The sequence below is a fragment of the Helianthus annuus genome, chromosome 5 (assembly GCF_002127325.2).
Source record: "Helianthus annuus cultivar XRQ/B chromosome 5, HanXRQr2.0-SUNRISE, whole genome shotgun sequence".
Classification (NCBI taxonomy): Eukaryota; Viridiplantae; Streptophyta; class Magnoliopsida; order Asterales; family Asteraceae; genus Helianthus; species Helianthus annuus.
Genome location: NC_035437.2, coordinates 156377656 through 156449744, shown reverse-complemented (window position 1 = coordinate 156449744; position 72089 = coordinate 156377656). Strand labels below are relative to the sequence as shown.

Genomic DNA, 72089 nt, shown 5'->3' with positions numbered 1-72089 from the left:
AAACTACGAATTCCACATTTCTAGCCCGTTCAGCGCATCACTAAAGGAACATGGGCGGCTTTGTCTAGGCAATGCATAATGGCGACTTGGGCTTGCTATCGCAATAATCCACATTACAACGAATCCGAATTATCCAAATAGAAAAATGCTTAACGATTTTTTTCCTGCTGTCGCAATAATCGCAACAAACATGGTCAACGAATGGAATTTCTCGGTCAGCGCATGGAAAAAAATCCGAATCACCGCATTAGGCTATGCGCTATGGTGATGGTCCTCCTTTGGAGAATGATCCGCCACGTAGGCGCCACGTATATCAGGTGTGAGGATGGGGCAAAGAGGATGGAGGTGAGGAAATGGAGGGATGAACCTAATATATATATATATATATATATATATATATATATATATATATATATATATATAAGTTGTATATATAGGTGTGTGTGAGAGGGGGAGGACCGTCCTTGGCGTCGAGAACCCGACGTTGGCGACGATGGAGGAATGGCGACGGAGGGCTCGAAATGGAGAGGGGCGGCGTCTCAAGGTCGACGTTGCTGGACGTTCCCGTACAGCCTTACAATTCATGAAACTTGGAATTTTTTTTTCTCGTGAAACCTGGAATGGATTTTATATAACTTTCAACTCTTTGGCAATTCTAGTCCCTCGTCTTCAGTTAACTTATCATAATTAATACAACTTTCATTAATGTGCAATTTTTGTTCCCTCATCACTATTCCAAACTCCTGGTTCTTTGTTTCTTAATCGTTTAAGCTCATTTTTAATCATTTTTCACTGAGATCTGTAATAATATAAAATAATAAATAAACAATAAAACCTAATAAAAACGACACTAATCTGAAACAAAATTATACAACGGATAAAAACATGTGTTTTGCAACACATCATCAGGGAAAGTTGGGTCAATCTCTAATCACGTTCACGTAATAGAGAATAGGTCGTAGAACATATAGTATTTAATTCCTGCAAAGAATTTCAGTCGTATCACAAGTTTCTATTATGTCGTTTCTTAGTTTCAATCAATGAAAAGAGTCGATCATCAATTTTGATCAAAAGAATCTTTCAGTAACATTAATTGTTTTGCAAGATGTGATGTAGAGTACTTATTAGTTTTAGTGTGTTGAATGTTTTCCCATATTTTAGGATGAATCATTGAAGAACATATTCACATATTTGCATGTATTATAGATGATCCTTCTACCACAACATGTTCTTGACATTTTTGGCCAGTAAAACAACAAGATCAACAAGTAAAACATAAACATGGATTCCTTCACATAAAAGTGTCCTCCATGGATGTTTTCTTGAATGTTTTGAAGCATTCCTAAGTTCTTTCATTACTCAGAAGGTTGATGATACTTCAATCAAGTATGGATATCTTAGAAAAGATGAAGAGACGATGAAGTTTACTTTGAAAGCTTTGAGAGTGTTTTAGAAAGTTGTTTAAAGATTGTTTGATGTTGTGGGGTGAAATGGTGGGGTGGGGGTTCGGTTATAGAGAGAAGTCAAGAGGGGAGAGAGAGAGAGTGAAGGGCGTGGTGTGTGTGGTTTGTGTGATGATGGTATGTGGGTACCTGACTTGATATTGTAAGATGTACTAGTGTAAGTAAACACACGGGGCTAATACCCATGTGTTTTTAAAGCTTAAGTGATCTTACCCTAATAAACTAACACCTAAAGACTCCACCAAAACTGTTATTTTGGACTAAATTACACAAATCAACTTTTATGTTATATCTAAACTGCATTTTATACCTTTCACTATGAAATCGGCTAAACCCAACCTTTACCTTCATGTTTTGTTACATTTACAACCTTTAGAACTAACGTCGTCTAAAAACTCAGTTAAGCTACCTCACATGCTTTGCATGTGAGGGTATCATGGTCTTTTCACCAACCTTTTCTAACATAAAGGTTGATTTATGAAATTTTGTCTCACTATTATTAACTATTATTATTATTATTATTATTATTATAAAAATAATTTTCACAATGTAGAAAAGACTAATAATGGTTTTAGAAAACATTATTTAAATAATAAAAAATGTTATTATTTATTAATTACACGCCAACGTTTAAAAAAATGTTTTAAAAAATCCTTAATTCTTGTTTTACAAAATAACCAAATCCTTGTCCAACAAATAATAAAAAATGTTATTATTTATTAGTTATTATATCGATATAAAAATATGTTCGTAAAAAAATGAAAAAGTAGAGTTGTTAGGCCCTAAAGTGTGAGACTGACGCATCAAATTAACACAACGGGATATGGTTACGAACTGGGTCTTACCGGGTTAGTTATATTAGGTTTTGGACCTTTATAGGTCACTTGGGCCAAGCTTTAGGCCATGTGGGCCAAGCAGGCCCAAGGGGAGCCCATGTGGGAAGTGGGCTTGTCTATGTATATAAACAAGTTTTTAACTTGTTTTAGGGTTGAACTTCTTGGAGCCTCAGTTACACAATTCTAGAGAATCAGAGAAGGGGAGGCGATTTGTATTGGTGTACTCATACCAGACGTTTTTGCTTGTTCAAGTAATCGAAACGTGTGTGAGTTAAAAGTGATTTTGGTGTTCTTGTTATTTATCATTTTCAGTTTATCTTGAATCATCTTGTGATTGGATTCCGCACTCTCACAAGATTAGGTTTGATATCATTGAAAGTTCCGTTTTAGAAAAGCTTTGCGTTTTTTCATTGGTTTTAGAAACACGTTTTGGTTCTTGAAAAGCTTTGCGTTTGTTTTTGGCAGCGTTCCAATCCCCATCAGAAGGTTTAACCTTGGGATTCACATTCTTCATTGCCTTAGGTGATGATACCTTCATCGGCTTAGAATGATATTTATCCTTTGGTGTAACCCTCTGATTTTGCACATGATAGGGTATATAGGGACGATTTGTGTTTCGAGCGATATGACCCGTAATGCCACCGTTGTAGCAAGTTTGTCTTTTCATCGGAAAGACATTTTGAGCAGCTTGATTTGCTCTAGCAGGTCCTGAAGGACAAACCTGATTTTTTTCATTGGATGTGAAGTTAAGTAGCAGCAGGACGAATCACATTCTCTATAGGGTGATTTTAACAGCAGAGCCAAACTTTCAGCAGAAATCACAGGTGGAACAGTAGTAGCAGCAGTAACAGCTTCAGCTTCAGGAGGAAGCTATTCATCTTCTCCAGAATCACACATAATCTCAATGCCTTCATCGTCAGAATCAAGTGTTAAAAAATCTGTCTCAGGCTCATCTTCAACACCCCTCTGAACATCATGTTCTTCAGCAACAATAGCATTTGCAGGCGCATCATTCACTTGAACAGGTTGCATTATCACTGGATTAGCAACGACATCTTCAGTCTCTGCAAATTGACCAAATTTCTCTAACGGAATTAATCCTTCAAACTTCTTTTCAGTACCCTTCTTTGGAGTGAGAGCACCAAAACAAGCTGGACCCATAGGCTTCAATTCCAATGTGTTTCTAGATCTCTCCAACTCTGGATAACGAGCATTAGAAATCATTTGCAAAAACCTTGGATACATGAGAAATTTGTCCTTTCTGACTCCTAACACATTTCTCTTCATAGCTTCCAAAACATACTTTGAATAATTGAAAGGCTCGTTTGTTATCACACAGGCAAGTGCAGCAGACTGTGTACTGTTCAACTGATCAGTGCCTCCCCTGTTCTCTGTTATACACAAAAGAAACATGTGCAACAAAATTCGCCAATAAGGATGCACAAACTTCTTAACCAAAGGTGGATACTTCCCTTCATAACTCAGTCTAGGCAATATCGCTTCAACTGTGCCAGTGGGAAGCTCAATCGAATCTGTTTCTTGATCATTGAACTGTAAAACTTCTCGAATCATCTGCTCTGTCACAGTGACAACCTTCTTTTGAACTTCAGAGACAATAACTCCCTTTCCTTCAACAACTTCAATTTTCGCATTCTTCCAAAACTCTTGAATAAGACTTTCATAGATAATTGGATTTTCTCGTAGTGCGTGAACTATACGACAGCTGTTGAGACCTTTCATCAATGAAGTATACATCCTCTAGTGTTTCCCCTGATGCAGGTGTGTCAACTCCAAAACAACCAGTTTCGTTTGGTGATACAGAAGAAGAGAAACATGATGAAGGGAGCTCGCGAAATCATACATCGGTGGTACAGAAGAACTCAGAAAAGGCACATGGAACACAAGCAAAGCAATCAAAGCAATCTAAACCCATCAGATTAGCTACTGCTGCTGGATCTCAGAATCTCCATACATTGAAACGACAGACATGTTTCAATTGTGGAATTCCTGGTCACATTGCCAGAAATTGTGTTCAACTCCCAAGGGCATCGTACAAGAGGAAGTTTGTGCAAGATCAGAAGGTCAAGTCTAACCGATATCGTTGTTCCGAGTCAATGACGACTGAAAAGACTAAGACAATGAAAAACAACTATCGCAAGACTAAACCTTTTGATCAGGATTGGAATGCAGCCAAACGCAAAAATCAAAATCAACAAAATGATTTTCGAAGAAATCAACATAATGCTTTTGGTAACTACAATTCTAACTGGTCAAACAAGCATTGGAAACCTAAAGCTAAGGCCACGCAATCCAATCCGTCTCATACATGTTATCGAAATTCTGCCATTAGAAATACTTCGAAGTTTTTAAATAAAGACAATTTAGTGTGGCAGAGAGTGACGTACATTGACGCACAAGGAAAACCCAGATCCACTATGGGCTGGGTTCCTAAATCTAACCAATCCCGCTAATCGTGCAGGAACAGCTGTGGAGGACTACCGTGCGCCTCTGGTACATGGATAGTGGCTGTTCCGGGCACATGACAGGAGACTTATCCCAACTAGTGAATGTCAAAGAATTTAATGGTGAATATGTCTCATTTGCGGGAGGAGAATCAGGCAGAATAACATTGAAAGGAACCGTACGAAATGGCGTTTTAAGCTTCGAGAATGTTAACTATGTTCCAGAACTGAAACACAATCTGTTGAGCATTTCTCAGATTTGTGATCGAGGAAATTCAGTTCACTTTACAAAGAAAAGATGTCATGTTCTTAAACCTGGGATTGTCATTCCAGAAGATTGGTTCTTAATGTCAGCAGAGAGACGAGGAAATGCATATGTGATTGATATGAACAAGAAACCATGTGAAGAAGTTACTTGCCTATTCTCGAAGACTTCAGAACATGATGGTCTACTGTGGCATCGTCGCCTTGGGCATGTGAACATGAAGAATTTGAACCGTCTGGCTAAAGGTCAACTAGTACGTGATCTTCCAATAAAAGATTTCATGTTGGTTGAAAAGTGTGTTGCTTGTGCAAAAGGAAAAGCTCATCGAAAACCTCATAAGGCAAAACCTGCACCCTCGACGAAAGCCGTGCTTGAATTACTTCACATGGATCTTTTTGGTCCAGTGAATGTGTTGAGCATTGGCAAGAAAGCTTATTGTCTTGTAATCGTCGATGATTACTCTCGCTACACCTGGGTGTATTTTCTCAGTCACAAAAATGAAACTGCAGTCTTAGTGAAACAATTCATCACTCTGGCTGAAAATTAAGCGAGTGCCAAGGTGAAGGTTATTCGATCTGATAATGGGACAGAATTCAAGAACGCTACTTTGGACACATTCTGCACAGAAAAAAGGAATTGATCGTCAATATAGTGCACCACGAACTCCTCAACAAAATGGAGTAGCTGAAAGAAGAAATCGTACTCTTATCAAGGCTGCACGAACTACGCTGGCTGACTCGAAGCTTCCTAGTTTCTTTTGGGCCGAAGCTGTTAGCACGGCTTGTTACGTCCAGAATCATGCTTTAGTAAATAAACGTCATATGAAAACTCCTTATGAGATTCTGGAAGGACGTAAACCTTCGGTTTCACACTTTCGTATCTTTGGATGTCCTTGTGTATTATTACTCATGGACTCTAATGGAAAGTTTGAGGTCAAAGGGGACGAATGTTTCTTTGTTGGATATGCTAAAGGCTCCGCCTATAGGGTATACAACAAAGTAACTAAAAAGGTCGTCGAGTCGTGCAACATTGAGTGGCTTGAAGAAAACGCTACGGATGCTAGAGTCGGACCAGATTGGTTATACGACTATTCTGAATTGTTTAAGTCATTTAACAATTTTTCAAGTGATTTTTCAGATGCAGGTGTGTCTATTCCAAAACAACCATTGTCTTTTGAGGACACTGAAGAAGAACAGACAGAAGGAAGCGTCAGACATCATACCATTGATCCGCTAGGAATGGTGTTTACACAGCATCCTACGCCTCAGCAAACGTCCCATCAATCCCCTGAAGGTGCTTCCACTGGTGGTTCTGCATCTAATGGTTCCGGATCTGCACTATTTCCTGAATCCATTCCTGAAGATTGCATTGTCACCACTCCATTCGTTCATAATACTGCAGCATCTAATGAGGGGGAGTCTAGCAACACCACCACTGAAGACGAGACCGTACCTGACCTGGCAATACCTACAAGTGTCCAGCGAAATCACCCTATAGAGAATATGATTGGTCCTGTAAATGCAGGAGTTTTAACCAGGATCTTTCAATGATATCAAACCTAATCTTGTGAGAGTGCGGAATCCAATCACAAGATGATTCAAGATAAACTGAAAATGATAAATAACAAGAACACCAAAATCACTTTTAACTCACACACGTTTCGATTACTTGAACAAGCAAAAACGTCTGGTATGAGTACACCACTACAAATCACCTCCCCTTCTCTGATTCTCTAGAATTGTGTAACTGAGGCTCCAAGAAGTTCAACCCTAAAACAAGTTAAAAACTTGTTTATATACATAGACAAGCCCACTTTCCACATGGGCTCCCCTTGGGCCTGCTTGGCCCACATGGCCTAAAGCTTGGCCCAAGTGACCTATAAAGGTCCAAAACCTAATATAACTAACCCGGTAAGACCCAGTTTGTAACCATATCCCGTTGTGTTAATTTGATGCGTCAGTCTCACACTTTAAGGCCTAACAATCTCCCCCTAGACTGATGCCATCAAATTGTCTTCATAACATGAATTCTGGAACGTCTTCAATGTCGTCTATGGTTATCGCTATGTTGCAGATGTTGTGGAAGTTTTTGACTTCGGAACTCTCAACACTAGGTCTCTTTCTTCAGATCTTGTGGTTAGCTTCATACTAGGATCACGATCAACATCTTCTTGAAAGTCTTTGTTAAAAAGAATGTGAGAGGAGGATTCTCAGCAGCTCTTTTCTTCTTCAGTATTTTTCTTTCAAGTAGGTTCACAGGTACTTCTTCAAATGTACTTTCATTGTCAGACGGCGTTTCGTATCCAGTTCTTCTGACTCAGGTACATCTTGTAGTTTTGATACTTTAGGCTTCTTCAGCAACTAACAGCATCTCAGTCTTCATCAACCCCTGTTCTTGATTGAAATCAAGTTCTGCACATGCTCACAAACTCATAAGCAAACATTTCTTATGCAACAGGGAGAGTACCATATGAACACTAAGTACATCCAAGTACTTGTACTTGGATTTCACAGTTTAAATTCTTTCAACATTTGATGATCAGTCAAATCTTCAAGAACGGTTATATTTTTTTACTTTTAAGAAAACAAATAAACACTCTATTTTTGGATTTTTGAATTTTTTTATTTTTAATTTTTAAGAACTAAAAACAAATAAAAATCAAAATATAAACAACTACCATAATATACAATTACAATTGCAATGGGATCAAAATTCGTTCTCAGGCAGACTAAGGAACACTTTTCAGTATGAGCCTAATTAAACTGGTCTATGCGATTGCCAATATGTTTGTCCACTTAAACTTTAACGCTCAACTTTCAATTTTTCAACTTCGTGATATGCTTAAGGTAATATTATACTATTATACCTGTGTGTCCCATTCCAAGGCATACCCCCGCGATCAAGGTAAGCACAACGATTCATCGTAGCAGGTGAGTATACTGATGTCATCCTTTTTGATTTACAACGTTAGACCATTGGTGACGGGTCAGTACTTTCGTACAGCAGAGCGACCAATGATTTTGTCCAACGAGGGCAAGGCAAATACCCTTTTGGTACGAATTTGGCTCTTCGAGCATTGGGAATTTTCTCATTTTGAGATTTTATTCCTTAGGGTTTTTGTCCTCTTGGGATCTTTTAAGATATCTTGACTGTGTCTAGGTCTGCATATAATCTGTTTTATCATGTTTTGATTTCTTAACAATGAACACCCAAATAAATACTAATCAAATCCCGGAAATATAAACAGCACACTCTATCATGCAAGTATCTTCCCTACCACATATTTCATAAGTCCAATCCAGATTTCTGAAATCTTAACTGGGAATAGGTTGAGAAGAGAACAGAATAGATCTTTTGCAGAGATGGTATAATATACAGATCAAATGAGTTTTTCTCAGTTTGATATAGGTTTCTTGGGTTTCTTTTGGGCACTTGAGAACCTCCTTCGGGTGTATTAGATCTATAGCGCGACAACGTACAGCTTGGTCAGCATGTATCTGGATGCAGCAGAAGCTGTTGTTGCCTAGCACCTCCAGGTCAGCATATATCTAGATGCAGCAGAGGAGGTACACGACTTTTTTCAGAGAAGATTTCAGAATCAGATCAAAATTGTGTGTATCGGGACAACATACAGACATTCAAATAGAAATGAGCTAATTCCAAGTGACTTTCTTTCCTGGGGTCATGTACAATTTTAGTTCTGAACAGAAGGACTGCCAAGATATCCCCGGATGATTCAACAATATAAAGACCCGAAACCTCAGATGTTGGCTATCTATCAACGCAAGATTTAAGACCATAAAATCATACGTCGTTGGTATGTTACCCACATGGTACATAGTTCATTATGTTTTTATCACTTAGTATCTTTTATCATTTTGAGCGTCAAGCCTATCGACATATCGCAGTAGATCCTAGTCTTTTCAGCTATGGAACCTTACATGTGTTAGTCAAACCCTTTAACACGAACATTTATTTCACTTCCCATATTGAAGGGGTATGGTCCCAGATCTTGCGTCAACATCGACCGCGAGTGACCATTACCCTTACCAAAACCCCCACTAGCTAACAACCTACTTGTGCCCATGCGAGAACGCGTCGGCACAAGGGTTGAATCCAATCTATCTAGTAACGAAGGAGGACTTACATGGAACATGAGAACGGTAGAGTGATGCGACATAGCATCACATCTGGTGTATGAAAACGGAAGTATTCACAGCGATGCGGCCTCGCACCGCATCCAGCGAACACTTCTATTAATACAAAGAAAGCCTTACCTTAGGCACAGAAGGAGATGAACGTAACGGTGCGGTTGACACCGCTCCATACGGGCATTTTCGTCACGACAAGGGATGCAGGCAAGACGACGATGCGGCTAGCACCGCATCTCGCGTATTCCTTGATCACAAGTAGGAGACGCGGTAACTTCAGATGTTACCGCACGTAGCGATGCGGCTTGCACCGCATCCTATGCATTCAACAAGTGGGACTGACACCACAGTGCAAGTGGCACCAATGGCAGTTTCCTGTCAGAGCTACGTAAGCAATGGACTGACGTGGCGCAACCTCCATAACCGACAAGCCTGACACACCTGCAAAGGTGCAGCACGTCGTCAGTCCATCCATCATCATCCTCCTTCACTCCTCGGCTATAAATACCAACCCCAAACCAGGTTTGAGGTATCTCTTCACAACTCTCTCACTACTACTACTATCTTACTTTGCTTCCCAAGCAAACTACTGATTCTCACGCCGGAGAGTGGTAACAAGGAGCACCCCCCACCCCATCCTCCTTGTTACGAGTCACGGCTTGTTTCCTTGTGCAGGAGATCAACCACCGGTGATCCAGCCAGCGATCCTCGAGAGGAAGGGATTAACCCTTCTTGACGAGACCAGTGTGTTAACCCTGCCCGGTTAACCTTTGTTTCATCATTGGCGCCCACCGCTACTCTTAGCATTTTCTAAACCATCCTTTTTCCTCTCTCACGATCATGACTGATCACTAAAACAACATTGCGGATAACCAAAATCCTCCAATCCCATCTCCGGTAGGGGTCAATGCCTCGACCTCCCAACCCGGACACATCGGCACGTCCACACAAAGGAGTCCCTCCTTTATGTTTGGACATGACTTATCACAGTTCCCATATGTGATCCCACCAGGCATGACCGTTCATACCTGGTACGAGCAGCAGGCAGCCACGCTGACCGCAGCATACAACCGCGCTCGTACTGAAGCGAATATACGAGCTGGGCTTCCCCCAGCACCGCACACCCCTATTGAGCGTATTTTACAATACGACGGCAGGATACATTCACGCCCGACTTCAAGAAGCCGACGTGAAGAACGGGGATCGTCTTACTGTTCGGTCCACACCCTCAACGAGGACGATTCCTCATACGGGTCCCACACCAGAGGACCGGTACATACCCGCCTTGGCCCCCATGGCGAGGACAGGAGGCGATCAGCCTCCCGACGCGGCCCAGGCATTCAGAGCCGATTGGGCCCGCAACCATACACCGAAGGGTACGGTCATACCGACCCTGACGACCATAGCTACCGCGGTGATTCGCATGACACCAGCAGCAGACCGGGAGGACGCAACTATGTTCCTCCCAGTCACCCCCGCAACACATACCTTAGGGCGGCAAAGCGCCCTGCGAACGAGCCATACAGGCCAAAGGCAGCGGCCGAAAATTCCAAGTTCGGCACGCGGATTGCCAACGCCCATGTCACCACGACAAAGTTCCCATTCAACGTTGGGAAATACAGTGGTTCGACCGACCCGGACGACCACATGAACATCTTCATGGGCGCGGGCATCAACGGCCAGTGGGATGAACCCACTTGGTGTAATTTTTTCCCCCAGACCCTTACGGGCCTGGCCAGGGCATGGTTCGATTCTTTGCCAGTGGGATCACTGGATTCATTCGAGGACATGCGTACCAAGTTCCTCGCCCATTTTTGCCAGCAGCGACGCCACGAACGAGATTCGTTGGACGTCATGAACATCTGGCGAAGGGACGACGAATCGCTCGAAGCATTCGTCGTCCGATATAATAAAGAGTGCGTGGAGATAGGTGACGTGGCAGACCAGATGGCACGAAACCACTTCATCCGGGCCGTCAAAGACAGAGAGATGATCATGACCATCTCTGGCAAGGAGGGCTTGCCCAAAAAATGGGAAGATGTCATGACCGCGGTCAAGACATACGCCCAGACACAGCGGTCACTTGAACCGCATGTGACAAAGGCAAAGCCCCAAGCCGAAACATCCCAACAAGGGTCCAAGCGTCAAAATAAACGCTACCGGGACGTTGGAAATCGCGATATTTCCAAACCGTATTTCCCGCGAACCAACACATTCGACCCAAAGAACTACAATCCCGCCCGAGACAGTCGGGCGTCAAAAAAAGATTCTCGGGACCGCAACTGGACCGAGATCACCATGTCGCCAAGTGAGGTCCTCCTTGCGGACCCACAGTTCTTGCGACCGGCCCAACCAATGAAGTTCAAGAAAAATCAGGACCTCACACTCTACTGTGAGTACCACAAGGACTCGGGCCACACCACCAACAACTGCATCAGTCTCCGACTGGAGATTGAGCGCGCCTTAAAGGAGGGGAAACTGCAACACCTTTTGCCAGGTGGGCAAAAACCCACCAAGCGCATTACCCCTCATGGCGAAGGTACCTCCTCCGGGAAGAGAACCATGCACGTGGCTTCCACCCACATGATCCACGGAGGCAAGGGCAGGCCGCGCAAAGCGGCGAGAAGGCCGGAATGTGACTGGAAAGACGAGCAAGTCGTCTTTCCAAAAGTCCGAGGCGGACCGCGCGATAGGCGCGCCGTCGTCATTTCAGGCCAACTGGCACACTACTGCACCGAGCGTCTATTCATCGACCCGGGCAGTACATCTGATATAATCTACGAACAATGCTTCAACCAGTTCGACCAGGAGGACAAAGATCGGTTGCAAGCAGTAGATTACCCGTTAACCGGGTTCGCAGGGGAAACTGTCTTTCCCCTAGGCCAGATTACTTTCCCTGTGCGTCTTTCCAGCGGAAACCGCACAAGGACAGAAGAGGTAAACTTCATGGTTTTACCTCACACCTCCAGATATGACGTACTCCTCGGGAGAGAATCCCAAGGAGATTTCAATATGATCACATCCGTCCCCCACTCTGCGGTTGGTTTCCCAACCGAATCGGGGATCGCGATAATCTATGCCCGTAGGGACGTCATGATGTCGGACGAAGTACGTCCGACCAAAGTCGCAAGGCCCACTCCCAACGACCAACCAGAAAAATGGGTTCTCAACGCGAGATACCCAGAACAAAAGGTCACGTTGGGTCACGCCTTATCCCCGACCACAAAAGCGCAACTGAAGCAGCTTCTCTTCAGTAACCAGGACATCTTCGCGTGGACACCCGCAGACATGACCGGGGTCCCACGGGATATTGCGCAACATCACTTAAATACCTTGCCAGGTATTAAGCCAGTGATCCAAGGCCAACGCCACCTTGGGTCAGCTAAAAATCAGGCGATGCAAGAGCAGATCGAAGAACTGCTCTCCGCAGGCATCCTGCGGGAAGTCAAATACCAGACGTGGTTATCCAACCCAGTCATGGTAGAAAAACCGTCCGGGGGCTGGCGCATGTGCGTCGATTACAAAGACCTTAACAAAGTCTGCCCCAAGGATTGTTACGCGCTTCCAGAAATCGACGAAAAAGTCGATAATCTCGCACCATTCAGATGGAAGTGTTTCCTCGATTGCTACACAGGGTACCATCAAGTACAAATGGCAATCGAGGATGAAGACAAAACGGCATTCCGGACTCCCACAGGAAATTACTGCTACACAAAAATGTCGTTTGGGTTGCGCAACGCGGGCTCAACCTACCAAAAGTTGATGAACGACACTTTCCGCGGCCAAATAAGCAAAAGTGTCGAAATCTACATGGACGACCTGGTCGTCATGAGCATGGAAGAGGATACCATACTCACAGATATTGAAAGAACATTCCAAACTCTGCGCAGCGTTAACATAAAGCTCAATCCAGGAAAATGCTCGTTTGGAATGGAAGAAGGCAAATTCCTTGGGTTCATCGTCACTAAAGATGGATTCAAGGTAAACCCGGAGAAAGTCCAGGCGATCGAGCGCATGCCATCGCCTTCATCGATGAAGGATATGCAACGGCTAGCCGGCAGGCTAGCGGCACTTAACAGATTCTTAGCTAACCACGCAGCTAAGTCTTATCCGTTCATCAAGACCCTGCGGAGCTGTTCAAAGAAAGAACAATTCCAGTGGACCGCAGAGGCTGAACAGGCTTTTCGGGAAATGAAGGAGTGTTTGATACAACTCCCAACTCTAACTGCACCACGCAAAGATGAGCCACTCATATTATACCTATCCGCCGCGGATAACGCGGTGGGTGCAGTATTAATAGTGGAGCGAAAGGGGGTTCAAACACCCATCTATTACATCAGCAAGATGCTAAACGACCCAGAGACGAGATACTCAATAATGGAGAAATTGGTGCTAGCATTAGTGCACGCTTCAAGACGGTTGCGACGCTACTTCGTAAACCACGTCATCACAGTGCTAACCAATTACAGGATCGGCCCGATCCTATCCAAACCCGACATCTCTGGGAGATTAGCGAAATGGGCAATCGAGCTGGGCGCGCACACGATACACTATAAACCGCGCCCCGCGATTAAAGGCCAGATCTTAGCTGATTTCGCCGCCGAAGTACCGGTGAATCGCATCCAAGAATGCGAAGAAGCACAAACTCCTGCACCAACGCCACCCTCCTCAGAAACATGGGCGCTATTTACCGATGGGGCCTCCAACGAGGAAGGTGCAGGTGCAGGTCTGCGACTCGTCAGCCCTGACGGCCAAGAGCTTACATATGCAATCTGCCTCGACTTCAAAAGCACAAACAACGAGGCAGAATATGAGGCCCTGTTAGCAGGGCTACGTTTAGCAGTTAAAATCGGCGTGCAACATCTGGAAGCACACGTCGACTCTTTGTTAGTTGCAGGCCAAGTACGCGGCGACTATGCCGCAAAAGGAGATATCATGATCCTCTACCTCGAACAAGCCTTGCAACTAAAATCCAAATTCGCTTCGTTTAATATTCGCCATATTAATCGAAGCGAAAACAAGTCCGCAGATGCACTATCGAAACTTGCATCTACCAGCTTCCAACACTTGGCAAAGGAGATACGCATCGAAATCCTGCAAAATCCTTCGGTACCCCTGCGCCAAGTCAACGTCATTCAATACGGTTCAACATCATGGATGACACCTATTATCGCATATCTACAGTCAGGTGTGACTCCCGAAAGCAAATCAGAAGCACGCAAACTACAATACAAAGCGTGCCATTATCAAATGGGAGACGGTATCTTATACCGCAAATCATACCTCGGGCCACTACTACGATGCGTCAACCCCCAGGATGCCACATACCTCATTCGAGAGATACACGAGGGCATATGTGGCATACATGCTGGACCACGCATGGTAGTGGCCAAAATCATGAATGCCGGGTATTACTGGCCCGGCATGCACCTGGACGCCGTCAAAGAGTTGCGCAAGTGCATCGACTGTCAACGTCATGCTCCAAAAACCTTGCGGCCAAAAAACAACTTAGTCCCCGTCACAACCGCATGGCCCTTTCAGAAATGGGCAATTGACGTTGTGGGACCTTTCCCTGACGCTCCAGGTGCGGTTAAATTTATCATAGTAGCGGTTGATTACTTCACAAAATGGGTGGAAGCAAAACCGCTCGCCTCAACCACTGCTATGATAACAAGGAAGTTCATTTGGGAACACATCATCTGCCGTTTCGGTTTACCAATGTGCATTGTCACCGATAACGGCACCAACTTCGCTGCCGACGAATTCCAAAAATGGCTAAAAGAACTACATATTGAGCACATATTCTCATCAGTTGCACACCCGCAAGGGAACGGCCAAGTCGAGAGTATCAATAAAAGCCTAGTCGAAGGGATCAAGGCACGGTTGGGAACGGCCCGGCGTGGCTGGGTCGATGAACTCCCAAGTATCTTATGGGCTCACCGTACAAGCCCAAAAACAAGCAATGGGGAAACACCCTTCAGCCTAGTCTACGGTTTAGAAGCGGTGATCCCCGCAGAAGTAGGTCTCCCCTCTCCTAGAATGTTGGCTATTGAAAAACTAGACAACAACATGGAACGCAGAATCGATTTGGACCTCTTGGAAGAAAGGCGCGAAAACGCTGCCATCAACGAGGCCAAATATAAATCCAAACTTGAAAAGTACTACAACGCGCGCGTCCGCGTTTGTACTTTCAACCCAGGAGACTACGTCCTACGCGACAATGAGGCATCTAATGCCGAGCGCCCAGGCAAACTCGCCCCCAAGTGGGAAGGACCCTACCTCATCAAAGAGGTCTTAGGGAAAGGCGCGTACAAACTACAAACACCAGAAGGCGAACTTATCGCACGCACATGGAATGCACAACAGCTTCGACGCTGTTATATGTAAGCCATGTTCTTACATTTCTCTATGTAACCTATCGGGCCGCAGGCCATTTGCAAATAAATAAATAAGCAAGTTTATACATTATTGTTTGTTATTACTATTACAAATGCGTGTTCCACTTTGCGGTATCCCAAAAACAGATTGGTAAAATCTTCATTCGCGATACCCATACAAAGTGGTATCCACACACAAATATTGTAATAGGCCAGCAGAAGGCAAAAAGACTTGCATATTTATCCGGCCGGATAAACAAGTTTTTGTCAACACTTAACACAATTCCTGAGCCCAAAAAGGCAAACAATGGAATTGACGCGGACTCATACGACAAAGGTATGGAGTACACTTGACCCCATTCACAAATGGGTAGAGTTCCGGACATAAGCTTTTACAAAGTTTACACAATTCCTGAGCCCAAAAAGGCAAACAATGGAATTGACGCGGACTCATACGACAAAGGTATGGAGTACACTTGACCCCATTCACAAATGGGTAGAGTTTCGGACATAAGCTTTTACAAAGTTTACACAATTCTAAAACCCTAACGCGGTAAATAACGGAATTGACGCGGACTCATACGACAAAGGTATGGAGTACACTTGACCCCATTCACAAATGGGTAGAGTTCCGGACATAATCTTTTACAAAGTTTACACAATTCTAAAACCCTAACGCGGTAAATAAAAGAATTGACGCGGACTCATACGACAAAGGTATGGAGTACACTTAACCCCATTCAGAAATGGGTAGAGTTCCGGACATATAAGCTTTTACAAAGTTTACACAATTCTAAAACCCTAACGCGGTAAATAACAGAATTGACGCGTACTCATACAACAAAAGTATGGAGTATACTTGACCCCGTTCATAAATGGGTAAAGTTACGCATACATACGTTCAGACATGCAAGAATTAAAAACACTTGTACAAATTGAACAAAAAATTTTATATTCAAAAAATTCAAACACCCACACGGTGCTTAATGGATTTACATAAAGTTCCTAATATATACAAGAGGAACACAAAAAGGGGGCACACTTGCCAACCTAAACCCTATTTCGTACCGCTGGTACCAGCGTCGTCCCCAGCACCACCAGCGGGATCCTCCTCTTCCGCGTCGGCATAGAGCATCCGCAGCCGATCTACATAATCCGCAGCCTCTAAACAGTCGTCCAATTTCTCCACACAGGAGAGAGGCGTATCATAAAAGGAGGCTACGGCCGCGTTCAGGCGACCTTCGGTATCCACATCACGGAACTCGGATCGCTTATCAGTATAACCGCCTGCGGATAATACATTGATATGCCCAATGCAGCGGTTATAACCAGCTTTAAAGCCAGCATCGCGCGCACGTTCCTTAACCAGGTCCAAACCAGATGCGGTCTCAGGGGCATTCATGATAGCCTCAACAATCTGCAATAAAAGGATCATAAGTCTCGGATATTAGTCCAAGCAAATCTAAAGAAAAGGGATACTTACACGCGCGATACCGTGAGCCCGCAACCACTCACGGTCAGCCTCCAGCTGGTTAAAAGAGGACACCAAGGCATCCTTGGCCTCAGCAGCGACGTCAGCCCGTTTCTCCGCAACAGACACGCGGGCAGTAAGGTCTGTAACCGCGACCTCCCGGGCCTGAACCTCAGCCTGTCAAAAAATAGTAAACAGTTTACACGATAAACATTTACGAAACAAGGAAGAAAGTAACACAGTTAAAGAAACATACCTGCAGGCTGGCAACAACTTTGTCCAAACGAATGCGCTCCGCATTCGCCTCTTCAAGAGCCTTAGAAGCACGGCTCTCCCTCTCTTCAGCCTCCCAAGGGCTTTCGCGGCACGAGCCCCGGCTTCTTTGGCCTCTTCAAGCGCCTTCAGGGCGTCGGCCTTCGCCTGCAGCGCTTTAACAGAAACGGCCTCAGCCGCAGCTTTCTCCTGGCTCAAGGTAGCGTTCGCTGCCTTGGCATTTGTCAACTCCTGCCGAGCATGAAACAGAATGTCATTCTGCTTAGCCCAAGATGCATTCCACTTCTTGCGCTCATTGGACATTTTTTCATTCCAACTCTTGCGCTCATCAGCAAGAAGTTTAGCAAGGGTACGCACCTGTTTCAGCTGGGCAGTGGTAGCCCATTCAGAAGTCTGCTTCTGCTTCTCAAAAGCAGCCTTGTCCTTCTCGAGCTGCTCCGCACCCGCGCGCGCAGCCTGGACCAACTTTTCCGCTTCCGCCCGCATACGAGCAGCCTCCTCCTCGCGGCGACCCAGCACTTTATAATCTTCCAAAATGGCATTTGCCACAATGGAAGTCCCTACCAGCATTGTTGAGAGCTGGTTTATACGCAGCTCTCGGGGTGCGGCACGGGCACGCTCGACTTCAAAAGGGGTGCCCAGACCACCCAGAATCTCCTTGCATGCCGTAGGGTCATTAGAAATATCGTCCCCCTGCATAACAGTCCAGGGGGGTCGGTGATACATCATACTGCGACCCTGGGAGTATGTGCGGTAATAATACTCCAACTGAGTCTCCCCAGGCTGAATTGGAGGCCCATCATAACCCGCACCACCAGCATCAGCACCGGTAACCTTCACACCAGCAGAAGAGCTCTGCGGCTCATTAGCAGTCTTCTGCGCCTCCGCATCAGACTTCTGCTTACCAGTATCTGAAAACCTCAAGTCCAATCCATCACCCTCATTAGGAGAGATCAGATTGTCTGAGGAATCCACGGTGTCGAATATCCGGTCAACAGTCGTTTCCACCGTTTTCTCCAAGGGGGGATCGCGAACCGGCCCAACAAAAGGGGCCGTAGGCTCCTTGGGCACGACAGTCTCCTTCGATACCCCCGCACCCGCAGCAGCGGTATGCAGAGGAGACGAAGGGAAGTCAAAGAAGGAATACCCTGCATCTCGGGATTCTGCAACACAAAGAGCATCAATGATTATTCCCACCTATTGTAAATACAAAACAAAGAAAAGGGATATACTTACCAGCAGCAACTGCAAGTTTCTTTTGCGCCGGAGCAACTCTCTTGGTCTGCAGTCTCCGACGTTTCGGTTCACCACCACCAGCAGCCTTCTGCTCTGGTCCTCTTTTCTCACCAACAACGGGGGGAACCACAGCAGTTCCACCCGCAGCCGCACCACTACCTATAACACCCAAACCCTCAAGGGTGTCAGATACTACCACGTAATCGGTATATCCCCGGTAACAAGATCGATAGGTACCTGCGGCTTCAGAAACTGAAGAAGGGGCAACTGAGCCTTCAGCACTCCCCTTGCCACGACCCCGCACGGTTTTCTTCACCGTTTTCTTCTCCACGGTCTTTTTTGGGACGCGTTTCTCAAACTTCCCCAAATCCGCAAGGATACCTGGATTGACACAATCAACAAAACCAGTCAAAACGATAAACTGCACAAACTAATGCCACATACGACATACCTCTTGCGTCTCCCGGAACCGGGGCATCCAGCACCGCACGCGACGGTACGCGGAAGTTGCTAAGAATTTCAAGGTTGAAGCCTTTCTTCAGCTCAACCGCAATCAGTTCAACCTGGCCCTCGAAATCGGGCTCAAACATTCTCCACAAGCCAACCGCATAGGCTGATACATGCATGCAGGTTACTACAAGGCTTAGGAAGTAAGGAAAATAACAAAGTGTAAAGAGCTTACCACCACCCTTTTCCCGCAAAACGGGCCTTTCCTTCCTATCTGGTCTCGAGAGCATCATCCGCAATATCCACAGTTGATCGTTATCCAACTTCTTGAGTTCAATAGGTCGCAGCCTAGAGAACCAGTCCACGGTCTTTGCGGTAGCAACAGGAATATCTTCATCAGAAACTCCAACGTTGACATTCCTGAAAGACATGGTAGCATAGACCGCACAGGCTTTCACATAGAAGAACCTCTTCTTCCAGCCTGTCACACCCTTAGGGGGCGTCATCAACTTCAAGCTCCCATGCCGTTGAGTAAACGAAAAACCGGTGTTCACCGTCAACTGGTAGAACCGCCGGAAATTTTCCACTGTAATGGGCAAGCCATGGGCACGGAATGTGTATTCAAAGTTCCTAATTCGGAACATTCCGAAAGGACTAAGTTGGGAGATATGGAGATGATAATACTCCAATACCTCCGCAACAAACACCGTCACCGGCAACCTAAGGTTGCCGTCGGTGAAAAAATCAGCCCACAAGGTTATATAACCGGCCGGAGCATCGGCACCGGTGTCCCCCACTTGTGGGTAGGTAGCATCCCAATCTTTGGCCATCTGCACAGTGGCCATCAGGAGTTTAAAACCACCCTTTGACCACTTCAACACCGGTAACCCACCACCGGGAACGTCAACGTCATCATCTTCGTCTTCATCAGCCGATACTACCGGCTGTTCAGGGTTTTCACCCTCCACATTGTGTGGATTTGATGGTTCAGCCATCAGAAAATATCAGAGATATGAAGGAACGCGAGTAGAAAAACCAAAACCCTCACTGGAACTTCAAGGAATTTCGTCGGAGAAGACAAAGAACAAGTTTTCTCTCACCGGCAAATTTTTGAAATTTCAAACAAGTGAGGGGAAACCACGAACGGTTTCCCCTTATATACCCATCGCAATTAATGCGGAGGGAGAAAACAAATCATCACGTTCAAAAAGAGCGAATCGTATGACACCACGTGTCGCGCGCCGTTTCCGCTGACGGGTATCACGCGCGCGTGGCCGCCCACGCGCCTGACACAAGAGACGTTTACACTCTTCGCTACAGTGCATTTAATGCCTCGGGCAGTGCAAACGTCCTTTCATTTCAGCACATGCCAGGGAGATCTCACCAACTTCCACCAACTCACACGTGAGATCAGCCACGTATGCAACAAAAAGCGACTACATTATCCAATTATAAGCGGCATGCGGTTTCTCTGGTATACCGCACCATAACCCATACCGCATGTCGTTTTTTAACATACCCCTAAAAATAGGTAAAAATATATATCTCTACACTAAGGGGGTATAATACATATCCGCACTACCCACGAGCACACGTGGAATATGCGGACATGACACACACGAGCCCGTTCAGATGTGTCAGATGCTCAGAACCAGCGTTGTCCGTTGGACTGAACCGCATCTCAGACACAGGGAAACCGCATTGCCTTCATTCTCTTCAAGCTTCAAATCCCTCCTGTCCGGTTCACAACCGCAGAGGGTACATGAACACCTTCTTTAACAAAAGGAAGGAAGGGAATGCACGCGAACGCACATCAGCAACCCTGTCTCCTGAACCTTCAAGAGCTACATCCGAGCCACACCCGCTTCGAGCAAATCTGGTAATGCAAAACCACAGACACTCACGAGGAGCTACGGACATAACCATAGCTTCCGCAGAGTGATTGCTACGGAAGAGCCAAGCTCACTCCACATCACCGAGCAATGCTACTGCAAGGCAAACTCGGTATTGGAGCGGGAAGGTAAGTGGCTCCAAAACGAACGCAGATAAGCGCTCTAAACGAGCCCTCGTCGAACAACAAGCGTCCGAACAGCGGTAACAAGTCTGCTTATGACTTTGTTTGCCCGCCTATGGGCCGCATAGAATAAACAATGGTGGGCATACCCTTGCCTATGACTATGTTTATTTACCCATAGTACGAATATACATTGTTCGACCAAACATGGCCAACAATAACGCAACGAGGTAACCGCAAAGAACGTGCGGTTACTAGAGAGCTATGACGACAAACACGAAAACCCAACAAAAAAGGGATCGTCGTCTCATAGCTAGATGCTGAACATAGAGCTTGAGCAAAGCACTTACAAGCATCAACAACTTTTGATCCCAGTCTCAAAGATTGGTCCAAAAGTTTCTTTTCTTCTTCATGCACCAATTCAACAATTGGTATGAAGAAAAGACCACCTTTAAAGGATGGGAAACCTCTACATACCTTCAAACCACCATCTCAGAGGTTGGTTCGAAGTTTGTGCAGCATTACTAACAAGGTCTCCAAGAGACCTTCGGCACAACAACAGGTGGCAAGCCACCTGGTGACATAAATCGGCTGAGAATCTCGCATCAGACGAAGATTCCTTCACCAATACGGAAGAGGCGTCAGATGACCCTTCCAGACCTCCAGCTTGATTTACATACAGAAAAGACCACACATGGTCTAGGATCTTCTCCAGACTCCAAACTACCTTCCAAACACCATAGTCCAGTACTCCTCCCACATACAACTTGTATGTGGCAGCAACACTAGACTGGGGGGACTTGAAGGGGTATGGTCCCAGATCTCGCGTCAACATCGACCGCGAGTGACCATTACCCTTACCAAAACCCCCACTAGCTAACAACCTACTTGTGCCCATGAGAGAACGCGTCGGCACAAGGGTTGAATCCAATCTATCTAGTAACGAAGGAGGACTTACATGGAACATGAGAACGGTAGAGTGATGCGACATAGCATCACATCTGATGTATGAAAACGAAAGTATTCACAGCGATGCGGCCTCGCACCGCATCCAGCGAACACTTCTATTAATACAAAGAAAGCCTTACCTTAGGCACAGACGGAGATGAACGTAACGGTGCGGTTGACACCGCTCCATACGGGCATTTTCGTCACGACAAGGGATGCAGGCAAGACGACGATGCGGCTAGCACCGCATCTCGCGTATTCCTTGATCACAAGTAGGAGACGCGGTAACTTCAGATGTTACCGCACGTAGCGATGCGGCTTGCACCGCATCCTATGCATTCAACAAGTGGGACTGACACCACAGTGCAAGTGGCACCAATGGCAGTTTCCTGTCAGAGCTACGTAAGCAATGGACTGACGTGGCGCAACCTCCATAACCGACAAGCCTGACACACCTGCAAAGGTGCAGCACGTCGTCAGTCCATCCATCATCATCCTCCTTCACTCCTCGGCTATAAATACCAACCCCAAACCAGGTTTGAGGTATCTCTTCACAACTCTCTCACTACTACTACTATCTTACTTTGCTTCCCAAGCAAACTACTGATTCTCACGCCGGAGAGTGGTAACAAGGAGCACCCCCCACCCCATCCTCCTTGTTACGAGTCACGGCTTGTTTCCTTGTGCAGGAGATCAACCACCGGTGATCCAGCCAGCGATCCTCGAGAGGAAGGGATTAACCCTTCTTGACGAGACCAGTGTGTTAACCCTGCCCGGTTAACCATTGTTTCATCACATATCATGCAATTTTTTTTTTTTTTGGCTTTTTCATTTTTCTAATGTTTTTTTTATTTTTCTCATTTTCTCCCCCTAAAACAATACATGTTTACAGCAAACTCTTTTTGTATTTTTCTTTTCTGAGTTTTCTCCTCCTAAACTCTATATCTATCTATATGTTCATCTCCCCCCCTAAATTTGTGCATAAATCTTGTATTTTTGCGCAAATTTACCATTTACTAGAGAAAGGACACTTTATGTACAAAGTTATAAACTAAGAAAAAGAGAGAAAAATATTTTTGCTTAACCGTTCTGTCATCAGATTGAAGACTAATCAAATTCAAATCAAAGTACTGAATTTAAACGGTACCTTTTGCTGATCTTATCTTACTTCTCTAATCTTCTCCAAAGGAAACATATCATCTGTAAAAAAAAAAAAAATTGAACTTTTTGCAACAGTGAAATGTTACCCGTTTTATCTCTGGAACAACCGCTATCAACATTCCAGATATTGTCAACAGCTCCTCCTTAGTTGTTCCTGAAAAGTAAGGAGATTAGTAAGACATGGGTACCCAGGCCATCGTGGTCCTGGGTTTACCTGAAGCATCAAAATAAGACACTTCTTTTAAACACAAGTCCCCTTTCGTCTCAAGGATTGGAGATGTTGCCATTTTGCATTTGGGTTTCCAAATTTGTTTCGGCTTAACAAATGTGTTTGTTGCCTTCGGTTGAGCAACTATAGCTGTTTCAAGTTTGTTGGTTTTAGAAACACGTTTTTGTTCCTGAAAAGCTTTGCGTTTGTTTTTGGCAGCGTTCCAATCCCCATCAGAAGGTTTAACCTTGGGATTCACATTCTTCATTGCCTTAGGTGATGATACCTTCATCGGCTTAGAATGATATTTATCCTTTGGTGTAACCCTCTGATTTTGCACATGATAGGGTATATAGGGACGATTTGTGCAGTTTCGAGCGATATGACCCGCAATGCCATAGTTGTAGCAAGTTTGTCTTTTCATCGTAAAGACATTTTGAGCAGCTTGATTTGCTCTAGCAGGTCCTGAAGGACAAACCAGTTTTTTTTTCATTGGATGTGAAGTTAAGTAGCAGCAGAGCCAAACTTTCAGGTCCTAAAATAAAAATTTCACTTAGTATCAGAGCCTAACGCTTCGTCTTCATGTGCAGATAAAGTATCTGAAGTAAAGTATCGAGATGTTCCTGGGAGTGAACCAGTTGTTCATTCTAATATTTCGGAAAATTATTTTGAACAAACTGAATCTGATATTGCTTTTGGTAGAACTTTGTTTGAGTCGTTTTGCGCTTATGTGTCGTCAAGTGAGCCTGATGTTTGGGGCAAAACTGATGTTGTTCGTGTTGAATCTTTGAACAATAATTGTGGTGATGATTGCTTATCAGTTAATGCGTGTGATTGTAATATTTCTAATGTTTCAGTTGATAACAGTGTTACAGGTGAGGTCCCTCAGAATACATTTAGTGAAACCACTGAAACTCCTTCTCAAGAAAATCAAGAATATCCTGGTTCTTCTTCCGAATCGGTCTCAGTGGAAGTCCCTAATGTTGAATCTAGTGGGACCCCATTGGAAACCGTGACTGAAAGCATACCTCAAGTAGATTCACATGATACATGTGTTGACGAAACATGTGTTGATGAAATTTCAACTTGTTCCAAAATTGAAACTGAATCTGAACCAAATTTTGAAAAAGAAGATGTGGTCACTATAAATGAACAGTCACTAGAAAATGTTTCTGAAAAAGAAGTTAAAACAGAAACTGAATCGTCTTCTAAAGGTCAAATGGTCCGTGATCTACCAATCAAAGACTTCATGTTGGTAGAAGAGTGTGTTGCTTACTCAAAAGGAAAGGCTCATCGAAAGCCTCATAAGTCCAAGTCTACACCTTCGACAAAAGTCGTGCTTGAATTACTACACATTGATCTTTATGGTCCTGTAAATGTGGTGAGCATTGACAAGAAGGCGTATTATCTTGTGATCGTAGATGACTACTCTCGTTACACATGGGTATACTTTCTTAGTCACAAGAACGAGGCTGCGAGTTTGATCAAACAATTTGTCACTCTAGTTGAAAATCAAGCTACTACAAGGGTGAAAGCAATTCGATCAGACAATGGGACAGAATTCAAGAATATCACCTTAGATACATTCTGTGTAGAAAAGGGAATCGAACGACAGTACAGCGCACCATGAACTCCACAACAAAATGGAGTGGCTAAGAGACGAAATCGTACTCTTATAGAGGCGGCACAAACCATGCTGGCCGACTCGAAGCTTCCTAGTTTCTTCTGGGCCGAAGCAGTTAGCACGGCTTGTTACATCCAGAATCATGCTTTAGTAAACAAATGTCATATGAAAACTCCTTACGAGATTCTGGAAGGACGTAAACCCTCGGTCTCACACTTCCGTAAATTTGGTTGCCCGTGTGTCTTGTTGCTCATGGACACTAATGGGAAGTTTGAGGTCAAAGGGGACGAATGTTTCTTTATTGGATACGCAAAAGGATCCTCCTATAGAGTGTACAATAAAGTAACCAAGAAAATCGTTGAGTCATGCAACATTGAATGGCTCGAAGAAAATACTACGGACGCTAGAGTTGTTCCAGATTGGCTATATGATTATGCTGATTTGTTCAAATCCTTTAACATTATGTCTAGTGTTTCCCCTGATGCATTTGTGTCAACTCCAAAACAACCAGTTTCGTTTGGTGATACAGAAGAAGAGAAACATGATGAAGGGAGCTCGCGAAATCATACATCTGTGGTACAGAAGAACTCAGAAAAGGCACATGGAACACAAGCAAAGCAATCAAAGCAATCTAAACCCATCAGATTAGCTACTGCTGCTGGATCTCAGAATCTCCATACATTAAACCACAGACATGTTTCAACTGTGGAATTCCTGGACACATTGCTAGAAATTGTGTTCATCGTCCAAAAGTGCAACAAAAAGTCAACACTCATTCTTGTGCTGGTGTTTGTGAGCCGGTTCACAACACGCAAAAGGAGACAAAACGATCAGATCAAAGTCGGGGGTATACGAAGTCTGCTTATCAAGGACAATCACGATCTCATAAGGCTCGTGACAAGGTGATTGAAAGCTCCAATAAGGGAGAAAAGATGAAGAATGGTGCTCAAAGCAACAAGACTTCTACAACCAGCAAATACAAGCACCCAAACTCGTCTTCGTCTGAAAGTGAAGTACAGGCGCATCCAATGAAAAAAAACTGGTTTGTCCTTCAGGACCTGCTAGAGCAAATCAAGCTGCTCAAAATGTCTTTCCGATGAAAAGACAAACTTGCTACAACTGCGGAATTGCGGGTCATATCGCTCGAAACTGCACAAATCGTCCCTATATACCCTATCATGTGCAAAATCAGAGGGTTACACCAAAGGATAAATATCATTCTAAGCCGATGAAGGTATCATCACCTAAGGCAATGAAGAATGTGAATCCCAAGGTTAAACCTTCTGATGGGGATTGGAACGCTGCCAAAAACAAACGCAAAGCTTTTCAGGAACAAAAACGTGTTTCTAAAACCAACAAACTTGAAACAGCTAAAGTTGCTCAACCGAAGGCAACAAACACGTTTGTTAAGCCGAAACAAATTTGGAAACCCAAATGCAAAATGGCAACATCTCCAATCCTTGAGACGAAAGGGGACTTGTGTTTAAAAGAAGTGTCTTATTTTGATGCTTCATGTAAACCCAGGACCACGATGGCCTGGGTACCCATGTCTTACTAATCTCCTTACTTTTCAGGAACAACTAAGGAGGAGCTGTTGACAATCTCTGGAATGTTGATAGCGGTTGTTCCAGAGATAAAACGGGTAACATTTCACTGTTGCAAAAAGTTCAAATTTTTTTTACAGATGATATGTTTCCTTTGGAGGAGATTAGAGAAGTAAGATAAGATCAGCAAAAGGTACCGTTTAAATTCAGTACTTTGATTTGAATTTGATTAGTCTTCAATCTGATGACAGAACGGTTAAGCAAAAATATTTTTCTCTCTTTTTCTTAGTTTATAACTTTGTACATAAAGTGTCCTTTCTCTAGTAAATGGTAAATTTGCGCATAAATACAAGATTATGCACAAATTTAGGGGGGAGAGGAACATATAGATAGATATAGAGTTTAGGAGGAGAAAACTCAGAAAAGAAAAATACAAAAAGAGTTTGTTGTAAACATGTATTGTTTTAGGGGGAGAAAATGAGAAAAATACAAAAACATTAGAAAAATGAAAAAGCCAAAAAGAAAAATTGCAAGATATGGGAAGTGAAATAAATGTTCGTGTTAAAGGGTTTGACTAACACATGTAAGGTGCCATAGCTGAAAAGACTAGGATCTACTGCGATATGTCGATAGGCTTGACGCTCAAAATGATAAAAGATACTAAGTGATATAAACATAATGAACTATGTACCATGTGGGTAACATACCAACGGCGTATGATTTTATGGTCTTAAATCTTGCGTTGATAGATAGCCAACATCTGAGGTTTCGGGTCTTTATATTGTTGAATCATCCGGGGATATCTTGGCAGTCCTTCTGTTCAGAGCTAAAATTGTACATGACCCCAGGAAAGAAAGTCACTTGGAATTAGCTCATTTCTATTTGAATGTCTGTATGTTGTCCCGATACACACAATTTTGATCTGATTCTGAAATCTTCTCTGAAAAAAGTCGTGTACCTCCTCTGCTGCATCCAGATATATGCTGACCTGGAGGTGCTAGGCAACGACAGCTTCTGCTACATCCAGATACATGCTGACCTAGTTGTACGTTGTCGCGCTATAGATCTAATACACCCGAAAGAGGCCCTCAAGTGCCCAAAAGAAACCCAAGAAACCTATATCAAACTGAGAAAAACTCATTTGATCTGTATATTATACCATCTCTGCAAAAGATCTATTCTGTTCTCTTCTCAACCTATTCCTAGTTAAGATTTCAGAAATCTGGATTGGACTTGTGAAATATGTGGTAGGGAAGATACTTGCATGATAGAATGTGCTGTTTATATTTCCGGGATTTGGTTAGTATTTATTTGGGTGTTCATTGTTAAGAAATCAAAACATGATAAAACAGATTATATGCAGACCTAGACACAGTCAAGATATCTTAACAGATCCCAAGAGGACAAAAACCCTAAGGAATAAAATCTCAAAATGAGAAAATTCCCAATGCTCAAAGAGCCAAATTCGTACCAAAAGGGTATTTGCCTTGCCCTCGTTGGACAAAATCATTGGTCGCTCTGCTGTACGAAAGTACTGACCTGTCACCAATGGTCTAACGTTGTAAATCAAAAAGGATGACATCAGTATACTCACCTGCTACAATGAATCGTTGTGCTTACCTTGATCGCGAGGGTATGCCTTGGAATGGGACACACAGGTATAATAGTATAATATTACCTTAAGCATATCACGAAGTTGAAAAATTGAAAGTTGAGCGTTAAAGTTTAAGTGGACAAACATATTGGCAATCGCATAGACCAGTTTAATTAGGCTCGTACTGAAAAGTGTTCCTTAGTCTGCCTGAGAATGAATTTTGATCCCATTGCAATTGTAATTGTATATTATGGTAGTTGTTTATATTTTTATTTTTATTTGTTTTTAGTTCTTAAAAATTAAAAATAAAAAAAATTCAAAAATTCAGAAATACAAAAATAGTGTCTTGCTTTTCTATAAAACCAAAAATCCAAAAATAGAGTGTTTATTTGTTTTCTTAAAAGTAAAAAAATATAACCGTTCTTGAAGATTTGACTGATCATCAAATGTTGAAAGAATTTAAACTGTGAAATCCAAGTACAAGTACTTGGATGTACCTAGTGTTCATATGGTACTCTCCCTGTTGCATAAGAAATGTTTGCTTATGAGTTTGTGAGCATGTGCAGAACTTGATTTCAATCAAGAACAGGGGTTGATGAAGACTGAGATGCTGTTAGTTGCTGAAGAAGCCTAAAGTATCAAAACAACAAGATGTACCTGAGTCAGAAGAACCGGATACGAAACGCCGTCTGACAATGAAAGTACATTTGAAGAAGTACGTGTGAACCTACTTGAAAGAAAAAGACTGAAGAAGAAAAGAGCTGCTGAGAATCCTCCTCTCACATTCTTTTTAACAAAGACTTTCAAGAAGATGCTGATCGTGATCCTAGTATGAAGCTAACCACAAGATCTAAAGAAAGAGACCCAGTGCTGAGAGTTCCGAAGTCAAAAACTTCCACAACATCTGCAGCATAGCGATAACCATAGACGACGTTGAAGACGTTCCAGAATTCATGTTATGAAGACAATTTGATGGCATCAGTCTAGGGGGAGATTGTTAGGCCCTAAAGTGTGAGACTGACGCATCAAATTAACACAACGGGATATGGTTACAAACTGGGTCTTACCGGGTTAGTTATATTAGGTTATGGACCTTTATAGGTCACTTGGGCCAAGCTTTAGGCCATGTGGGCCAAGCAGGCCCAAGGGGAGCCCATGTGGGAAGTGGGCTTGTCTATGTATATAAACAAGTTTTTAACTTGTTTTAGGGTTGAACTTCTTGGAGCCTCAGTTACACAATTCTAGAGAATCAGAGAAGGGGAGGCGATTTGTAGTGGTGTACTCATACCAGACGTTTTTGCTTGTTCAAGTAATCGAAACGTGTGTGAGCTAAAAGTGATTTTGGTGTTCTTGTTATTTATCATTTTCAGTTTATCTTGAATCATCTTGTGATTGGATTTCGCACTCTCACAAGATTAGGTTTGATATCATTGAAAGATCCTGGTTAAAACTCCTGCATTTACAGGACCAATCACATTCTCTATAGGGTGATTTCGCTGGACACTTGTAGGTATTGCCAGGTCAGGTACGGTCTCGTCTTCAGTGGTGGTGTTGCTAGACTCCCCCTCATTAGATGCTGCAGTTTTATGAACGAATGGAGTGGTGACAATGCAATCTTCAGGAATGGATTCAGGAAATAGTGCAGATCCGGAACCATTAGATGCAGAACCATTAGTGGAAGCACCTTCAGGGGATTGGTGGGACGTTTGCTGAGGTGTAGGATGCTGTGTAAACACCATTCCTGGCGGATCAATGGTATGATGTCTGACGCTTCCTTCTGTCTGTTCTTCTTTAGTGTCCTCAAAAGACAATGGTTGTTTTGGAATAGACACACCTGCATCTGAAAAATCACTTGACAAAATGTTAAATGACTTAAAACAATTCAGAATAGTCGTATAACCAATCTGGTCCGACTCTAGCATCCGTAGCGTTTTCTTCAAGCCACTCAATGTTGCACGACTCGACGACCTTTTTAGTTACTTTGTTGTATACCCTATAGGCCGAGCCTTAAGCATATCCAACAAAGAAACATTCGTCCCCTTTGACCTCAAACTTTCCATTAGAGTCCATGAGTAATAATACACAAGGACATCCAAAGATACGAAAGTGTGAAACCGAAGGTTTACGTCCTTCCAGAATCTCATAAGGAGTTTTCATATGACGTTTATTTACTAAAGCATGATTCTGGACGTAACAAGCCGTGCTAACAGCTTCGGCCCAAAAGAAACTAGGAAGCTTCGAGTCAGCCAGCGTAGTTCGTGCAGCCTCGATAAGAGTACGATTTCTTCTTTTAGCTACTCCATTTTGTTGAGGAGTTCGTGGTGCACTATATTGACGATCAATTCCTTTTTCTGTGCAGAATGTGACCAAAGTAGCGTTCTTGAATTCTGTCCCATTATCAGATCGAATAACCTTCACCTTGGCACTCGCTTGATTTTCAGCCAGAGTGATGAATTGTTTCACTAAGACTGCAGTTTCATTTCTGTGACTGAGAAAATACACCCAGGTGTAGCGAGAGTAATCATCGACGATTACAAGACAATAAGCTTTCTTGCCAATGCTCAACACATTCACTGGACCAAAAAGATCCATGTGAAGTAATTCAAGCACGACTTTCGTCGAGGGTGCAGGTTTTGCCTTATGAGGTTTTCGATGAGCTTTTCCTTTTGCACAAGCAACACACTTTTCAACCAACATGAAATCTTTTATTGGAAGATCACGTACTAGTTGACCTCAGTTAAGCTACCTCACATGCTTTGCATGTGAGGGTATCATGGTCTTTTCACCAACCTTTTATAACATAAAGGTTGGTTTATGAAATTTTGTCTCACTATTATTAACTATTATTATTATTATTATTATTATTATTATTATTATTATTATTATTATAAAAAATAATTTTCACAAACTGTTTGTAAAAAAGACTAATAATGGTTTTAGAAAACATTATTTAAATAATAAAAAAAATTTATTATTTATTAATTACACGCCAACGTTTAAAAAAAACGTTTTAAAAAATCCTTAATTCTTGTTTTACAAAATAACCAAATCCTTGTCCAACAAATAATAAAAAATGTTATTATTTATTAGTTATTATATTGATATAAAAATATGTTCGTAAAAAAAATGAAAAAGTAGAGTTGTTAGGCCCTAAAGTGTGAGACTGACGCATCAAATTAACACAACGGGATATGGTTACGAACTGGGTCTTACCGGGTTAGTTATATTAGGTTTTGGACCTTTATAGGTCACTTGGGCCAAGCTTTAGGCCATGTGGGCCAAGCAGGCCCAACGGGAGCCCATGTGGGAAGTGGGCTTGTCTATGTATATAAACAAGTTTTTAACTTGTTTTAGGGTTGAACTTCTTGGAGCTTCAGTTACACAATTCTAGAGAATCAGAGAAGGGGAGGCGATTTGTAGTGGTGTACTCGTACCAGACGTTTTTGCTTGTTCAAGTAATCGAAACGTGTGTGAGTTAAAAGTGATTTTGGTGTTCTTGTTATTTATCATTTTCAGTTTATCTTGAATCATCTTGTGATTGGATTCCGCACTCTCACAAGATTAGGTTTGATATCATTGAAAGATCCGGTAATACGGGACTTACAAGAGTTAACTGCCATTTTCGTCCCTGTGGTTTGGTCACTTTGGCCATTTCAGTCCATTTTTCAAAAATGCGCCATTTTCCTCCCCGACGTTCTGGAAAGGTGTCATTTCAGTCCAAAAATCATAACCCAGTTAAGTCGGTTTGTAAATAAGGACTGATTTTGTAAATTTGTAACATAATGGACCATTTAAGTGAAATGTATAAATATTAATATAATTATAAAATATATAATATATATATAATGTATACATATATATATACAGATCAGACGAGAGAGGGAGAGGGTGAACCGGAGCCGGAACCGGAGCTCCGGTGGTCACCACCGCCGCCGCCGGAACCACCATCAACGTCATCATCGTCATCATCTGTTATCATCATCATCAATCATCATCGACCTTCATCATCATCATCGCGATCTTCATCATCAGACCTACATTCTCACCTTACCTGCATACTCACCACCGCCGCCGCCGCCTGCAACTCACCGGACTTTCATCATTAGACCTTCATCATCATCATCGCGATCTTCATCATCATCATCAGACCTTCATCACCACTGCCGCCTGCAACTCACCGGAAAAACGACACCCCCACCGTCGCCGGTTCTCTCTCCCGCCTCCTTCTCTCTCTCTCTCGTCGTTATCTCTCTCTCTCTCTCCGACTTTCTCCCTCTCTCGTCTGATGACGATGATGATGATGATGACGTTGATGGTGGTGGTTCCGGCGGCGGCGGCGATGGTGACCACCGGAGCTCCGGTTCTGGCTCCGGTTCACCCTCTCCCTCTCTCGTCTGATCTGTATATATATATATATATGTATACATTATATATATATATATATATATATATATATATTATATATTTTATAATTATATTAATATTTATACATTTTACTTAAATGGTCCTTTATGTTATAAATTTACACAATCAGTCCTTATTAACAAACCGACTTAACTGGGTTATGATTTTTGGACTGAAATGGCACCTTTCCAGAACGTCGGGGAGGAAAATGGCGCATTTTTTGAAAAATGGACTGAAATGGCCAAAGTGACCAAACCACAGGGACGAAAATGACAGTTAACTCGAAAAAGTATAGCATATTTATATTCCTTAAAATTAATAGCTATCGAATATCGATCCAATCAACAAAATTATTTATGGTTATTTTTCTCTCTTTTTTGCTTAAATATAGATTTTACCGAAAACCAAATTGTTACCAAGTTAGTTTGTTTTCTGACGTAAATTACATAGCAAAACATAGTTGTTGTCAACCATCACTAGTGCTCTAGTGGTGGCCACGGGTATTTAAGTTCCACCTATGGTGGCCCTGGGTGAATTTTCCTCTACAGTTCTCAAGTTCGAGTCTGGGTGATATAGTTTTCTCATTGAGTGGTTTAAACTGGGGATCTATTGTGCGAGGGGGCTCTCTAGCGCGGACCCGATTAAGACAACGTATGCTAGACCTACCGACATTCGCGAATAATTCACGCCTTTCAAAAAAACATAGTTGGTGTCTATTTATTTCGCTAAATCCTTTTCGGATGAAACCAATAAATAACATAAACATTATTATTGTTTTTTTTTTTGTTGAAACCGAGAAACTTTAAAACACATTTTGATTAATTTATGAAATTTACTCTGTGTGTAGAAAGATGAACACCCACCTTGATTGGTTCACCAGAGATTCGGGTTCGCAAGTATAAAACTAGTTTTGTAGAAACAAGAATTAAGGATTTTCTAAAAATAAATTTTTAAACGTTGCATTGTAAATTTGTAATTTGTAATTAATAAATAATAACATTATTTTTATTTGTTGGACAAGGATTTGGTTATTTGGTAAAACAAGAATTAAGGATTTTATAAAAACATTTTTTAAACTTTTTAGTGTAATTAATAAATAATAACATTTTTTATTATTTAAAAAAATGTTTTCTAAAATCATTATTAGTATTTTTACAAAAAAGTTATTTTTTATAATAATAAGAGATAATAATAATAATAATAATAATAATAATAATAATAATAACAATAATAGTGAATAATAATGAGACAAAATTTCACAAATCAACCTTTATGTTATAAAAGGCTGTTGAAAAGACCATGATACCCTCACATGCAAAAGCTTAACTGAGTTTTTAGACGACGTTAGTTCTAAAGGTTATAAATGTAATAAAACATGAAGGTAAAGGTTGGGTTTGGCCGATTTCATAGTGAAAGGTATAAAGTGCAGTTTAGGTATAACATAAAGGTTGATTTGTGTAATTTTGTCTTTATTTTGTGTAGTTAGTGTATTTATACATTATACATACATGGTATATTCATAAGGATAGTATTTTTTTTTTTTGCCTTTTTAATCATGTATACTCACAAATTAATGTATTGTTTATTTTTATTACATTGTTTACTAATTTTTCCATCCCATAACATATTGTTAATCAAAATATATATCTTTATAGTCCATACAAGTTATAAAATTAAGTTAGGGTTTTGATGTTTTGTGATCCGTAGATCACCATTGTTTATCATTTTAACTTGTTTGTTGATTGTTTTAATTTGAATTAGACCTAATATGTTTGTTGGCGATAGTATCCTCTACCGGACATACTATAATTGTATCTCGTCATGCATATGTAACACATTGTGCATTACTATTCACAATTCGATTTTGAGTAAAATTTATATGAGACGTATATAAAAATAAGCACGTCGCAACGACATACTTGAAGTTTTATAAACCATTGTATTTAAAGGTTTTATTAGAAAAACAATGTGTGTATATAACTCTATTATTTGTATTGTATGTTTTTATTTTTTATATTATCGTGTTTATCTATTGTATGTGTGATATTTTTGCTTCATTTATCTAGATTAGCGGGGGCAAAAGTGATGGGTTGGGTAGGTTTGGGTCATGGGTTAAGATGGGTATAGGTTAGGATGGGTTTGGGTTAGGATGAGTTGTTAAGAAAAAGGTTAGGATGAGATGAGTATGGGTTAGGATGTGTTTGGGTAAATATGGGTTTATTAAAGGTTAAGATGAGTTTGGGTAAATATTGGTTCGACTTTCGATGATGGCAGATATGATAGTTAGAACTGACATAATCGTTTAACATAAATTTGCAAGTGTTAAAATAAAAAGTGATTTGGTCGAACATGACGGCTAAATCAATCAAAACAAATACATAAACTAAGAACTTACGAAAAGCAAAAATTGATTGTCCTCAATTTAACTAAAAAAATCCTAATTGCTTTGTTGCAATCCTCTTCATCGGTCATAAGTGTCTCCCCAAGGCCCAGGGCCTCTTTAAATCACCATTTTGTTAACCAAACTGATTAGCCCACTTTATTATGGCCCATCCAAATCTTGCCATTTTTCCTCCCATTTGATTTATATAATCCCACTAAGCCAACTAGCCAAGCCACAAAACCCATATGAGTTCTTGTAATTTTTAAGTTGCATCCGAAACTATTTATTGATTCAACAAATCAAATTATGTAATTTCTAATTCAGCCCAATTCAAATTAGGATATTAGCCCACCAACTAGTTAAATGTATAACTAGTTTAATTAGACATCAATTAATTGTGAACATCATTTTAGCATATTTTATTGTTGAATCAACCGTTTTAACTCGTTTTCATCATTATCGATCATTGACATAGTCGTGGCAACTGGATAGGCTCGATTATACATGATCGTATAGAGCTTTTTTTATATATATTTATGAATCAATATAAATATTTCCGAAATCCATTGTCTTCCCTGGCAATCGCTTCGTACCTATGAATCAATATAGGATTTGGATATGATAAATGCATGATATTTAGTGAAAATTAATAGTTAGATTGTAAAAAAAATATGTAACTAACGCATACAATAGTGGATCCATATGCCACTTCAACCAAATAAAAATTCCACAAGTTCCTTCACGATAATTCCTAACTAGTTAAGAGTTACCTCAATATAGTTTATGTTCAAAGTACTATCAATATTAGTAAAAGTCGTTCATATTACAACTTAATTAATTTTGATGAGGTGTTATTGATGATATAATATAAATAGGGGTAAATGTGTAAGTAGTAGTATAATTGTTACTGGTGTTATTAGTAAACGAATTGAAATGAATAGTGATTTTAATATTATAATAATATATAGTCTTTTAATACTTTTATTATTTTTAATATTATAATATAATAATAGTTATTTTCTTTACTTTTTAACTTTAAGTCTTTTTATAATATCAGGGGTTGGGATAAGCTTGGTGTCAACCGGTAACTGTTATCGAAAATACCGGTACGGTCCTGCTTGGTATCAGTACATGAAGGTAAAAACCGGCACTAATACAGAAAACACCAAAAGTTGGTGCCGAATTGATATTGGAAATCTTTTGGTTCGGGAAATTCAGTGCTGCTACCCGGTACCATTTTCTCATCCCCGATCACGGTTACCGTACGAACAACGGTATCGTACAAATTTTTTTTGTTGATTTTCTTCGACTTTTAATTTTTTCTTTTTTTAGTTTCAGGGGTAGGGATAAGCTCGGTGCCAACCGATACAGAATCGGTACTGATACCGAAAATACCGGTTACGGGACCGGTATATGAAGGTAAAAAACGGTAGTGAACCGCTACCAGGAACGCCAAAAGTCGGTACCGAATTGGTACTTAAGATCTTTCGGTTCGGCAAATTTGGTATCGGTACCCAGAACAATTTGCTCATCTCTGATACGCGCAAAATGCAACATATAAATTATATCAAATGTGGCATAAACCTAACCCTTTTTTAGTACTAATGTTGGAAAAAATGTGTTTTTGTCTTCTTTTTTTATTTTCAGAATTAAATGAGCTCAAATTAACAAAAGAAGCAAAAAAGACAGCAAAATCTAACATAAATACAAGAAAAGGAACAAAAGTGGAATGCCCGACCCCTCAACAGCATCTTCCCAAGCAAAAACAAGGACACAGAAGACTGAACACACCCCGTGCTCAGCGAGCACGGGGCCGTGCCCAAGAAGCAGCAGAAAAGACAAACCTATAGAAGCTTCTATTGCCCACCATGGGGCCGTGCCCAGCGGACACAGGGGCGGGGTCAAAGTACTGCAGGCGCATTTATTGTAATTACGAATTACAATTAATGAAGAGAGAAAGTGTCAGACGGACACGGGGCCGTGCCCAGGCTTCTGTTCAACCTATAAATAGAAGTGCTTGGAGCCATTTCAACTCATCCCTTGGCACACCACCTCTCTCACACTTCACCCACCACCATCACAACACCATCATCCACCACCATCATCCATTCTCCATCATAGAGTGTGTGAGTCGTCTCGGGATCCAAGATTGATCGTAAGAGTTCTTGACAATCAAGGCCATGTTTGCCTAAGTCTCTTACATCACTTGGTGAAGACAAGTGTCTAGTGTAATACTTTTTATTTTTAATCTTTTGCACCTTTTATTTGGTTTTATATTAATGACTTTAATAACTAGTTTCTTATGTTGAAGGTGATTCTTCCTTATCGTTTGTCCGTGGTGTCTTGACGTTATTTTACTGTCTATATAAAATAAAAGATTTTCACCATTCATATATCCACGGTCTATATGGAGGTATGTTGGCTACCTGGTCGGGGGTTAAGGGAACGGTTTGGTAAGAGTCTTGCGCTTGTTCAGCGTTTAGAGGTCCTGCAAGGGACCTGGGTCAAATTTAGTAGGATCTCCTTCAATACCCAAAGGTATTGGATGGCGGGGGTCCAAACTCTTTGACCCCCTCATAAGTTAAACTACTATTAATACTATAACCCGGCTACTTAGGAATGTATCCCTGCTGACTCAGACTACTTAGTCGAGGGTAACGTCACCTTCAAAAGAGGGGCCTACCATAATTTGCATTAATAACTTAATTAATTATCTTTCAATAATCCGACCCTTTAGGATTGTATCCTTGCTGACTCAAACTAATGGGTTGAGGGTAACGTCACCTTCAAAAGATGGGCCTACTACAATAACTAAGATAATCTCTTACACAGGTGCAAAAGTACGAAAATAATCAAAGGTTACACCATACACGAGTCGGATCCAAGTGATTCATCTTGTCTATCTGTTTTTATTTTTATTTTTATTTTCAGCATTTTAGTTAGTTTTATTTTCTTAGTTTAAAATCTTTTTCTAACATTTTGATTTGATTAGACATTGAGGATAAACCGGTACTAAAAGCTCTTGTGTACTTGGACGACCTCGGTATCTTACCAACACTATACTACGTCCACGATGGGTACACTTGCCCATATGTGTGTTTACTGTTAGTAAATATCGTGTTTTATAAATTTAAAACTTGGCTAAAAGTGTAAAAAGGGCTTAAAATATACATCAAAATTATAACACACTTCAAGCACATCAAATTTTTGGCGCCGTTGCCGGGGACACAAGGATTTTAAGAAAGTTAGGAATCAACGGCCTAATCATTTTTTTTTATTTTCTTTTTAATTTTTAGGATTTTCTTAATTTTTCAGCTTCTGCAGAGCTCAGCACGGGCCGTGCCTGGTCGGACACGGGCCGTGCCCAGCAGTGTTACTGGCAGTTTTTCCAAGTTACAGAAGGCTGACCACGGGGCCGTGTCGGTGCAACATGGGGGCCGTGTCCAACTCTCCAGTAACAGGGATCCGGAAAACAATCACTGTAACTCCGACCACGGGCCGTGTTCACCGAGCACGGGGACATGGTGAACCTTCTGACCAACATTCTTTTCTGTTTTTGTTGCAGGGCTTGGAACCAGACGCCACCTATACGTAGTGTATGAGCTCCAGTTCTAATAAAGACATAAAAGAACCTCTAGAAGAATCCGAACGCTTTCTCAGAAAAAGACTAAAAGCTAAAAACCAAGAGAAGGTTTCGGGGAACCCACTTCCAATGGCGGACCAACGTACCCTCATGGATTATCTACGACCCACCGTAGGTAATCTCGGCGCCGCTATCAATGCACCGAATGTTGAAGCCAATAACTTCGAACTTCGGCCGCATTTGATACAGATGCTTCAAAAGTCTGCAACCTTCCATGGGCTTGCGGACGAGGATCCCCATCTACATATTACTAATTTCTTAGAAATATGTGATACCTTTCGGATCAATGGAGCATCAAATGACGCCATCCGCCTCCGAATGTTTCCTTTTTCACTAAAAGACCGAGCAAAGGCTTGGTTTAACGCCCTCCCAGCTGGATCGGTAAACACCTGGGATGAACTAGCCCAAAAACTTCTATATAAGTATTTCCCTCCCGCTAAAACAGCTAAATTAATGACTGAAATTAATACCTATTCACAAGAGGACGGGGAATCCTTATATGAAACTTGGGAAAGGTTCAAGGAGCTATTTCGAAAGTGTCCTCATCACGGTCTTGCGATATGGCAACAAGTATCCACTTTCTATAATGGGTTGTTGCCACACATAAGACAAACACTTGACTCTAGCTCCGGGGGACTTTTAGGTAATCACCGCCCGCATGAAATATATAATCAAATTGAGGAAATTGCTCAAACCAATTTTCAGTGGCACACTCCCCGAGGCAATAAATCTATTGCCCCGGGCGCCCATAAGGTTGATGAAAGCACCTCTTTACAAGCCCAAATCGAGGCCCTTTCTTCTAAAATTAAAAAGTTAGAAATGACAAAAACAGTCTCGGTTATGGCCTGTGAAGGATGTGGTGGGCCACATGAAAATTGGAGTTGTATGAAAGAAACAGATGATCAAACAGAATCGGTAAACTACATTGATAATAGACCTAGGCCGTCGGGTCCTCCAACAGGCACCTACAACCAAGGATGGCGAAACCACCCTAACCTTGGTTGGAGAGAACCCGACAATAGTAGTAACCAACAAAATCAACGAACAAACTTTCAACAAACAAGAAATGAGTCACAAAATTTCCCTCAACAACAAGGTGGACGAGAAAGGCTTGAAGATACTATATCTCGCCTTATCTCCGACACTGAAAAGAAAAACTCGGATAGGTTTCTACAATTAGAATCAAATTTTAGAAATCAACAAGCTAGTATACAAAACATCGAAAAACAAATAAATCAACTAGCCCAAAATTTCTCCGAGAGACCGCAAGGCGCGTTACCAAGTAATACCGAAACAAACCCAAAGGCGCAAGTTCATCTCATCACCTTACGGAACCTTACCGTGGGTCCCGCGGAAGGGCCACCGCCTACTGAGGAGATCACATCACCGCCCCATCAAAAGAAGGTTACTCCTCCACCACCAGAGCCCACCAAGGCTCCTCCGGTTCCGTACCCCGGTAGGTTAATCCGTCAAAAGACCAATGAGCAATTCGCAAAATTCGAAAGTCTACTAAAACAATTGCATGTCAACATTCCTTTCATTGACGTCCTAACCTAAATGCCTAAATACTCTAAGTTTGTGAGGGACTTCCTCACTCATAAAAGGAAAATTGAAACATTGCAATTAGTTAACTTAGGCGAAGAATGCTCCGCCCTCGTACTCAACAAACTCCCCCAAAAGAAAATTGATCCCAGAAGCTTCACAATTCCTTGCTCGATCGGGGACTCCCCCGTTCGTAATGCACTAGCCGACCTTGGGGCTAGCATTAACCTCATGCCCACATCAATGTTCAAAAGACTTGGCCTAAGAAAAACGAGTCCTACAAAAATGAGTATACAACTTGCTGATCGATCCGTCAAATTCCCGCAAGGTGTCATTGAAAATCTACTAGTCAAGGTCGACAATTTCGTCTACCCGGACGACTTTGTCATACTTGATATGGAAAAAGACACCGAAGTCCCCCTCATACTAGGGAGACCATTTCTCGCCATCGCACAAGCAGTGGTGGACATGAATGATGGAACACTCACTTTAAAATATGGGGATAATGAAGTAAAGTTCGGGGTTGGGAAGAGAATAGAGGACGATGACCCGGTCAATTACATGAAGGTTATTGATTCGAGTTTGGATGATGCTCTCCGACGGTGCAACATAATGCAAAACATCCCGCTCGGAAAACATATAACCTCGCCTTGGGTCTAGCCAAGGACCCTTATAAACGTGGCGCACCACGGAGGCATTCCGCGGAACTATCCTTAGTTTAGTTTAATCTTTTAGTTTTAATTTGCAGGAATAAAACACACTCGGGATGGTCAAGGATAACAAGGGAAACGAGAAACACGGCTCCATGCACGAAAACAGGGCCATCCGACAACAAGTTCTTCATTACAGTAAGCTCAGCACGGGCCGTGTCCAGCCAACACGGTCCCGTGCTGAACATCCTGCAGAAAAATGCCCAGTTCAGGTAACTGGACACGGGCCGTGTTCACTGAACACGCCCCCGTGTCCAGGCTTCTGTTTCTTTTCTTTAATTTTTGTTACTGGCACCTGAACACGGAGCCGTGTCCAGACTACCAGTAACATAAAATTTTGCTTTTAACACCATTCTACACATTCAATCAACCTAAAAACTTATTTTTGGGACACATTGAGGACAATGTGTAATTTAAGTGTGGGGGGGGGGATGCTAAAACCTTGAATTTTGCAAGTCCTAATAACAAGCCTTACACAAAACTCTATTGGAACCGCTAATCACCCCAAATTTTTTCAAAAAAAAATTCAATTTTTTTTACTTGTCTAAGTTTAAGTTGGGAATTCTAATTCTAACAAGGTTATATTTTTACAAATTTACAACCGATAGTGTCGTGATAAAAAGAACCAACATAAGAAAATTATGAAACGGCATGACAAGCTTAGTTAAAATTTGATTATATATACTTGATCACGTAAAAACCCATTTCCACAAAAGTGAGTTTTGAACCTTTATAGAGCATACAAATATACATCTTTAAACTAAATGCTCATTTTTCGTTTCTTGTGTGAATAGCCGCTTGGTTCTTACGACTCTAGAACTTGCCACGATAATTCATTCCCGGTCCTTACCAACTTAAACCCAAGTAAGTAAATGATGGAAGCATTAGGACTAACCCTTTTTCTTTCAACACCATTATTTTCATTTTTCTTTTCACCTACCCAAAAATTTCCCCTAGTTAACCCCTTTGAGCCTAAACCTTTTCATTTCTTAACCCAAAACCCTTTTACCCACCAAAACTCCTTTTTCATTTTTAACCCCTTATTTTAGTAACAAAGCTTGGTTTTCGTGTGACTCTTCCTAAAAAAAAAAATTGAATGATGATGAAGTTGGAAATAAACAAACAAAGCTCCTCAAACAAAAGCTTGTTTGAATAAATACTTCATTAAAAATAAAAAGTCACAAAAACGAAATGTTTTACGAAAACCAACGCTTTTTACGCCTTTCGCCCTTTTCAACTAACCACTAACCCAACCACCCACCTTTAGCCCAAGCCTAACCCTTCACCCAAAAAGTCCTCTTGATATTTACAAAGGTATAAAGTTAAAAAGGAGGAGGATTGATTGCTTGGATAGCTTATGGTAGAAATAAGTTTCATGCCGCTCTCGAGTGATTCACTAAAAATACACCTTCGGCCGAGTGTGAGTGATTTCCCCCGTGAGGTATGTGAACTTGTATATAAATGGAATTTTAAAAAGGAATGTTGTGCCTTAATAAATAATTTATCTTATGAAATGTTTTTAATAAATCATGACGAATAGGATTGTAAATAAATAAAAATAAAACCTAAACGATCTTGGAAAATCTCGACACTCTATGACAAGCCCAAAAAACCTTCTCTTCTACCCATTCCATTTGGGAGTGAATAAAGAGTTTTGCTTGAGGACAAGCAAAGATTCAAGTGTGGGGGTATTTGATACGCGCAAAATGCAACATATAAATTATATCAAATGTGGCATAAAACTAACCTTTTTTTAGTACTAATGTTGGAAAAAGTGTGTTTTTGTCTTCCTTTTGTATTTTCAGGATTAAATAAGCTCAAATTAACAAAAGAAGCAAAAAGACAGCAAAATCGAACATAAATACAAGAAAAGGAACAAAAGTGGAATGCCCGACCCCTCAACAGCATCTTCCCAAGCAAAAACAAGGACATAGAAGACTGAACACGCCCCGTGCTCAGCGAGCACGGGGTCGTGCCCAAGAAGCAGCAGAAAAGACAAACCTATAGAAGCTTCTATTTCCCACCATGGGGCCGTGCTCAGCGGACACGGGGGCGTGGTCAGAGTACTGCAGGCGCATTTATTGTAATTGCGAATTACAATTAATGAAGAGAGAGAGTGTCAGACGGACACGGGGCCGTGCCCAGGCTTCTGTTCAGCCTATAAATAGGAGTGCTTGGAGCCATTTCAACTTATTCCTTGGCACACCACCTCTCTCACACTTCACCCACCACCATCACAACACCATCATCCACCACCATCATCCATTCTCCATCATAGAGTGTGTGAGTCGTCTCGGGATCCAAGATTGATCGTAAGAGTTCTTGACAATCAAGGCCATGTTTGCCTAAGTCTCTTACATCACTTGGTGAAGACAAGTGTCTAGTGTAATACTTTTTATTTTTAATCTTTTGCACCTTTTATTTGGTTTTATATTAATGACTTTAATAACTAGTTTCTTATGTTGAAGGTGATTCTTCCTTATCGTTTGTCCGTGGTGTCTTGACGTTATTTTACTGTCTATATAAAATAAAAGATTTTCACCATTCATATATCCACGGTCTATATGGAGGTATGTTGGCTACCTGGTCGGGGGTTAAGGGAACGGTTTGGTAAGAGTCTTGCGCTTGTTCAGCGTTTAGAGGTCCTACAAGGGACCTGGGTCAAATTTAGTAGGATCTCCTTCAATACCCAAAGGTATTGGATGGCGGGGGTCCAAACTCTTTGACCCCCTCATAAGTTTACCTACTATTAATACTATAACCCGGCTACTTAGGACTGTATCCCTGCTGACTCAGACTACTTAGTCGAGGGTAACGTCACCTTCAAAAGAGGGGCCTACCATAATTTGCATTAATAACTTAATTAATTATCTTTCAATAATCCGACCCTTTAGGATTGTATCCTTGCTGACTCAAACTAATGGGTTGAGGGTAACGTCACCTTCAAAAGATGGGCCTACTACAATAACTAAGATAATCTCTTACACATGTGCAAAAGTACGAAAATAATCAAAGGTTACACCATACACGAGTCGGATCCAAGTGATTCATCTTGTCTATCTGTTTTTGTTTTTATTTTTATTTTCAGCATTTTAATTAGTTTTATTTTCTTAGTTTAAAATCTTTTTCTAACATTTTGATTTGATTAGACGTTGAGGATAAACCGGTACTAAAAGCTCTTGTGTACTTGGACGACCTCGGTATCTTACCAACACTATACTACGTCCACGATGGGTGCACTTGCCCATATGTGTGTTTAGTGTTAGTAAATATCGTGTTTTATAAATTTAAAACTTGGCTAAAAGTGTAAAAAGGGCTTAAAATATACATCCAAATTATAACACACTTCACGCACATCAATCTCTGACCACGAGTTTCATACGAACAACGTCGTTACCATACAACTTTTTTGTTTGATTTTCTTTCGGTTATCTTTTAATGTTTTTTTCTATATTTTCTTTTTATTCTTGTTAGCAGTTCCGTTCGCAACACGCTCGTAGTGAATTTAAAACACATGTAAACACAGACAAAATAAAAAAAAATTCGCCGCAACGTGGCGAACTAATTTAAACCTAGTTTGATTCATTCATGAAACTACAAAATAAAAAATAAAATATATAAATCGTTCATATCGATTTGTTAAATGAGTTACTTTTAGTAAGATATAACTTTTTCTGTGAAGAAGTGTTAACCTAAACTTTGATGCTACTAAATGCATCTCTTGAATCTCACAAACTTTGATGTGGGTCACACCATTTTCCCTCTCCCATATCCACGTATCCTTGTCATTGGACAATCTCACCCTATTTATAACGTTTTGACATTCCTGCCATTCCTTAAGCTCAACAATAGATCTGGGTTGTCTAACCCAACTCCCAGAAAAGCCTCCCATACCTTGATCCTTATCAATCCTGTCTACGATCCTGCAAGATTTACACGATTCCAAAGAAAACAGATGTGGCCATCTTTCCATGAAAGGAAGGTCGCCCATCCATGTGTCAATCCAAAACCGAATATCCATCCCATTCCCCACCTTACCCGATATTAACCGATTAATACCTTTCCCATTAATTTTCTTTTTAGAAATCATTTTCACTATGTTATTCCAACACCCCGCATATTTACCGTTAAGCGGAAGAAAGCTTCTTTGGTTGTTTTTACTGTGGCGCGCTTCCACCACTTTTCTCCACAAGTTACGGTTTTCGACCCTATACCTCCACCCCCACTTAAATAGGAGGGCCTCATTAACATCTTTAAGTCTGTTAATACCTAAACCCCCTTCTTTCTAGGTTTATGATGTTAAAAAGACAAGTTCTCCCTCATTTAAGTAAGTAATTATCTTGAATTAGATAACTACTGTTGTTTATGTCTCAGGTGCGGTTTGGCGGCCTAAAGTGGAGAAAAATGCAGCTTTGGAAGGTTTGAAGATGAACGGGTCGTTTGCGGAACAAAAGAAGAAACAAGGCACACATTTCAGGGGTCCACCGTAAATTACGGTGCCACCGTAATTTATGGTGGCCCTGAAACATCAACATTGGCCACCGTAACTCAGTCTATCCAGACTGTAACACTTTGAACATCACCGTAAATTACGGTGATACCATAATTTACGGTGGACGCTGCGGAAAAAATGTAACTGCCTCATTTAATCAGTTTTGATGGTGTCTTTTGGGATATTCTCATCATTGGACGATTTGGGAACTTGCTAGGGGCGAATTTGGCTGTTCTTGCTTACTTCTAAACAATTTCTAACATTCAGTTTGTGATTTTGATTCGTATGAACATTAATCCTTTTGTTATGATGTTTGTTCAAGCCATGAGTGGCTAAACTTTTGGTGATCATCCTAGATGTAAGGTTTACTTTTGAAACACTATGTTTGTGCTTGAATTTCTAGAACAATGACTTTGAATGTTTGTTTAAGTTATTGTGGTGTTTGAATGTTTGTTTGTAAGGTGTTGAATTTTGTTTGATCATAATCTAAAACCATACGTTCTTGGTGCCGTTGGCAATCGAGATATCATGGGAGGGATTAGGGTTGGATAATTGCCAATTGATCATCGGGTAACAACCTCGCATTTTATAATCCGAGTACTTAGTTCCCTTTTATCACAAATAGATAATCAAACACGAATCATGTCTATGTGATTCTTTCTAGTTGGGCATAAACATTAGTGTGGATTAAAACCTGAAGTCTAGGATGGTCGCTTGTTCCTAATTTGTTTACAAACTACAATCTTTGATTTGCAATTTACTTAGTTAAAATTAGTTCCCAAATCCAAAACAACCAACTCTTGAATTTTAATTTCTGCATTGTAGGTTAATTTTAGTTTAAGTGCAAAGCTATAAAATCACACATTTTCCACATACTCCCTGAGTTCGATACCCACTTACCACTAGCTAATTAGTTGTTATTGGGATTAAATTTGCGTGTACCTACGACAGCTCGTCAAATTTTGGCGCCGTTGCCGGGGAGTAGTGCGCAACGTGCGTTAGTTTAATAGTTTTGTTTTGTTATTTTTGGGTTTACGCTGGTTGTGTTTAGTGTGCAGGTACTTCAGGTGTATGCATACTAGGGGCTCTCACGGGTCATCACCGCTATCGTTTGATCCGGAAATTGAAAGAACGCTAAGGCAAAACAGAGTTTTAGTACGAGAAAACAAGATCATTGGTTCACCCACTTCACCCATCAAACCGAGAAACATCATGGCTGATTCACAAATTCCACCTACAACGGGTCAAACGACCTCATCCTTTATACCTACTTCCACCCAACCATCACCAAACACCACGTTACCTAATACCACTGTCGAATTCACACCAACCAATGTTACTCAACCGATCACTACCCAAGTCGAACCCGCCATTACCTTTAACCCTTCTACCACAATCCCACCATTATCCCACTTCTTTTCCCCAACTACGGGTTAATCATCATCTAACTTCACAATTGCACCAAATTTAACTATTGTGCATGCTATGCCCTCTTTTAGACCACAACACCAATCGGGTTTTCAGTACTCGACTCTCCCATTTGGGAAATCTTCGGGAATTCAAGGAGATGGGTATGATGAAGGATATGAGGAGTTTGAAGGTTTTGATGAAGAAGGGTATGCTTATGGGGTTGATGGAAATCAAGGAGAATTCGGATACATGCAAGGTCAAATGCAAGTAATGCCAAGTGTTGGTGGAGTACAACAACAACAACAACTCATACCACAACACATTCAGCCAAGACCACAAGGGCCACAAATGCAACGCCCTACAACATTGCAACAAGTTCGACCGCAACATGTACAACCACAATTCCAAAGACCAATTCAACGCCCACAGATGCCACAACAACAGTTTCAACAACCAATTGCACCGCAAGGGCATGTACCAAGGCCAATGGGTCCTATTCCTCCAAGGGGTAGGTTCGGTGTACCAAGGAGGCATCTTAGAGAAAATGTGAGGGGCATTGAAGTGCATTTTAGGCCGGTAATCACTCATAATCCTTCACCGGTAGTCATTCCTCACAATGATCAAGGGAGGACATTTGAAGTGAGGACTAACTCATTGCAAAGCTTGCCAAAATATTAGGTTTTAGCAACGGATGAGCCTTACTTTCATTTGGAGGCTTATGACTCGATTTGCAACACTCTTGGGAGTCAAGGATTCTCAGCCGATGATATTAAATTGGTACTATTCCAATTTTCTTTGGAAGACAAGGCGAAAAAGTGGTTCTACACATTACCTTCAGCATCTATATATACATGGGGGGAAATGCAACGAACCTTTTTGGATGAATTTTACACTGCTCAAAAGACGAATGATGCTAGAAAAGGGTTGAGGAGTTTCCAACAACAACATGGTGAAATGTTTCATGAGGCTTTTGAGCGTTTCAATATGATGATCAAAAATTGCCCTCACCATGGAATTGAATTGTGGGAATTAATGAATGCTTCTCACGAGGGGTTGAGTGCTGAAGATGCTCGTGATTTAATGTCTATCACCGGTGGGACTTTTGGTACAAATTACGAGAATGATGATTGGGAGTTTTTGGAGAGCATGGCAACTACATCAAAAAGAAAAGCTCAAGCATCGAGGAGAGCACGACCGGCCATTGCCCGACCTCAGGTGCACGCAATAGATGACGGTAATGTTCAAACCACTAACCAAATTTATGATGTTTGTGCATTGTGTAATGAAATAGGTCATGCGGCTGAAAATTGCCAAGGAATGGTGGAAGGGCAATATGAAGAAGTTCATGCCGTTCAAGGTCAAGGAGGGGGTGGTAGAAATTATAACAACATGAATTCTAATACTTACCACCCCGGGTTGAGGAACACCCAAATTTTCGGTACGGGAACCCCTCAAATCAATCTAACCCGAATTTTCAAGGTAGCCAAGGTAACTTTGGTTCGCGTCAACCTTATAACAATCAAAGTGGGTATAGAGGTGGAAACAATCAAGGCTATCAAAGGCAGTACCAAACGGGTCAAGAACAAGGGGGGTCGTCGGGTGGAAATGAAATGATGGATATGTTGAAGAGTATGCAAGCGGAAATGCAAAAGAGAAACCAACTTGACGAAGTCCGAATGCAAAAAGATGAAGTGCGTGACAAGACCATCCAATCACTAACAACCCAAATGGGTCAATTGGCAACCGATGTGGCGGAATTGAAGAAGGGAAAAGGTCAACTTCCTAGCGACACCAAGGTAAATCCTTCACATGGTTCGTCACGAGGTAATGTTAATATTAATCATGTTAGTGTCTTGAGAAGTGGAAAAGAATTTAAAGCCAATTTGTCACCCGAATTGGTTGAGGGGGTGGTTGAGGATATCACGGGTATTGAAAGTGATGATGAAGTTTCACCGGTAAAACCAAAAGAATCAAATGTTAACAAACCGGGTTTGGGTGAAAATGAAAGAAATGAAAAAGTTGAGGGTGAACCGAGTCAAGTCCCGTTTCCATCGGCGTTACTTGACCCGGGAAAGAAAAACTTTATTGCATCGAGAGGTCCCCGAAAAGAAGAAATGTGGGACATGTTTAAACAAGTGAAAATAAATCTTTCACTCCTTGATGCAATAAAACAAGTACCCGCCTATGCAAAATTTTTAAAAGAGTTATGTACACAAAAAAGGCAAAACAAGAAGAAAGTGCCTAAGCGGGTGGACTTAACCGGGCAAGTGAGTGCGGTTTTGAATGGGGAGCTTCCTCCTAGGCTCCAATATCCGGGCACGCCACTAATTAACATTCAAGTGGGTAATTTTCAAATGGCAAAGGCGTTGCTAGATCTTGGAGCCGGGGTTAGCATTTTACCGGGGGGTTTATATGACAAATATGATTTTGGTCCGTTAGCAAGGGTAGAGACAACGGTTGTTTTGGCCAATTTGTCTCATAAGTTACCCCGAGGGATGGTCCAAAATGTAATTGTTAAAATTGATGAGTTTTATTACCCGGTTGACTTTCTAGTTTTAGACTACTCATCTGCGGACCCAAAACAACAACAAAATGTAATTTTGGGTCGGCCATTTTTAAGCACCGCACATGCTGTCATTGATTGTAGATTTGGTACAGTTGATATGACTTTTGGAAATCGAAAAATGCGTTTGAATGTTTTCACTAACAATTCTAATGCTAATGGTGTTGATGAGTGTTTCATGGCAGATATAGTTGAAGGATGCAACCCGCATGAGTATGATGAGGATGGTATGGAAGTTTGTTTGTGTGATTTTTCTGAACAGGTACATGCTTATGCACTCCGGGTTGAAGAAGAGAAGCAAGATGTTATGGCCTTGAGGGAAGGTCGGCCGCCATGGACTCACCAATTTGAAAATTTGCCGGCGGAAATAAACTCGGGGACTAAACCATCATTGGAAGAGCCGCCAAGGTTGGAGCTCAAAGACTTGCCGAGCCACTTGAAATATGTGTTTTTAGGGGATAATGACACTTCTCCGGTCATTATTGCCTCTAATTTGGAGTTGGCACAAGAGCAAGCCTTATTGGAGGTTTTAAAAGACAACAAGGGAGCTATCGGATGGACGACTGCCGATCTTAAAGGAATTAGTCCATCAATCTTCATGCACAAGATCATAACCACCGAAGATGCAAAGCCGACACGAGAAGCTCAAAGGCGATTGAATCCGAACCTATGGGAGGTAGTTAAAAAGGAGGTAATTAAATGGTTGGATGCGGGAATTATCTATCCGATTTCGGATAGTGCTTGGGTGAGTCCCACCCAAGTTGTGCCTAAGAAGGCCGGCATTCAAGTAGTGAAGGACGAAAACGGTGAACAAATTGCCACCCGACCGGTTACCAGGTGGTGTGTATGTATTGACTACTGAAAATTGAATGCCGCCACTTCTAAGGACCATTTCCCGCTACCTTTTATTGACCAAATTATTGAAAAAATGTCGGGTCAAAACTATTACTGCTTTTTGGACGGGTATTCGGGTTACAATCAAATCGCAATACACCCGGATGACCAACACAAGACCACTTTCACTTGTCCATATGGCACTTTCGCCTTTCGGCGAATGCCCTTTGGCTTGTGTAATGCTCCGGCTACTTTCCAACGATGTATGATGAGTATCTTCTCGGACATGGTTGGAGAGTCGCTTAAAGTGTGTATGGATGACTTTTCAATCTTTGGCACTAGTTTTGAATCTTGTCTCAACGAATTACAAAAAGTTTTAAAAATATGCGTTGAGAAAAATTTAGTGCTAAGTTGGGATAAAAGTCATTTCATGGTGCAAAGAGGGCATTGTGTTGGGTCATGTAATTTCAAAAAGGGGGATGGAGGTGGATAAGGAAAAAATACGGGTAATAGCATCTTTGCCACCTCCGAAAAATGTTAAGGGTGTACGGTCATTTTTGGGGCACGCTGGTTTTTATAGACGTTTCATAAAAGGTTTTAGTGTCATTACCAAACCTTTGTGCAACTTGTTATTAAAAGATGTCCCATTTGAGTTTACTAATGAGTGTATGCAAGCTTTCACTGTTTTGAAGGAACATTTGGTCAAAGCTCCCATTTTGCAACCGCCGGATTGGTCGAAGCCATTCGAGATCATGTGTGGCGCAAGCGACACAACTATTAGTGCAGTTTTGGGTCAACGGTTGACAAGAAACCGGTGGTTATCTATTATGCGAGAAAGACTTTATCTGAAGCACAACTTAATTACACCACAACCAAGAAAGAATTATTAGCGGTGGTGTATGCTTTGGATAAGTTTCGTTCGTACATTTGGGGGAGCAAAGTTGTGGTATACTCGGATCATAGTGCTGTCTGGTATTTGATGGAGAAAAAGGATGCGAAGCCTCGGTTGATTCGGTGGGTATTGCTGTTGCAGGAATTTGATTTAGAAATCCGAGACAAAAAGGGAAGTGAAAATGTAGTGGCGGATCACTTGTCTCGGATTCCGGTTGAAGGGATTGACGATGTTAGTGAAATAAACGAAAGTTTTCCCGATGAGCAACTCCTAGCCGTGTCCACCTTTGTTGCACCGTGGTACGCTCATTACGTGAATTATTTGGCCACGGGTGCCATCCCAAGTCATTGGACCAAAAAGCGAAGACAACAATTCATGGTCCAAGTGAAGCAATATATTTGGGATGAACCGGATCTCTTCAAGATTGGGCCGGATCAAGTCATTAGGAGGTGTATGCCCGAAACGGAAGTATTGGAAAATTTGACCCATGCTCATTCATCCGCATGTGGGGGTCACTTTAGCGGGCACAAAACGGGCTACCGGGTTCTCTTATGTGGGTTTTATTGGCCCACCATTTTCAAGGATGGATGTGAGTTCGCGAGAAATTGTATCAATTGCCAAAAGATGGGAAGCATATTGAAAAGGGATGAAATGCCATTACAACCAATCTTGGTTGTAGAGATATTTGATGTTTGGGGCATTGACTTTATGGGCCCCTTTCCGAATTCGAACGGTTTTCTATACATTTTGGTGGCGGTAGATTATGTCTCTAAATGGATTGAAGCCATTGCAACAAGAACAAATGACCACTCGGTTGTTTGTAAATTCGTTCAATCCAACATTTTTGCTCGTTTTGGCATTCCGAGAGTTATCATAAGTGATGGTGGTTCGCACTTCAAAAACTTTAATTTCAGTAAATTGTTGAAGAGGTATAGTGTGAATCACCGGATCGCCACACCCTACCATCCGCAAACGAGTGGACAAGTCGAAGTGTCCAATCATCAAATCAAGGAAATTCTCATGAAGACGGTAAGAACGGATAGGAATGATTGGTCGAGTAAATTGGATGATGCGTTGTGGGCATACCGAACGGCCTTCAAAACTCCGATTGGCACAACACCTTACCGGATGGTGTATGGAAAGGGTTGTCACTTGCCAATGGAGTTAGCGCATCGGGCTTATTGGGCGATCACTACGGTTAATGCGGATTACAACGAAGCGGGGAAGATAAGGAAGCTACAATTGTGTGAAATTGAGGAGCTTAGAGATGAGGCTTATGAATGTGCATCGGCTTATAAAGACAAGCTCAAGAAAGTACACGATGCGAAGTTGAGGAAGAAAACCTTAGAAGTGGGTCAAAAGGTTTGGTTATATAATTCAAGACTCAAGATGTTCGCGGGTAAGCTTAAAAGCAAATGGATGGGCCCGTATGTCGTTTGGCGAGTTGGAAGGTTTGGCGACGTTGACATTCAAGACGAGCAAACGCTAAAACAACAAACGGTGAACGGTCACCGGTTGAAACCGTACTTGGAGGGGAACGACATAAACAACTTGGAGCTTGACAAAGTGGGCTACATCTTATGCCCGGTCGATGAGGAACAACAATGAGAGGCCCAGGTTTGGTAGTGTAAATAGTAGCATTTTGTTTTGTATAGTTTGCACAATTACCGTATTTCTTTGAAATCCGTGTTTGAAACAAGTGTGGGGATATTCGGGTCACGAATTACTCTAACATTGTGTTGAGGACAACACGGTACTTTCGAGGGGGTAGGGTGATTTTTAGATGTTTCTGAAAAATTTAAAAAACACAAAAAAATTGAAAAAATGAAAAAAATATAAAAAATTATACCTTAAAATTGCATTTGCAGCGAATCAGATACGCCCAGGTGCCACCGTAATTTACGGTGGCACCGTAACTTACGGTGGCCATAAAAAAATGTTGGGCTTTACGGCAATTGGCTACTGAGTTACGGTAAGGATATTGCTCCAGGTTCTACCATAAGTTACGGTGATACCGTAATTTATGGTAGACCTGGAAGTCAGACGGGTCGTTCCGGGTTCCGTATATATATATAAAAAAAATAATAATAATAATAATAATAATAATAATAATAATAATAATAATAATCACAAACATGAATTCCGAAAATTAACCCCAACCATTCATTCTTTCTTCACCTTTCTTATCCATCTCTTTCAACCATCTCTTTCTCTAACCCCACAAGACCTCCATAGCTTTTTCCACCTTCAATCACTCATAACTTCTTCAATTTTCAACCAAATCAAGTGAAATCGGAGTCTATCTTGGCTAATTTTTCACGCACTTTCTGATTTTGAGAAGATATTGGTGAAAAAACGAAGTTTTTGGGCTCAGATTCCAAGCCCTAGTCCGAAAATTTTAGGGGTTTTTAAAGCTTTTGTTTCACAAGTGTGTTAGCATCTCCAAACCAAGGTATGAAAGCTTATTTGTTATATTTTGATGCTACATTGTGAAAAGTAAGGTTATTTAGGTTATTTGCCCATACCCACTTGCTTGTTCTTAGATATGGTCATGAAATTGGTTATTTGAACATGGTTATGGTTGTAGATGTGGGATTTGTGATTAAAGTAGTGAACTTTTGGGAAGCTCTACATTGTAGAGACACCATGCCCGATTTTTGAAATTTTTTTGATAAATCTATGGTTCACTAACATCTACAACCATGGTAACAAGCAAGTGTGGGGATGTTTGTGGGGAGAAAAGACTAAGGTTTGCATTGGTTGTGTTGTTTGCTTTATGTGTGTAGGAAAATGGTAAAGACGAAAGAGAAAGCGGGATCTAGTTCGTCTTCTTCATCAAAGGGAAAGGGCAAACAGCCGGAACAACAACCACAGAAGAGACAATACATGGGTCGAATTGATGAAAGTGAAAGTGAAAGTGAGGAAGAAATGGAGTTGGACCCGGCTGAAAGGCCGAAATGGGACTCGGGTCCTTTGGATGAACAGCCAGAGCATTGGCAGCCAACGTTATATCATGACCGTATGAATAAGTTTAAGAATAAGGCAGCGGCCTTTATATGTGAGAGGGAAGTCCGGGAAGTTGAGTTTGGTCAGTTCGGGGTGTTTGACAAGTTCCGGGCTCTAGGTTGGGAGTCGGCACTTAGTTGTTTTGACAAAGATAAGTGTTGGACCGTTGTTTGACCCTAAAACGTCAGTCAAGGTAGCTCATCATCACATATAAAGGCGGAATCAGTACATATGATGTTACAACAGCTTGTCCTTTCAATTCCACTGCTTTTATTAACTTTCTGAATGAATTTTGACAGAGTTTCGGCTCCTAAGCACACACATACACCTACCAGATCCGCTGATACAACAACCCTATATATAGGCATGATGGTTCGCTAATATGACAGGTCATATTAGCGGACCTGTTTCACTATGACACAAAAGCGGACCACATTAAACCTTAAAAGCGAACCTCTATACTAATGACCTTAAAAGCGGACCTACATCATAACTTTCTAAATTTGACAGTTTAAACCCCTGTTGACCAATCTTGACTTAGAACTTCTTGTAGACGTAGTCAACAGACATCCTATGCATCAACAGACTCCCCCTTGGATGTTGACGTAGTCTTTATCAGTCTTCAGATCCGTAGTCTTCGGTCTTGATCTTTTCACCAACTCTGTCTTCTCTTCGTAAGCATTCTTCACAAGTTCGAGGATTGTCTCCTAGCTCTAACTTCAAGCTTCCCATTAGCTGTTGATCCAGACTCCCCCTTTCACAGACTCCCCCTCTCAGTATGCTGGAATCTAAGATATCTGGTTCAAGCTTTGACAATTTGCCTCTGTGGGAATAATGAAGTCTCCAAACCTGTTACTCAACCAATAACATTACAATCTATCTTTTCTAAACAATAAAAACAAATTCAATCAGCTCTAAGAAATCCACTCAAGTTTTCAAGTTCAAGTTAATGACCCTGAACACCTGACTAATCTACCAAGTTCAATTTAATGACCCTGGTTGATCTTTTGACGAATCAAACTGATTTAGTAAAATCATTTTCAACTTTTTCTGAAAATAACAAGTATCAACTTAATGAACTTGTTTGTGACTTTGAAAAAAACAATCAAACTTCCAACAATATAAGCTCTCCTCATTCTTCAGCTCAGAATCTCCTGCATCTGATTCATCTTTCTAGAATTCGACAATCAACTTTCCACTTTGGTTTGTCTAAAATAAAGCAGAAATGTAAAATCTTTTTGGATTTTAAGGTGATTTAAACTAAGAAATGAAATACAGAAAACTTAAAATTGCAGAAAGTAAACTATTTACAAGTTTTATTTTTGGCGAGCGTGTCAGGGAATCATATCAGCTTTTCAGACAGATTACAAGTACCGTTAAGCTACATTACATACACAGATTTAAACAATTTACCTCGATTGTCGATATACTGATCCATCTTAAATTCTCACACAAACTTCAATCTATTCAGGATACCGTTTAAGTGTTTTAAGAACTTAGATCAATTCATGTGTCCCACCTCTTGAATATACTCCCGTATCCAGAATCCCAATATTCAGTCTTACAGGCAAGAATACTACAATGATGTCTGTACATAAATTAGGGATTAAATGCGAGAACTGAGGGATCTCAGGTCAGAACTTCCGTTCAGCAGAGAGATATCAGTTTCGACTTTGCAGTATGTCCCCTTTAGAGGATCTTTTCAGCTACAACAGATGATTATCAATTTTATTGTCTAATCAACTGAGGGCTTTATGCTATATTTCAAGCATTTTGGATAAAGTATTAGCCAAGGACTAGGTCAGAACTACCGTTCAGCAGAAGTCCCGGAATAATACCCCAGACATCATAGAGTATAAACGCCTAGTATATCAGAATACGAGACCTTTCAAACGAGATTTCAGGGGTTACCTATATATCCAAGTAGTGTTCCCCACGAATTTCACAAGTTTGAAATTTTAGGTTTATATCCCGAATAAATTTACTAAATGTGCAAAAACCTATTGACACATCGTTAGTGAGACTGTTTAACTCATTTTATCTTTCCAAATCTTTAGCATACTGTAATTGTCTAGCCGATGTACAATCATTTTCCCTATATACACAAGCTCTTTTTCAATTTTATCATGTTTTTGGATTTTTGCATTTTTTACTGTTTTTGTATTTTTCTGAAAATAAACTATGTACAACTATCTATCTCCCCCTAAATACGAAAACACGTAAAAAACCGACAAACCATCGCAGATTGTTTCTCGTCTTCATCCGCAACAGTACTCTCATCAACGCTTACAACCCCATCCGACACTGAAAGCAATTTCATACCATTAAGTTTTAACAAATATTGAAACCGATTTTTATCAAAAGCTTTGGTATGCAAATCAGCTTTTCGTTCGTCGGTGTGGATTTTGTCAATTCGTATCAACTTTTTCTCGAAGCAATCGCGAATAAAGTGATGACGAATTTCGATATGTTTAGTTTTAGCGTGATGTACTGGATTTTTAGTTATATTAATTGCGGCCTCATTATCAACAAACAGAGGTGTGTTAAGAAACTGCAAACCGTAGTCACGCATCTGTTGCTGTATCCACAGGATCTGAGAGCAGCAACTGCTAGCAGAAACGTACTCTGCTTCACATGTAGATAGCGCCACAGATGTTTGTTTCTTACACTGCCAGGTAACCAATCTCGGTCCAAAGAACTGGCATCCTGCAGTTGTTGATTTCGCGTTGACTTTGCAGCATCCGAAATCTGAATCGGAATACCCTTCAAGCGTAAAATCGCCTTTTCTAGGATACCATAACCCCAATGACGGAGTACCTTTCAGTAACGTAATATCCTCTTGACAATAATCATGTGCGATGCTCTTGGGTTAGACTGAAATCTTGCTGCGAGGCACGTTGGGTACATGATGTCAGGACGTGAAGCAGTCAGATACATCAAAGAACCTATCATGGAACGGTAAAACGTTTCATCAGCCCTGTCTCCGGTGAGATCTGGGTGAATCCCATGATTAGTCGCAAGTGGGGTAGCAGCTGGAGTAGAACTTGACATTCCAAATTTCTCTAGAATATCATGCACGTACTTCGTTTGATGAATGAAAATTCCTCAGGAAGTTGTTCAACCTGTAGACCCAGAAAGAATTTCATCTCCCCCATTGATGACATTTCGAATTTCTGCTTCATCACCTGTTCGAAATCTTTGCACAATTTCTCATTCGTTGACCCAAAAATTATATCGTCCACATAAATTTGTACTATCAGAAGATGACCATCAACGACTTTAGTGAAGAGAGTGGCATCCACTTTTCCACGTATGAACTGGTTAGCGAGTAGGTGTTGAGACAAAGTCTCGTACCAGGCTCTCGGCGCCTGATGTAGACCATACAACGCTTTGTCCAGCAGATAAACTTTGTTCTTGTGGATTGGGTCAGTAAAGCCCGGCGGCTGACCAACATAAACCTCCTCTTTGACCTTCCCATAAAGAAACGCTGATTTGACATCTAACTGATATACTTTGAAATTCTTCCAAGACGCAAATGCTAGGAAAATTCTGATAGCCTCTAGTCGAGCGACAGGAGCATAGACTTCGGTAAAATCAATCCCCTCCTGTTGACTAAAGCCCTGAACAACGAGTCGAGCTTTGTTCCTTACAACCACTCCTCTATCGTCCCTCTTACATTTGAAAACCCATTTTGTATTGATTTTCCTTTGACCATCCGGCAAATCAACTAACTTCCACACCCCCAACTTTTCAAACTGACTTAACTCTTCTTGCATCGCTATGACCCAAGAGTCTTTAGTAAGCGCCTCTTTGTAAGTTCTCGGTTCGACCTGCGAGATAAAACAACTTAATGAAAATTCAGTTTGTAAAGGTGCTACTGTAGAATAAAAACATGTTAAGCCCTGGTCAATTTGACGTCTCGTGCGAACACCCGATTGCAATTCTCCTATGATCAACTCCTCTAGATGATAAGAAAGAGTTCGCGGCATCACTTCGCTTGGAACATCTACATTTCCCTCCAGATTAGTAACATTCTGCTTTGCATCTTGTTCACCAACTTGGTTTGTTTGACTTGACAACTGGATCTGCTCCCCCTCAAGGTCTGAATCACCATGGTCAAAAACTGGCATATTTTCAGCTTCTTGATCATCATTCACCTCCGACTGATTACCAGGAGCAACTTCATCATCATGTTCACCAACATTACTAGGACCTGCTTCATCGTCATTTGAAGTTTCCCGAGGTCTTCTAGAATACTCCGCTGGGAACCTGAGCTGCGACTCATACTCTCGCAAAATATCCAGCTCATCAAAGAAATCTTCTTCTTCCTCTGATTCTTCTCTCATGTCAAACGAATCCCAAAGTTTGTCATAATGATAACGCCATGAATCACCAGGATTCTGTGGCGGCATAGTGTACCCCTGACATTCAACATTTGCTGCCTCAATAATCTGCTTCTCGCTTGGAATGAAGACACGTCGCAAAGGACTTGAATAACCCACAAAGATTCCCTCAACGCTCTTCGAACCAAACTTTCCTTTAGGCTCTATCACCTTACAGGGTGACCCAAACGGTTCTAGATACTTCAAATTCGGCTTGCGTTTATTGAGTAGCTCAAAACACGTCTTGTTGAACTTCTTCACAGTAAGAACCCTGTTGAGCGTATAGCATGCAGCAGAAACAGCTTCAGCCCAGAAATTAATTGGTAACTTAGAGTCTGCAAGCATCGTTCTGGCTGTTTCGATTAGCGTCCGGTTTTTGCGTTCTGCAACTCCATTCTGCTGCGGAGTGTACGGAGCACTAAACTCATGCAGTATACCTCTTTCATCACAAAATTCTTCCATCTTACTGTTTTTGAACTCAGTACCATTATCACTGCGAATTCTACAAATCGGTCTCTGGTACAGATTCTCAATTCTTTTAAACAAAGCTACCAGGCTGTCAAACGTCTCGTCTTTGGATTTCAAAAACATAACTCAAGAAAATCTGGAATAATCATCAGTCACGACCAAGCAGTAGGAATCTCCTGTTGTACTCTTGACATTCACTGGACCAAACAAATCCATGTGAAGTCTTTCCAAAGGTCTTGAAACTGAATTGACTTGCTTTGTAGGGTGTGACTTTTTCTTCTGTTTGCCTTTGACACAACTTATGCACTCCCCTTCCAGATGAAAACCTTTGACATACACTCCTGTAACCAAATCGTTATGCACTAAGTGATTCATTTTCCTTAGGTGAATATGCCCCATCTTTCGATGCCATAACCTTGATTCTTTCTCCGTTGCCCTGGACACAAAACAATGAGCCTGACCCGTGGTTGTAGTAGCAACGCTCATGTCCAACACGTACAGATCGTTGAAGCCCTCATGATGATCCACTCTTCAGGTATCACAAATCCCGGTTTCAAGATCAAACATTCTTTGTCGGTGAAATGAGTAGTATACATCCTGTCACGGATCTGGGAGATACTCAGCAGGTTGTTCTCCAGCTCAGCGATGTAGTTAACTCTCTCAAACGTTATGACGCCATTCAATAACGTTCCTTCACCTATGATTCTTCCTCCTTGATTACCCGCAAAACCCACATAACCACCGTTAATGTTATTCACATCATACAGTAATGCGGTCTTCCCTGTCATATGCCTTGACGCTCCACTATCCATTATCCACCTGGATACAAGTTTTGGAAGATCCTGCACATAACAAATCATCATTTAAACAACTACAAGAAAGATTCCGATTCATGCTTCGCAATCCAGGAAGCTCCGGCAATTCAAACTGTTTAGTCAAACATCAAGTCCACCCAGGCCTCATCAGCCTTAGGTGCAACCTTGACTCTCGCAATTTGAATTTTGAAATTTTCAGCCTTAAGAGGCGGAAAATTTGCATCATAATCAACAGTAATTGGCTCTTCAGCCTTTTTCTCATCAGAATTTGAAACTTTCTTCTCAACTTTTGATTCAATTTTAGGTTTCCACACCTGTTGAGTTACTGCAACCCTTTTGTAAAATTTGTCATTTTTAGTTACCGACTTCTCTACGGGTTCAGTTTTTACTTTTACGTTGTCGATTTTAACGTTTTTCTTTTCAACAACTTTCTTCTCAACATACATCGGTGCTTTACCCTTCACATCAACCTTCTTTTGTTGAACCTTCACAGCTTCAGTCTTAGGCTTCACATATGTACACTTTCGTGCAATATGACCAACCTGTTCACATCTAAAACAAGTACGAGTATCAGCTACCCGACTCATGCCTTCAGACTGAGCCTGCGAAGCTCTCTTTTCAAAAAATTCTTTGTTTGATTTTGAAAAAATTTCTTTTTCTTCATCAGCAAGTGAACTTGAACTGTTTACAAACATTTTCTTCTTAGCAAACCTCTTGTTTGAAACATTTCTTTTCTGATACGGTTTACCCCCCTGATAACCACCCGACCAGTTGTTTCTGTTGTTATTGTAAAAACGCGGTGGATAACCAGTTTTCTTGTTGTAAACCCTGTCTTTCTTTCGACTCAAATTGTTCACTGCTGACAACTCAACTTCAACAAGTTTGAAAACATTTGTCAATTTGTTCATGTTAACATTCTCGATCGGAAACTCTGAATCCGAAAACAACTTATCCGAACCCATCATCTTATACATGACAAGGTTTGATTCTTCATCTAAGTTGTTCTTGGACTTTTGTTTCGGAATGTATTTATCCAAAAAACACCCATCCTCCTCAGAAGTGTCACAATCCGGTTTAAGCACTTTGTCTACCACACTTTTCACCACATCAATTTGGACACCCTCGTCATTGGAAGACGTGAACGTGACATCAATGTTCTCAGGAAGTTTAACATCACTTTCTTCCTCAATATCCACCAAACTAGACTGCTTTTTCGTGTAGTTGTCTAAGATTGGCGGTGGAACTTTGTGAAACCCTACACCCGTTCCATCAGAAAACACATCCTCGCCAGCTTTGTTTTTCCCTATAGGTTTGGGAACAATATGCTGCAAAACAAAGCTTGCTGAGCTATAGTTGTTTAACTTCAACTGAATTCTTTCATTTTCAATTTCAGCTTCTTGAACTTTAAGTTTCAATTTAGCAATTTCATCCAGTTGATTGTTAATTGATTCTTCTTTTATTCTCACCACAGCTCTCAGATGTTCGTTTTCTTTAAACGTTTTTCCATTTCGATCATCACTATCTTTGACAATGCTTTTCAATTTTTCAAACTTTTTAGAAATTTGACGGTTTTCAAGAATTAACTTTTCATTTTCACTTTTTATTTTCTCACATTCAGTTTTATCATGTTCGATTTGAGCCGTTAATTCTTTGATCCGTTCAGTTGAAGCTTTTACAGTTTTGTCACGACCTAGAATCTGATCCTCAACATTTTTAACTTTCGTTGTCAGATTCTTGATTTTCTCATTGTTAAGATACGTGACAGTGCTACAAAAATTGCATTGTTTGGTGCAATTTTTGCAGTCAACATTTCCGTCGACCTTGTTACCTGACGCATTTGTTGACGTAATTTGACTGACCTGCCCCTTTGACTCAATAACAGAATTAGGGTCTACCTCAAGTGCTTTCGCAGCTAGCACTTTGTCAGCCATCTTTCCCAGGTTCTCAGACGTCAAATCCTGCATAGTATCGATCAATCGCGTATCAAACTCTTCTTTTTCTTTCTTCTCTTTCTCTTCTTTCTCCTTTCTCTCTTTCTCCTTTTCTTCTTCAATCATCTTCTCAGTTGGCGTTCCCCACCACTTGTGCTGCCAGTATTCATCTTCTTCTTTGTACTCCTTGATGATGGCTTCGATATCTAGCGTTTTGTCATCAATCGCGATGTTGCCATACCTATCAAGGTAGCACTCTCTATCTAGATCCCATCTATTTGCTCTTCTAGCTTCCAGAAAGATACCAGAAAGTCTGATAATCTTGTTTTCAGCAATCATCTTTCGGTATTTATACTTCTGTTCCTCAGTACGATCATCTTTCCACGGAATGGGTTCATCATTACTTGCCATGAATGCGTAACCCACCGCATCTTCCTCTGGTAGAACTTCTTTACTCCAATCGTACCCCTCATCGTTGTAAATCACAGCCAGAGCCCTTGATTTGTCTCTGTTATCTTCAGACTGCTTCAATCTGGGCGGCTCAGATTTATTTTGATGGTAGATTGCCTTTTTGTAGTAATCGTCTCTAAACGGATTATCTGACTCATCAGCGTACGCGTTTCTACATTCACGCTTGAAGTGACCCTTCTGCTTACACTTAAAGCACATCACCTTGGATTTATCGAACCCCAACTTTGTAGACGGACCACCGATCGTCTTTCTCCCGGTAATTTCCATAAAACGCTGAGCACGTCGAACAGCACTTGCCATTGCCCAACGAATGTCGATAAGCTCCATTTCTTCGGGGTCTATCTGATCGTAATCTTCTTTCGTCAGATTTGTGTTCCCGATCTTACCAGCTACCAACCCTTCATAAGACTCTAGCACAGATGCCAAAAAGACCATCTGTTGCTTAGCCGACTCCTCATCAAAATTCTGTGCGTTCTTCAAATCTATCGCGATATTGCAAGAAAACTTTGCATCAGAACGATTTGCAGAAGACGTAGATCCACTATGATAACCACTATGACTTCCGCTGCTTGAACTGCTTTGACTTTCTTTGCTTGCTGAAGATACATTCTCAGCTGAAAATGCAGTCTTTGGAGAAGTTGCTTTTGGCATCATGCTTTTTGGATAATAGAGATCCAAATTCTGCTGAGAAGAAGAGTGATTGACTTTATAAGTTTTCTTCAGTTCCAACTCGTGACTTTCAAGTCTCTCAATCACCAAATCTGGAGTCAAATCTTTAGGAGCAATAGTGTTCTTCAACATAAGCGCATAATATCTCCAATCAACCTCATCTGGTAATAAATCGAACAGTTTGTCAACTAGTTCTTCATCAGAAAACTTGATTTCATGTCTTGCTAACTCTAGTTTCAGATGACCGAACCTCTCTATCATTTTACACACCGATTCATTCTTTAGACAACCAAAAAGATCAAATTCTTTTCTAAGAAGTTTTCGTTTGTTCTTTACAATCTCTTTGCTTCCAAGACACTTCTTTCCGAGTTTATCCCACAAATCTTTAGCATTTGAGTAATCTATCAGCGAAATGATGTCTTCCCGCACCGATTGAAACAATAATGCCACACACTTTTGCTCGGCCACAAAACTCTCAATCTCTTCAGCCGATCTCAATGCTTCACCATTCTTCTTTCCCTCGGCATAACCATTCTTCATACTCTTCCAGCTGGGAAAAGCGAATGCCATCAACCAGTCTTCGAACTTTGTTGCCCACCTGCTGTAATCTTCTATACCATCAGCTTAGGAGGTTTATTAAATGTTCCAAATGCGCTTTCAGACTCCCAAGCTTCCTTCTTTCTTTCTTTCGGTGGACTCTTGTTTGCATTGCTTGAAGAGGTGTCATTGTTTCCGGAACTCCCTGTGAAAGCATACATGTCGCTGAAAGGATTCAAGAAGATATCATCCATCTTGACTATTCCTGCAAAAACAACCAACACTTAGAAAAAAAATTTCAAATTTTTGAAAATCTGGACACAAAAGCGGACCAGATTGAAGTCGTAAAAGCGGACCAGATATAGTCCGTAAAAGCGGACCAGATATAGTCCGTAAAAGCGGACCAGATGATGTTTGTTCGAGCGGACCAGACTTGTTTGTTCGAGCGGACCTGATAAGGTACGTAACAGCGAACCAGAAAGTGTCACAAAAGCGGACCAAAAACTCGCGATGTCCGTAAAAGCGGACCACAGTTTTTAACCGATTTTGACCATTTTTAGTCCGAATTTCACTCTAAAACTTTCTAGGGTTTGTTATTAGTGTGTTTTACAATACTCAAATTTCAGACAATTTCAACCGTAGGAACCACTGAAAATCGAAAAAGTATGAGAGAAAGTGAGTAGAAAAGAGATATTTCTGCAGATGTAAGCTGTAGTAGTATGAACTCCTCGTCCTGAGCTCTGATACCACTTGTTGGACCGTTGTTTGACCCTAAAACGTCAGTCAAGGTAGCTCATCATCACATATAAAGGCGGAATCAGTACATATGATGTTACAACAGCTTGTCCTTTCAATTCCACTGCTTTTATTAGCTTTCTGAATGAATTTTGACAGAGTTTCGGCTCCTAAGCACACACATACACCTACCAGATCCGCTGATACAACAACCCTATATATAGGCATGATGGTTCGCTAATATGACAGGTCATATTAGCGGACCTGTTTCACTATGACACAAAAGCGGACCACATTAAACCTTAAAAGCGAACCTCTATACTAATGACCTTAAAAGCGGACCTACATCATAACTTTCTATTTTGACAGTTTAAACCCCTGTTGACCAATCTTGACTTAGAACTTCTTGTAGACGTAGTCAACAGACATCCTATGCATCAACAATAAGAGCAACTTGTTTATAACCGAAATCCAAGAGTGGATGGCAACTCTTAAGGTTAATCAATACGACAGGCCATCGCAGATGAAGCTAATTGGTGAAGTGCATGGGGTTCCAGTGGAAATATCTTTTGATACGTTGAAGAAGCTCGGGAAATATGATACTCTTCCAGCTCGAGATTATATGATTCCCACTTTTGATAACCTTTTGGTGAAGCCGGAGAAGCACCCCCGTTGGAACAACATGTTGGCAACGCTATTTTTGCCCGGTACTTATCATGGAGTTTTGTATCGGAAGAATTTAAAAATCGAAGCAAAATTGTTGTTGGCAATTTGTCTTTTGAATGTCATACCACGAAGGGGGGACAAAGAGCAAGTAAGATTCCCGGAAGTACCAGTTCTCTATTCACTTCTTACTGAGGGGTCCGCGCTTCCCAATCCGTTATTTGATCATGAACCACCTATGGATCTGCCGGAACAAGTTTGGAAGAGACATTATTCCATATTGTCGAATCATCACGGGGTTAATAAAGCAACAGAAGGCACTTACGTCAGAAGATAGAGGAGCAACAAAAAGACATCAGCCTTTTACTCTAGACAAGTTGAGGATTGGTTGGAATTATACGCAATCGGAGCGGTACCATAAGCTCAAGTCGGAAGGGCAAAGATGGAGAGCGTTAAAGGCGAGTGCTAGAGATTTGTTACCGGGTGAAGAAGATGAACCCGAGAGTGATGCAGAAATCCCAAGTGGTGACGATGATTATGCGGATGCGCCGCATGGTGGTGAACATGTGAACGTGAATTTGGGGCAAGGGGGCCCGGGTGGAGATTATGGTGGCGCTTTCTACGACTATACGGAGCGTTCTTATGTGCCCGGGTGGGCTTATGAATGTACCATGCAAGAGGTGATAGCAAATCAACGTCCTCCGGCTTCCGTTTTTGAAACTTGGTCGGGTCCGGAGCGGACGTTATATGATCAAAATACAATGATGAGTGCAAGCATAGAGCGGTCCTTGAAACAAAGCTTTGATCGTAATGAGGCGTGGAATCGCACCTATACGTATTCCCAAGAAGTGGAAATGAATAATCGGTACCACGATGATCAAGAGAGAAGATTGCATGCAGACTGGCACACCGGGCGGCCAATGGTTGTGGATCTACAACATGTGGATTATGCCTCTCTACCACCTTATGATGGTAGTGTGTCGTATCCAACTCCACAGCTTCACCACTCACAATGGATCGACCCGAGGCAACAAGAAGGAGCTCAACAACAACAAGGAGGGAGTAGTAGCGGCTCATTTGCGTTTGGAGAATGGAACGACATGATGTCTTCCATTTTTGGGCCTCCGGGACCGCGCTATTATTAGTCAGGTTGTGTTCCTCCTTTGTATATTTTGTGCATATTTGTTAGTTTGTTTTGTTCATGGTCGGGTGGTTGGGTGGTGTTAGTTGTTATGTTGTGTTTGGGTTGGTGCTAGTCGGTGGTGTGTTGGTGTTAAAAAGAAGGAAAATATAAAAAAAATTATAAAATGAAAAATCCAAAAAGAAATTTGGGGTTTGAGTGTGTAAGCGATTGTTGATGTTGAGAGAGGTCTAGTGATCAAAGCTTCCTAAAACCATACATTGGGGTCAATGTATCCCAAGTGTGGGGATGGGGGGAATTTTTGAAGATTTTGAAAATTTTGAGTCAAGCAAAACATTGTGAGAATTTGAACGCCCTAGATTAACCCCAAATGATGCACCTGCAACCCTTTGATACCCTTTTCATTCTTGGTGAGAGTTGAAGCCACCTTGTACATAAATAATGTTTATCTTTGATGAGAGTGGCAACGGGTGGGGGTGCGTTAGAACTTGTGCTTGAATACGGTTCGAGGCCTTAGTTGAACATGAATGTAGAAAGGATAAGGGCATTTAGGTAGCCTCGTCATAGTGTGTGCGAGTGTGGGATTTGGGGGGTTGGACCTCATTAATTATATATATGAGCTTGGTAGTGAGATGGGCGGGGGTTTGGACATTTAGTTGCCCAATTTTGTGCCTAAAGCCTATCATTTGCTACCCCTTAGCTAGTTTCCTAAAATTTTACCCAACTTAACCCGGTCTTATAGCGTTAGTAGTGTTTTAGTAGTGTGTAGATATGTTATGATGTTATGTTGAATGTTTGCTTATTGATTAAAAAAAAGAAAGAAAAAAAAGAGCGAAAAAGCAATGAAAAAGAAAAAAATTGATGTTGAGTTGTCTTGTATATAGAAGTTTAAGTTTGGTGTTTATTTGTTTCATTGTGTAATAAAAGACCGGGTAAAGTCATTCGCTACTGCATATATATCCCATTTCCTACCCATACACCTAGCCACGTTACAACCTTGAAGTCCCTTTGATTTGCATTCATGTTTTGGCATTTGTTTAGGCGGAGGACCGATTTAGGTACAAGCATATAGTTGTGCAATCACCCGTTTGCCTTTTGTGTGTCTAGCGTATCTTTGCTAGTGTTTACTTGTCACCGAGAGGAGAGATATAGAGAGGGGTGCATTAGTTGGGTGTTAAAAAGGGGCTAGTAAAAGGATTGCATGTTTTTGCTTGATTTACATTGATCACATGTTGATAAATTGATTTAATGAGTTGCTTGGGACAAGCAACGGTTAAGTGTGGGGATGTGACGGGTGGTCCATTGGACAACCCTTTATGATGTTAAAAAGACAAGTTCTCCCTCATTTAAGTGAGTAATTATCTTGAATTGGATAACTATTGTTGTTTATGTCTCAGGTGCGGTTTGGTGGCTTAAAGTGGAGAAAAATGCAGCTTTGGAAGGTTTGAAGATGAACGGGTCGTGTGCGGAACAAAAGAAGAAACAAGGCACACATTTCAGGGGTCCACCGTAAATTACGGTGCCACCGTAATTTACGGTGGCCCTGAAACATCAACATTGGCCACCGTAATCAGTCTATCCAGACCGTAACACTTTGAACATCACCGTAAATTACGGTGATACCGTAATTTACGGTGGACGCTGCGGAAAAAATGTAACTGCCTCATTTAATCAGTTTTGATGGTGTCTTTTGGGATATTCTCATCATTGGACGATTTGGGAACTTGCTAGGGGCGAATTTGGCTGTTCTTGCTTGGTTCTAAACAATTTCTAACATTCGGTTTGTGATTTTGATTCGTATGAACATTAATCCTTTTGTTATGATGTTTGTTCAAGCCATGAGTGGCTAAACTTTTGGTGACCATCCTAGATGTAAGGTTTACTTTTGAAACACTATGTTTGTGCTTGAATTTCTAGAAAAATGACTTTGAATGTTTGTTTAAGTTATTGTGGTGTATGAATGTTTGTTTGTAAGGTGTTGAATTTTGTTTGATCATAATCTAAAACCATACGTTCTTGGTGTCGTTGGCAATCGAGATATCATGGGAGGGATTAGGGTTGGATAATTGCCAATTGATCATCGGGTAACAACCTCGCATTTTATAATCCGAGTACTTAGTTCCCTTTTATCACAAATCGATAATCAAACACGAATCATGTCTATGTGATTCTTTCTAGTTGGGCATAAACATTAGTGTGGATTAAAACCTGAAGTCTAGGATGGCCGCTTGTTCCTAATTTGTTTACAAACTACAATCTTTGATTTGCAATTTACTTAGTTAAGATTAGTTCCAAAATCCAAAACAACCAACTCTTGAATTTTAATTTTTGCATTGTAGGTTAATTTTAGTTTAAGTGCAAAGCTATAAAATCACACATTTTTCACATACTCCCTGAGTTCGATACCCACTTACCGCTATCTAATTAGTTGTTATTGGGATTAAATTTGCGTGTACCTACGACAGCACGTCAATTAACATCTTTAAGTCTGTTGATACCTAAACCCCCTTCTTTCTAGGGCCATGTGACCCAGTCCCAAGCTACCCAATTCATTTTATTACTATCATTAGAGCCCGCCCATAAAAACTTTCTCATTTTAGCTTCAAGAGTTTTAATAATACCGCTTGGGAGTCCGTGAGTTCTTTAAACCCTCCAGGTGACCAAATGTTTCACTAATAGGGGTATATCAGAGAGTACGATTGTTGTAACTAATGTAAATAAAAGGTAAGTTAAAGTATTTTTAACCTTTTGAGCTTTTTACAACATATAATTGAAACTCTAGATCAGCGGGAAGCTAGAAAGTAACAGATACAAAATACAACCGACTATATAACCAGCTAAATAAAACGTGAAACATGGAAGCTACACCATATAATCTAGCATATCATGAACTTATGCTTGAATCTTTTACAAATACATGGAAACAATTGCACCTTGATATCCTCCGAAATTGTTAATGAGGGGTTTTGATCTTCTTAAAACTTAAGTTGTTCAAGCCTCCCATAAAAACCAGAGAGTAGCACTAGCATATGCAACCGCACACCGCTACTTTTTACCATCTTTAGTACCTCAACGCTCTAACCACAAATAACGAATAGTAATCCGTTTATTTGATTAAGTTTGAAATTATGTTGAGGTTTCTATTTAGTTTTAACACTTTATTTAATCGAAATCCTTTATTTTCTTTTTTGTATCTTTAAAATGGTATAAAATGAAGATTTATTTTAACATCGACTAATAAAAGTAATAATTCTTAGTTCACTAGTTAATGTAAACATATATTATTATAACCTCTAGTTGAAAAAAAATTGGTTACGTCAGACATAGAGTCCACTAAGCATATCTTGAGTTGGTGCAGAAATGGGATCTCCAATAGTTGGAGACAAAAGATTCATATGAGAAAACATAAGTAAACGTGCCTCTGCTTGAGCCTCTAAAGATAAAGGCACATGAACAACCATTTGATCCCCGTCAAAGTCTGCATTGAAGCCCTTACAAACTAATGGATGTAAACAAATAGCACACCCTTCCACATAAGTTACTTATAATTTAGGTGGCAAAAGTATATATAAGATTAATAATAAACAAATAATAGCTGTACTTTTCTCGAAGAATCCATTGCAAAACAAACAAATAACAAGATGAGGCGTTTCTGAGAATTCACGTACCTTGTTCGAGTTCGAAAAAATGTGCTCTTCAGTAATATTTTATTATTAGAGTAAACTTTCGTTTTCTCCGTGTGGTTTGGTCGTTTTAAACGGTTTTGCACCAATCCTTTAAAAATAGTCATTTTCCTCCAATAGTTTACTATGTTTTTTTTCCAATCAGCTCCCCGACACTAACTCTATCTAAATTTTTTGTTAACTGTAAGGATATTTTGGTAACTTCAAGTATAAAACTAAGGGTATTTTGGTACAAGTAAAGATTCTATATTATACATAATAAAATATTATATATATACATAACAAAACACATCTTTGTAATCTCTCTTCTCTCTCTCTCTCCATCATCAGCAACCACCACCACCACCACCCCCACCCACTCCAAACGACCATCGACCACCACCACCAGTGCTACCCCACCCTAACCCCGACACCAGCCTCGTCACTCCAAACGGCCGTCGACCAACAATCTGCAAAATCGTATCACCGCCCCTATGGCTTCCGGCGTTTCAAGGCCTTAAAAAGTGGTGGTGGCTTTAGGTGATTCCAGGTAAAAGGGGGTCAGATGTGGTGGTTTTGGCCGGCTAGAACCCTTGCTTAGGGTTCAAGCCAAAGCAGATTTGGTTATGGGTGTTTTTCGATTTTGCAGGTGGCGGCGATATGAATTTGTAGATGGTTGTGGTAGGATTGAGGGTTTGTAACGGTAAGAAAAGGAGAAAGAGAGTGGTGGTGGTGGCAAGTGGTGATGGCAAGTGTGGTGGTTTTGCCTAGCTGGAACCCTAGATCTGCTTAGGGTTCAAGCCAGATTGCGGCGGCTAGGGTTAAGACAGGTTTAGTTGTCGCTGGTTACAATTTTGCAGGTGGTGGTGGTGGTATGATTTTGATGGTGGCAGTGGTAGGGTTGAGGGTTTGTAACGGTAAGAAAGGGAGAAAGAGAGTGGTAGTGATTGAAGGCTAGAACAGGTTGTACGGGAGAAGGGTGGAGGATGGTGATGGTGATGGCAGGTGGTGGTCACCTGATGGTGCGGTGGTGGCTGCCGGAGATGGTGGTTATATTGGTAGATAGAACTAGAGAGATAGAAAGGGGTTTTTTATATCTAATTTAGTATCAATAAACAAAAAGACAACACATATTTAAGGAATTTATAAATAATTAAGTACTTAGATATATTATTTCTGAAATACCCATATCTTTAATTGTATTATTTAACTTAGTTAAGGCTATGAAGTAAAATGGAAAAAATATAGTAAACTATTGGAGCAAAATGACTATTTTTAAAGGATTTGGGCAAAATCGTTAAAACGACCAAACCACAGGGAGCAAAACGGAAGTTTACTCTCATTATTATTTAAAAAAAATCAAATTAGTATTTGGCTCAATAAACCTAATGCCAAGTAGGCAAAATTCTAAATCATAAAAAAGTGATTTGAAATGGGCCTATATTGGAATTGGTACGTGTTTACTATTTAAAAAAATAACTGATGCAATTCCGCGTGCAATCAAATGGCTCAACAACGATTGATTAATCAAAGACGATAAATTGAACCAATAGTTCCAAGAACACAGTTCTTTTTCATTTAATAATAATCAAAAACTGAAAAACAATAAACCCTAGATGCCCAATTTATACTAAACAATTAAAAAGATAAAATAGGAAATTTGAATTTTAAATAAATAAAAGATATGCATGCTACTGCATCATACTCCCCCTCTTCGAAAAAACTCGTCTTTGAGTTTTGTCTTTGAACCAAAGCCACCTGGATCAAAAGGAACATCAACTCGATCCTTTTGCACGAATATCCCAACCCACCCAAATTGTACAACTTCACGGGTCGTCTCGCTTGACACATGACATGTACCACCTGGGCCGAATGGAGCGTCAAACAACATCTCGTTCACTGTGGGTAACCAGTGGGCTTTCGACAATGAGACTTCTTTATCTAAACCAATGTTGGCCACCGAAGTATTTGATCCATCTTTCTTTGTCGCATGATAATGATTAATATAATTTAATTTTTCTATCATGGAATTTTCATTTAAGGCACAATTTAATTCCATGTATGCATTGTCAAAAGTGGACCCCCACCATATCTTGTTCTTTTCTAAATAAAATTTCATTGGCCTATGTCTTCCGAATGTTAGTTGTATCTTCATGCAAATATTAAAAAATAGCACCATCCTTTATCACATTAGATTGAGATTTTGAAATTGAACCTTCCAAACTTACTTTCGAAATTTTTGGGTCAGCCAAGGAATATGCACAACCACCCTTAGCCACCGTATCAACACCATTGGTAACCTTATTTTCGTCTTTCAAAATTTCATCAAAAAATAGTCGTGGCTCCTCCTCATCTTCACTTTCATCCCACACAATGGTGCCCAACTCGGATTCATCATCCGTCAAATTCTCCTGATAGATAGGTTCGAAGAACCGGGGTGGGTAATGGCTGAATGGGTTCTCCTCCTCCTCGTTCACATCGACCCAGGCGATAGGTCCCGATTTGGTTTCCATAACAAGCCTCTCCCGTTGTAACTCAAGATATCGGACCCGTTGACGGAGCTGATTGATCTCTTCAAGATCTCGGACTCGTTGTTGGAGCCGTCTTATCTCTTCAAGATCTCGGACTCGTTGTCGGAGACTTTCGACCTTAATAATATCAC

General features: G+C 41.1%; 2 non-coding genes across 2 annotated transcripts; both read right to left on the bottom strand.

The window, feature by feature from the left end:
- Positions 1-38951: 38951 nt before the first annotated feature.
- LOC118492702 lies at positions 38952-39058 on the bottom strand. Its single transcript, XR_004894704.1, has one exon. It is a non-coding gene; the product is annotated as a small nucleolar RNA R71 (small nucleolar RNA).
- Positions 39059-47568: 8510 nt separating this feature from the next.
- LOC118492601 lies at positions 47569-47674 on the bottom strand. The gene has a single exon (XR_004894607.1). It is a non-coding gene; the product is annotated as a small nucleolar RNA R71 (small nucleolar RNA).
- Between the last annotated feature and the right edge of the window lie 24415 nt (positions 47675-72089).